This window comes from Phocoena sinus, chromosome 14 (assembly GCF_008692025.1).
Source record: "Phocoena sinus isolate mPhoSin1 chromosome 14, mPhoSin1.pri, whole genome shotgun sequence".
Taxonomy (NCBI): domain Eukaryota; kingdom Metazoa; phylum Chordata; class Mammalia; order Artiodactyla; family Phocoenidae; genus Phocoena; species Phocoena sinus.
Window position 1 is genome coordinate 45,431,222 of NC_045776.1, and position 72,089 is coordinate 45,503,310.

Sequence of the window (72,089 nt, forward strand, 5' to 3'; positions counted from 1 at the left end):
ATGTAGGCAGTAATTATATATGTAATTCTTACTTTTTTTTTTACACATGTGTTTCTATTAACTACTTTGCAAAGCTGAACTTGAAAGTGGTATCCTTAAAATATCGCTTCCCTCTCCCTTCCTCTCTCTCCCTTTTTTCATGTGTAACACCACAAACCTTTTAAATATACATTTTTATGTGCTATAATATTCTTCTCTTTAATACACTGGCTTACTGTTATTCATATCAATCCAATTATTGACAGAAATGAAGCTTTCATTTCAACCTGATTATTATGCACTGTTTTGTGTAGATTGGTTTTACCATAAATATTTTTATGTTATCATTATGACAAAATGTAGTCCTCTGTTACAAGTTTTCATCATCCCGGAAAAATAGAAATGACTTAAAGCTCTCAAGGTAAAAATAAAAAGTACCGATGGAATTTATATGTGTGTAAATGTTACAGTTAATGTTTAACAAACCCACAAGTGTATCTTATATTTTGAAAGTGGTTTTAAAGGCACATGAGGATTACCTTGGAGTTCCCCTACTTTTTAGGATGGAGTAAGAAGGAAAGGCATCTATATCACTGTGTGTGGTATTAAATATTTAATATCACTACTATGTGTGATATAAAATTCTTATTATCCCAGGCTGTGGCATTTAATGTTGCTGGCCAATGGTGCTACCACTGAAGTGTATTAGCTGCTTTAGCAGCAGTTCATGCTGTTCCCAGAAATAACATTTACTGCACTGCCAAAATAGCACATGGCCCAGTGATGGATAGGATGGACTTGACAATTAAGCCATCTGCTTGCTGGCTTCTCCGATTTCTCTGCTTCTTCCTCTGCTTTGCTGTACAGCGCAAGCATGGCTGCCATTTAGAAGGATGATTAGACCAGGAGATTAATCTCTACCATATTTCCTGGATGATTTTAACTAATAACTTCCTGGGCTGAAAGGGAAAGATGTGCACATGATATCCTTTTCTAGGTCACTAATGCTTGGAAGACGTTAAATACATCTAAACAAGATGATACTCATAGAAAAACACTGGTCTAGGGATTAAAATAGGGGAGGGTGGGATGAATTGGCAGATTAGGGTTGATGTATATACACTACCATGTGTAAAATAGATAGCTAGTTGGAACCTGTTGTGTACCACAGGGAGCTTAGCTCAGTGCCTTGTGATGACATAGATGGGTGGGATGGGGGGGAGGAGAGTGGAAGGGAGGTCCAAGAGGGAGGGGATATATGTATACATATAGCTGATTCACTTCATTGTACGGTAGAAACTAACACAACATTGTAAAGCAACTATACTGCAATTTAAGAAAAAAAAAGATTCTTCTTGTGGGACAAAAACTACTGAGTCACTTAAGTCCAGTTCTACTAATGAAATGTACGTCTGCCTTGTGGAACGGTTTCAAACCAACTATGAGTAGAAGAAACAGAAAGATAACTCCTTTTATTTTCTTCTCTAACTTATTTTTATTTTGTAGACTGAACTCCCACCCAAAATACTAGAAAATATGTTTACTTTGTTATATTGACTTTCTGAGGGTTAGCAATGTGATGCCTGAGGGTTGAATTTAATATATCTCATCATTTTGTCTCATGAGGAGGAATTATTTAGCTGATTATCTTCTTTTTCTCCTTTTAATACATTTTTCTAGCCCACTGACCTGTCGCTAATTGTTTCCATTGCAAATGTTGGTAGCCATTGATGCATTCAAGAGTAATACCTATCAATCCATTGGAATTCAGTAATTTGGGGCAATGATTATGTATTGATTTAGAGATTAAGGTAGAATTACCACTTTCTCTTAAACTTTTTCCTATTGGAAAAGGAAAGTTCATGGGTTTTGGAAAAGCACTTTAGCTTTAGTTATTGTTTGAAAATTCAAGAATATTTTGAAAATGTTTACTTACTCTAAAGAGAATAACACGGGTACTTATATTACATAGAACAAAAACTATTTCTGTACTCAGAAATGATAGACTTTTAATGCACTCAAGACAAAAACCAATATTAATGGCATCATTTTACAGAATAAATGCAAAAATAGAGATTCTGACTACATATTATTGCTTGATTTGGAAAAATGGAAAGGTTGGCATTTTATTAATTTAGACCACACTTAACAAGCACCTACTTTGGCTTAGAAAGTTACTCTAAGTTTGAGAAATAAAGAAATAAATCAGACACAGATGTCTCCCCACAGAGACACAGTCAAGCAGTAGAAATAAAATTGATATCCATTCAAAACGCAAGTTAGAAAAAGAAGAGAATGAATAAATACTAATCTGGAATTAGCATAACATATAGTCTATTTAACTTTCCTTCTACAATTCAAAAGTCACATATATGAAATTCTTTTATTTTCTGCCCCACATATGCAGTATGCCTTATTATTCACTTCAGGAGAGAAACTCTATTCTGTGCAGTCTCTAAGATACAGTTTGCACCCTGAAAATGAAAGCCAGGGAAAGAGAAGCCTTGTTGCATTTGGTTGAGGTTAGATTATTCTCCGATTATACATCATTTACTTTCAGCTAGACTTTGTTAAATTAGGATAGAAGATCCTGCATGAGATGGAATAATATGTAATAATGAAGAACAGATGTTTGTACAACACTTGTAAGAACATGTTTTCCCTAAACAGTTCAACTACTATTTTTGACTGTTGACTATCAAAAGATAGCATTAACATTTATTTGCAAACTCACGGACAAATTAAAAAACAAATGGTTGAGCTGGAGACACAACAGAGGGCATGCGCTATGATTTTGTTTTTATAGTTTAAAATCAGGCAGACTTCTCTGATATCTGTTGTCATGATGGAGATCACCCTTGGAGGAGGACTGTGACAGGGAGCAACCCTGACAGGGTTTTCTAAGGTCCTGGTAATCTATTTTCTGATATGGTTATAGGAGTGCATTCACTATGTGAAGATTCATAGAACTGTGTACTTGTGATTTGTGCCATTTTCAGGAAAAGGGAAGAGAGAAAAAAGCAAAAGCCAAATATTTCCAAAAATTTTTGCTAAATTAACATTGCAAGTCTTTAAAAGGAAATCACACTAAATTTATGGTTTTAATAATTTAGCGTATTTATGACCAAGTTTTACTACCTAAAGTTCTAAAAGGAAAAAAAAATTGCTAAGTTTTGTATTCACAAAAATCCACAAAGCAATAAATATGGAAAGTCATGTATTTTGAGAAAAGAAAACACACTCCATGTTTTCCATAAAATGTGTGCAATGAACTTTTTCAGAGACAACTGAAAATTTCATAACGAAACTGTAAATTATAAAGAAGCAAATTTGTTTTTTAATTTGTAGAGTAATATAGGAAGGATAATTGAACACCTTAGAAAGGTTTACGAATTCTCTAAATTCTTTCAGGTTTCTAAGGAAACTAATTGCTTAAAACACCAGTGATAGTTCACTGGGCCTGAAAGCCTCTTGGGTTAGAATAAAAGAATCCTAGTCACAAATAGGCAAATACTATTCAATGGAAACAAGCATGAGGGTATTTATGCATTCAGTAAGCAATACCCTCTAACATTCAGCTCAAGCAGATGGTGTGAGATTTAGAGATTGAAAGAGTATGTTATTCAGGGCATACTGTATAAAACTATTGATGTTATATCACTCACAATAGTGATAAATATAATTAATCTGTTATATTTTAACTACTTGAAAGAGAGCATTATATAGCGTGTACATCACCAATTCAAATGTTTAGGCCTTTATTTATTTTATTATTATTTTTTAATTTATTTATTTTTTTGCGGTACGCGGGCCTCTCACTGTTGTGGCCTCTCCCGTTGTGGAGCACAGGCTCCGGACGCGCAGGCTCAGCGGCCATGGCTCACGGGAGCAGCCGCTCCGTTGCATGTGGGATCTTGCCGGACCGGGGCACGAATCCGTGTTCCCTGCATCGGCAGGCGGACTCTCAACCACTGTGCCACCAGGGAAGCCCAGGCCTTTATTTAGATTCAGTCTTCCTAAGTGCCACCTGTTTTTGCTATATTTTTAAATCCAGGTGGGTTGCTTGGATCAATGTGCCACCCGTTCCCTTGTTGTTCTATCATTTTTTATGATATAAATTAATGATAAGAATAATAACAATTCTCATGAAAATTTTTTTTGATTTGTTACTGGCAGTTTTCACTAATCTCTTACTAAAGTTATATAAGCTATTTTTAATATCTGAACTAAAGTAAATAAGAACTCAAAAACTTAATTAAATCCTAAATTATACCCCCCAAATTTGATACCCAAAAAGTTAAATCCAGGTCACAATCGCATCATAGATACACACAGTAAGTGTGTTCTTAGAAGTTTTCCAAAAAGTTTGCTGACTAATCTTCTCAAGGTCTGGCAAGTTCTGTAAAAAAGCCAAAGCCATATTCTGAAGCACTTTTATAGACTCAGATGCCATCAAGATATATTAAAATTCTATATTAAAATACCATTATTTTATCTTGGTAAACTGCTGGGACTCACCTGATTCAAATATAAATAAGGTTGATAACTTAAAGTTTTTCCACTGTTGCAGAAAATGCTGTTATGTGGTAAGCAAATTCTAAGACCTCGCACCTTTCTTTGTATTTTTATTCTAATTAGGTTTTAGAAGATCGTTTATTGTATCTATTTGGAGGAATGTGTCTCATGCTGTGTCCTTCATTAAAAAGATTAAGTACTTGATCAATCCTTAACCTCTTAGTGTGTCTCATTAGTTTGGTAATTTATTCATCAAAAATACACTCTGAGATGTGTTGGAATTGAGGCTCTGGTGTTGATCCAAGAAAGCGTGCTGTGGAGTACTGTGAACCTCATCACTTGAGTAATGTGCCTGCATAAGGAGAAGGCACGGGATTCCTTTATAATATGAGAAGTATAGAAATGTTTACGTCTTCTGCTTCCAATCCAAATGAACGCTTTTGAGATTTGCCTATCTGTAAATCTTTTTGAGGTAAAAATACAGTAGAGCTGTAGCACAAGGATAAATTTATAAAAAATAACACAAATTCTAGTAACTATTTGAATCAGCATTTCTTTTTCAATGGATTCTTTTATAGACTAAAGGACTATAAAACAATAATTCTAGAGAAACTTCTTTAAAACTGAAACCATCTTAAAATTTTTAATATATTGATTTGCCCCTCAACTTGATAAAGGAGTAATATATATATATATGACTGTGTACATTCTGCACACACACACATATAGACAGATAGAAGAGGAATTATATATTTCAAATTCAGTGGAAACAAATTAAAATTCATACACACAAACACATACACACACACACAGCTTTTAATTAAGTTGTACTATTTTGGCCTCTTTAATCTGAGGGACCTAACAGTCAGAAATACATATGTATCACACTCACACACATTCACATTATATTTTTCATTTAAGTTGACAACTTCGAATCTCAATTATTTGGAGGGACTTATAATCAGGAATCTCAAATCCAAGTTTTCCTAATGATGAATCCAAATTTAACTCTTCTATCATAACTGAGTGCTATGTGTTCCTTAAAATGCTATTCAGCTCAGAAGCATTATCTTTTCAGTATGCAATTAATCTTTTCTTTTCTCATTTTGGTATACACATGCCCATCTGCTACTCATCATTCTTACTATTTAGCAAGGCAAGGGAAGTGTCCTCTCGGTGTTTCAAGCCTCACCTTGATAAAACCTGAGAAACCCTGCTGATCATGTGAAAAGTAAAGAGAGAGGATAAAGGGAAATGGAGAGAGAAGAGGAAGAAGAAAGGAAAGCAAGGTCAAAGGCAAGAACCAAACAAGTAAGGACATTGATTTTATTCAGGCTATTGCAACAGGGAGATCCAAACATCAGGGTCTGAACAGCACAGTTTTGCCTTAGACTTTTAGAGGGAGAGAAGACAAGTTAAAAGTAGAGTGATTCATACATACAATGGAATATTACTCAGCCATAAAAAGAAACGAAAGTTATTTGCAATGAGGTAGATGGACCTAGAGTCTGTCATACAGAGTGAAGTAAGTCAGAAAGAGGAAAACAAATACCATATGCCGACACATATATATGGAATCTAGAAAAAAAAATGGTTCTGAAGAACCTAGGGGCAGGACAGGAATAAAGACACAGACGTAGAGAATGGACTTGAGGACACAGGGAGGGGGAAGTGTAAGCTGGGATGAAGTGAGAGAGTGGCATTGATACATATACGCTACCAAATGTAAAATAGCTAGTGGGAAGCAGCTGCATAACACAGGAAGATCAGCTCAGTGCTTTGTGACCACCTAGAGGGGTGGGACAGGGAGGGTGGGAGGGAGATGCAAGACAGAGGAGATATGGGGATGTATGTATACATATAGCTGATTCACTTTGTTATAAAGCAGAAACTAACACAACACTGTAAAGCAATTATACTCCAATAAAGATGTTTAAAACAAAAGTGGGCTGATTACAGGGGTGATCATTACACAATCAGGGAAATCTCGCTCAGTTACCTAAAGAGGAAATGTTTATCCCCGTGTCTAGTTAGTTTCAAGAGGGAAAAACATTTCTAATCTCTGCTAATCGTTCATGAGTCAAGGAATGGGAAGTCGGAGAGTCATTATGTCTGGCTTTTTCTGTAGGTTCAGGCAAAAAGGGGAAAGGTCTGTGTTTGGCCTTGTTACAGGGAAGCAAGGGAGTCATCTGGGACTCTTACAGGAGTCATGATAAAGTGTGGACAGCAGGTCTTATCCAAATCGTGTAGAAGGAGGGTTCTTTGAGGTAAGCTATTTCCCATAGTACAAAAGGGGGATTTTCAACAACAAAAACTTAGAAGGATCTCTTAACCATGATAGTTTTCCAGAGCATGAGGCTCAGGTAACATTCAACATTGTCAGCAGAAGGACAAGAAAAAAGACAGTAAAAAATACCCAGATTTCAATTTAGGAACATTACTTTTTCCCTCTATGTTAAATTTGCTCAAAGTTACATCTGTTTTACAAACTAAAGCTTTTTCTCAAAAGTGTTCTTGTAAATATTTAGATGTCTATTAAATCTTTAATTTGATTTTTAAATTTAATTTTAATTTGACCTTTGATTTCACTTTCATATGTTACATGTAAATCCATTCCACACCCTATAACCAACAATACACTAAAAACATCGTGTTTGAACCTGTTTCCTTACCATCCCTTTCCACATGCAATCTAATTTACTATGGATATTTTATAATTAAAACTAAATTACGCCTTCAGAGACATGGGAAAGTTTTATTAATAAAATAGCTCAATACCTTCATTTGTTCAAATAAAGACTTTAGACCCATAGGGCTTTCCTATATTTATACAATTATATGCTTTGAGAACCAAGACTAGAGCTCAGATTAACTGACTCCTACTGTAGTTTTATTGCATTGCAGTACACTTGTAGTCACATTTTTAAAATGAATGTCAATTGTCTCTTCTAACCATTAGAACAGATTAAAACTAGAATAGACAGGGCATAAAACTATCAAAAAGTTATGTCTGATTAAAGGATTTAGAGCAAACCCTAAAAATCAGCAACACTACTGAAAATATGTAAAAAAGAAAAAATACAATTAAATGGTGCAGTCCATGAAAAATAGTGACAAAATAAGATCAAGTAAAAAGTTTTAGCACTCTTACCAGATTAATATCAAATTCAATTTCCTAAATTCTTTGTTTTTAAAGTTCTTGTAACCCAGCCTAATATCAACAATTGCTCACCTAGAGTAGCGCAATTATCCGAATCTCAAGGGAAGCTGCTTCCACAAGAGTTGGAAGGCAACTAGAGTTGATCCAGTTTGCTTATCAGCTTTGAGTACCTAGTGCTGATTTGTTTTGTGTTAAGTAAAGGAAGGGAAAGGGTGTTCGTGGGACAGCAGTTTCAGCTCCAGGGCAGCCTCTGGGTAATTTTCTAAAGCTGAGAGTCTGAGGCAAAGAAACTTGAAATCTTTATATTCCTTATTTACAGGAAGTCATTCTTAGGGCAGGACCATACCTGGTCAAAAGCAGAAAACCAAAGTTAATTGACAACTCCCAGAGTTCTCAAGATTATCTTCTTTATTATTGAAAATATTATTCCTTCACACATAGGTTTTCTGGAAGTCAAGACATTTAAGAAAAAAAAGAGATTGTTTTAAAAAATCAATGTATAGAAATATGAAATTTCAGTATAGCTTGTAGAAATAGAAAATTCCATTATTCAATTGTGTAGGCATTATGTTTTCATATAAATGGTAAGAGGCTTAGGCTCTTGCTTCCTTTCTTATTAAATGAACTAAATAATAAATAGCTAAATAACTTGCAACTTCCCTGCAAAGGTGATTTTTTAGAAAGAAAAAAAAAATCGGGGTTCAGCTAAGAACTGAAACCACCATACTTACCTGGTCCCATGCTGATCAATTCTGGGACAAAGCATCCACTCCTGATTTTGTGCTAAACAATCTAAACAACACAGGAATCAGGTAAAAATTATCTAGCTACTTTCTCCAAGAAATACTTGCTTTGGAAGCTATGAGAGTGAAGTACTAACATAGCTCACGCATCAGTACACACTTGAAAACCCTTTTCTCTCTCTGCCCACCAGTCCAAAGCTACTATATCACAAACTCTGCCAATCCCAACCAGTATTCCATCTTGCAAATCACCCAGCCCAGGTCCTAAGCCCCATAAAAGTATCCAGCCGAGTCCATAATCATGATAAATACCCTCCTCAGGGTTCTCACTTCTGAAACACTATAAAGACGCTATTAAGGGAGCCTTCACCCTTAAGCCTACCCAACTTAGCGTTTACGTATCAATAGGTTTTCATGGTGATACTTTTGAAGAATTATCAATCAACCCAGCAGCACTATTTACCATATTTAAAAAATTTATCCTCAATTTTCTAACCGAATATTGGGTACTGTGATCATTCTTTGCTCAAATAACTCATGGCTTTGCACATTTTAAACAATGATTAAGGAAGGCATGATCAAGATGGTGGAGTAGGAAGATCCTGAGTTCACCTCCTCCCACAAACACCCCCAAACTACAACAATATAGAACAACCTTCTCTGAGAACTACCTGAAGACTAGCAGAACAGCTCTTTTATTAATTTTGTTTGTTTTTTTTTTTTTTTTGCGGTACGCGGGCCTCTCACTGTTGTGGCCTCTCCCGTTGCGGAGCACAGGCTCCGGACGCGCAGGCTCAGCGGCCATGGCTCACGGGCCCAGCCGCTCCGCGGCCTGTGCGATCTTCCCGGACCGGGTCACGAACCCGCGTGCCCTGCATCGGCAGGCGGACTCTCAACCACTGCGCCACCAGAACAGCTCCTTTATAACTAAGGATATAATGAGAAAAAAAAAAAAAATTGACATTGGAAGATGGAGCAGACCCCACCCTCCTGGCATGGTGCTTCACACGTGTGAGGAAATATCACAAAAACAGCAGTCCTCTTTAAGAATGGAGTTGGAGCCCCGCATCAGGCATTGAAGCTCTGGGGACTTACACCAAGGGGAAGAGCTCCCTTAATATCTGGCTTTGAAAACCAGTGGGTCTTTCATTCCGAAGAGCTGGAGAGCTGCAGGAAACCAAGACTCTGCTCTTAAAGGGGTTGCACACAAACTCACTCTCTCTGAATCCCATTGCAGAAGCAGCAGTATTCAAAGGGCCTGAGTCATTCATGAAGGAGATTCATTGACTAATTTTAGGATGAGTGCTGAATGGGTAGGGAATCTGTTGAAGCATTCTCCAGGGACTGACACTGTGGGCTCCATTTTTTTTTTTTTTTTTAATTCTCCATCTACAGAGCTGACCCACTGCTGGAGGGTTTCATTTCTGACACTCACTGTCTACTTTGCCAAAAGGGCTCACTCCACCGTGGCATTCCCCTGTGGACCAGGCCCTTCTGGCTCCTGTCAGTAGCAGCTCCTAGCCCACCACAGCCAGCAGGCAGCCTCAGCTGAACCCACCGCCCTCTCAAAGTGGGCAGATCTAGCTCCCCGACAAAGTGCATACGAGAATATCATCTAATTACTTAGAAAAAGAGCAAGCTACTCTATCTCTAATGACTGCTTATGTGATCCTAAATGGAGTGAAGCTGTAGACCTGGTCTGAGATGCTGCTATTAATTAACCTCTGAATAGTCTGTTCAGTGACTGAGTTTTTATTTTGTTGGGTATGAAACTACAAAAGACCCCAAATAGTTAAAGCAACCTTGAGAAAGAACAAAACTGGAAATATCACACTCCCTGACTTCACACTGTGCTACAAAGCTATAGTAATCAAAACAGTATGGTACTGATACAGAAACAGATACATAGATTAATAGAATAGAATAGAGAACCCCAAAATAAAACCATGCACATATGGTTAATTAATTTACGATAACAGAGGTAGGAATATATAATGGGAAAAAATATAGTTTCTTAATAAACTGTATTGGGAAAACTGGACAGCTACATGCATAACAAATCTGGACCACTATCTTGAATCATATACAAAAATAAACTCAAAATGTGCTTAATATAATTCACTTAGTATTTCTGAAAATTTCCAGGTTTTATATATTCTCTTTTAGAAACACTGAAGAATACAGAATCCTCAGAATGTTAGATACATGATTCTCTCTTCTCCCAAAACACTTATCCTTCTTCTACCTGCTGCTCATGTCAGTCATATTTCACTCAATTTAGATGCTAAACTAAACTTTCCTGAGGTCCCCTTATAATATGTTATAATATAATAATATAATACACAATGTATATTATATAAGTTATAAATATATATATGTTATAGAGCATAATAAAATAATATATATTACTTTTTATAATGTTACAATAATATAATAATAAGTATACCTTACAGAACATCTTTGCTTAAGTAAACTTGGATTTTTCTTCCCATAAAAAGATCCATATAACCTGACACAGTGTTGAGTACTTAGATATTCAAGTATTAAGTAGATTCAGATTGAATCTCTATAATTTAAAATTAACTATAAAGTCATAGCCTTAATTTTATAAAAACTGCCCACAAATCTTTAAAACTTCCACATCTTTTAAAGGTGAGTATCTGGGACTTCCCTGGCAGTACAGTGGTTAAGACTTCACCTTCCAATGCAGGGGGTGCAGGTTCGATCCCTGGTCAGGGAGCTAAGATTCCCACATGCCTTGCAGCCAAAAAACCAAACATAAAACAGAAGCATATTGTAACAAATTCAATAAAGACTTTAAAAATGATCCACATCGAAAAAATCTTTAAAAAATAAAGGTGAGTATCAATGTTTCCCATTTTCACCACTTGGAAGAAAAGTAAAAACTTATTATGCTTTAGTGACTCAAAAAATGTGCTTATGTTTTCTGCACAATATAATATATCCTGTAATCTGCTTTGGGGAATCTCATTAATTGATTTACAAATATTTACTAAATACCATGATATATACTTACCAATCACACATATGGGTTTAATGGATTCTAATTCATGTTATATAACCAATACCACATTTAAGGAATGTGAACATTTTGGGAGAAATAGAACATACATATCTAGAATTAATAACCCAAGAATCAATTGTTATTGTTTTCAAGATTTTTAAGTACATCTTTTAACTGCTTATTTCTAGTGTTAAAATTGTCAACAAATTCTTTTTGGGGGGCAGATTCATGCTTCTAATAAGTAGAATAGAATCCTCATTGATAACATCTCTGACTTAGAGAAGGTTTTGTATTTGTAGACACATATATTTGACTTGAGGATGTGAACATGAGATGCGTTTCTTACCAAGGTTCTAAAGTTATTCATTCCAATACTTTAAAAATGCCATTTATAAAGGTATAATTAACATTGAATGTGGAAATATCTATTCTGGAATAATTAGTTTAAAATACTTTTGAATAAGTAAATGTTGCTTATGTCTAGAGGAATATTTTAGATTCTGAAAATAATTCATGTGTCACAATTTCTGTTTATCCTACATTAACACAGATGTGTCTGAAGTAAAACTTGAAGAGAGGAACACATACCATCAGCAGCACACACAATCTGGGCTCTTCCAAATATAAGATAACTGCTTCAGCAGCCTGTAGTTTCTAGTTCATAAGTCAAAATGCAAGGAGTCTTTAGATCTGTGAAGCAATATATTGTCAGTGATATAGGACTAGCATGAGTCTATTCGTTTCAATTCTCTCATTAAACCATCTGTTCATAACATTCTAAATAATTGACTCACAAAAGTGATATTATTAGAAACTAAATATTTCCATTTATTCCCAAGGGCATTATCATACTGAGAAATAAATTAGTACAGATAAAAAGAATCTAAAATTTTGACAAAGGAAATTGTAGTAGAAATGACTTGAGCTTTCATTAATGATTAGGCTATTCTAATATTACTCTTGAAATAAAGCAAAACTATGTTGCTTAGTAAAAACCAAAGTTTCCAACAATCCTTTAACATTGCCATATGCAACTTATTCTTTTGCATGTGGCATATTTTTAGGTCTGTCTTCAGCAGGTGTAATAATGACTAAAGAAACAAAAATCATTCAAATTTTTACATAAAAATCTAGTTTTCTCTAAGAGGTGGCTGAACTTTTTTAAACTAGTTGAGGCTATTCATATTGAAGATGTGTATAAATAGATTCTAAAACCTCTTTTTCCATCAGGATGCTCTAAGAGCTGTAACAGTCAATAAGGCAATAAGTGGAAAAGCACTGTAAATTATAAAAATTTAATAAATTAAATTGATATTCAGTTCACTGTTCACAATTTAATCCAAAATGTTATTCATTTTATGAGATACTGTGAACAGTTTTGTTTGGCTTCATCCTTCATCCCTTTGATAATCATAAAATGTAGTTATGTTGTTTTCTGTTTTCCTAAGGTCAAACCTGTAATGGCCTTCTAAGTGAGCAGATTAGAACCAATTGGCCCTTTTATGTTCCTAAATTTTTTAGAAAAAGTTAAGTTTTACAAACATTAAATTATAATAAAATTACACCTACAAATTTACAGTGAAATAAGGGAATTTATTTTATTAAGCATGCATTAATTCCCTACCGCATACTGTTGTTGGCTTCTTACAATAGATTCATAAACCTTTTCAAATCAAACAGCAGATCTGTGTTTGTGTCCTCACTCCTTTGTACAGCTCAGAGACATCTTGTCATTAGTGACTGCCAGTGATGGGCGGCTATTGGTGCTATAACACCAGATTTACAAAAATATTTGTCCATGCCTTAAGCTTTCCTGATGGAAAACCGCCACTGAATTTATTAAAGTATTTTGCATTACATGTTTTTAACAGTTTTAGGCTAGGAAATTCTGCATCTGAAGTGCTTTCTCCCTCACTACATTCAGCTCTTGGCTTAGTTGTCAACTTCTCAGAGAGACCTTCCTTGGCATCTGATCTAAAATAGCATCCATTCATTCCTGTCTCCACTAGTGGTCCATACCCCTACCTGTTTATTTTTCTTATAACACTTGTTACAACCCAAACTATTATCTTTTTATTTGTTGTATTTGTTTACTCCTTTATTTCTCAACTAGAATGAACACTCCATGAGATCTGTCTCAATAAATATTTGTTGAATAATGAACTCATAAGCTCTATGAAATATTTATTTTTGATTTTTGTTTCTCAGTAAAACAAAGAATTAGCCACATAAAAGTTTACCTTTTATTTTTGAAGTAGGTGATCTTATGTTCATAAGCCATATACCGTCAGCATTGACTGGTTATATCTCAAAGTCTCCCTGAAAATAACAGGGAAGTTTTGATTACAAATGACTAAAGTGTTAAAAAATGCAGATATCTTAACATTATTTTGCCAGTTTACATTCCCTGATTCAATTATGCTTAAAATACAATACTGCATCTGAAAATATCAAAGGAAGTGATTGTGATATACACTCTAGTGAATGCTGTTGGTGATCGGCCCCTTATCAGTGGGTGCACTGGTCCCTTAGCTGCTGTGCATGTTGGCTGACAGCAAGTACAGACACTCCTCCAGAGAACTGCACTCAGCCAAACAGAATCTCAGGAGACTTTCCCTCTCCCGCAAGTCCAAAAGTTGGTCACCCTTACCTCAAGATGGGTCTATCTCTGCCTTATAATTTGGTCTCTAAAGTGTCCCTTATAGGATGAGACTAAAGCTAGTCTCCTGCTGAGACCACATTCTTGCTTGTTATTTTTCCTCTGCTATGTCATGCTTTCCTCAACTCCTCTCTCCTAAGAGTAGCCCCTAATAAATGAATCACTGGAACAAGAATCACATGGAAAACCCTGCTTCTGAGGAACCTGATGCCGAACATCCCCAGTCTCAATGTTTCTGACTGATTTTAAGTCCCTTGTATGTTGGTCTAAAGTTTCTATGTTCTCTTGATTAAGTCCTACTATGATCAGAAAGGATTCAAAGTACCTGTTGGGGTTAGATCTATAGGATAGATACAGATGGGCAATGAATCAGGCCTGCTGATCAATCCAGGACAGTTAGTGTAGCAGTGTATACTAACAATTGACCGAAAATTGCCCAAGGAAGTCTTCTCTGATGCTACAAGTGGATTAACTAGCTTTCTAGTAAGTTGGCACAATGCCTGGACCCATATAGAATTATATCAAAATTTTAACTACCTGTTCATCAAAGAATACCTTGGTTAATCTGTAAATTTCCTTTATTCAGTTTGTTTGAATAATCATCCAGTTGGGATATAGATTCCAGGTGCTGTAAACACTGGAGCAGTGCCCTGAAGCACTTCATCCCCTGCACCTTCTGTCTACCATACAATTCCTGTGGCCATGTGAATAATCAGACAGGAATCCAGGTGTGGTAAACCCCTGCACATCTTCCGGGGCTTGATTCTGGTGGATGTTTAGGGACAATTACTTTAGATTAGTACATTTTAGATTGTTATTTATTTAGAATCCCATGGGGAATGCCTCAAAAATAAAAATGTCTGGGTCCACCACCAAAATTTCTGATATAATTTTTCTAGATTGTGGCTTAGACTTCAGTAATTTTTTTTTTTAGATTCCACAGATGATTCTAATTGGGCACCTACAGTTGAGATTCACTTCCTAGGATGGTATGCCAATCAAAATGTGTGCAGGTCAAGTTCTTACAGAACAGTGAGGTTAGCCCTTTTTAGGTGGGTAAAACTTCATCCTTTTAACTTATCTGGCGATACTCTGCATTGTGTTCTGGTAATTCCGTTGTCCAGGATTCCCTCTTTTGTCTATAATACTTGTTCTCAACCAGGGACCTGCTGTGCAGCTCCTCCCCTGCCCCCAGCCACACATACCTGGGACATCTGACAATGTCTGCAGATATTATTTTTATTGTCACAACTGGAAGGGTACTACTAGAATTTAATGAGTAGAGGCCGGGGATTCTAGTATACATCCCACAGTGCACAGGACAGACTCTGTACACTGAGCAAAGAATATCCATCCCAAAACATGAATTGTGCCAAGGTTGAGAAATCCTGATTTACACAAAACATTTACTTCAGAGGCTTATTGTTAAATTCAAGGTCTTTCTTAAGGCATTATAAGCATCAAAGTAATTCAAATAAAAGGCATGCCAACACTATTAAAACAGATGGCACTAATTTAACACTAATTTAACATTCAACTCTTTTCATGACTTAAATTTCTGTGCCATGACCGATGGTATTTTAAGAAGTGTACCTTTGAAAGTCCCTGTTTGACCGAGTGAAAAACAATATTTGGATCCCCCAAATTCTCTGGAGTATACTTCTATTCAGGGTCATCTCTTTGATTTGACTCAAGATAGAAAGTGTAAAATCCACTTAAAATGAATCCTAGATATAAAGTTACCAACATAAGACCCTTCAATGTGCCCTCAAGTAATCTTTAAAGCAGATAATATGTTCAGGTTCCAGCAAGAAATCAATGCCTTCGTTATTGTAGGAGTGAATTTATACTGCCTGCTGCTGCCTCCTCCCAAGAGACCAGGTCTCAAACGTACATGTGATGTTTGTGTCCTCGTATCCTTTCCCTTGAGGAGCTCTGCTCCTCCAACTCTATGTATTTGCAATGAGCCTTTAAATCAACAGACTTCCACCCTTCTTCCCCCTCCCAACCACCAGCCCAGAAGTAGGCATGTGACCCAAGCTAGACCCATCCACTGCCCCTACAGACTTTGTGAATGAAACTCATGGGGCAAAACTGGACGCATCTGAAGACATTCCCTAGGGAGCCAAGTCCCTTGTGTCATGATGAGTGAGTTTTGTGCCTCCTCTCAATTCCTAATTTCTGTGATTAATACCATCTTCCCAATAAAACATATTTTTATGTTAACAAGAGTCAGAATCCTGGTGGATTTTTATCTTGTTTCTAGGAGAAAACATTTTTATGTACTGTTTATGTACCACTTACCAGGTATATGACCTTGGAAAGGTCAATTTATTTTCTTTATGCCTCACTTTTCTCATCTACAAAGTGAGAATAGTAACAACCTCATAATGCTGCTGTGAGATGTCCATGTAAAGTATTTTGAAAAGTCCTCAATACAGTAAGAGCTAATCAATTTTTATCATTATTATATGAATAATATATAATTTTTAAAGTATTTTGAGACTGGCCTTTTTACTGAACCATCAATAATTGAAGTCTTTTTAGACTTAATTCTCTTGAAGTTTCTAAATAGAAAATCATACTGTCTATAATTAATGGTAACTTAATTCTCTTCTTTTCTCTTGTGTCCTATATTTTTCTTTTCTTAAAGTATTTTTTGATAATCTTAAAGTTCAGAACTTTTACCAATTTTTAAAATTATTTTTGCTTAGTAGTTTGTGAAATCTAAATTAATGTCAAATGTTTCAAGTTTTTCTTAAAATCTTTAAACTGTGATTATTTTTATTTGTTAATTATTGCTTCTTTCCCATATACTTTAATATCCCCCTCCTCCATGAAAATTATATTAAATGCATAACCCATTTCCCATTTTGCCTCTTGGGTTTTTTTTTTTTCTTGTTGTTCATTTTTTTTCAAAGTTTTTTAAATCCATTTCCTCTTTGCTCTAAATTTTCTTAAGTATATCTTCAAATCTAATGAGTTTCGTGTAGTGTCCAGTTGAATCCTCCACTAGAATAAGATTTTTATTTTTAAAACTGTGTTATATATTTTTTAAATGTTTTAATTTAACTTAATTAATTTTTTTATACAGCAGGTTCTTATTAGTTATCCATTTTATACGTATTAGTGTATATATATGTCAATTCCAATCTCCCAATTCATCACATCACCACCACCCACCTGCCATTTTCCCCCTCTTGGTGTCCATATGTTTGTTCTCTACATCTATGTCTCTATTTCTGCCCTGCAAACCAGTTCATCTGTACCATTTTTCTAGGTTCCACATATATGCATTAATATACGATATTTGTTTTTCTCTTTCTGACTTACTTCACTCTGTATGACAGTCTGTAGATCCATCCATGTCTCTACAAATGACCCAGTTTTGTTCCTTTTTATGGCTAATATTCCATTGTATATATGTACCACATCTTCTTTATGTGTTGTTATCTTAATGCACTCTTTTCTGATAGATTGTTGTTCATGTTCCATTATTGTTTCATTTTTTCATTATATGTGATGTCCTCTAATAGTGGAGAGTAAGACATTCACTGCTGGCCAGTGGTAATAGGGCTACACCCCCAAGGGTGTCAGTGGAGGTCATGTGGGGAGCAGCAACGAGGCACTCTAACCCCTCTCAGTCTGGGTTTGGGCCCCAAGAACCAAAAAGATCTCAGAGGAAGATATCAAACTATTACCAACATCAGGAAACAGAGCACATCATTTCTAGCCTTTGCAGACATCAATAAGGAAATAAGGCAATATGCTGAACAATGCTACACACATTCTTTGGACAACTTAGACAAAACAGATCTATTTCTTGAAAACACAAACAAAAACCCAGCCAATATAAAATAGATGATTTGAATAGATCAGTAACTATTAAAGAAATTGAATTAATAAATTAAAACCTCCAGAAAAAAGAAACAACCAAGCCGAGATGGTTTCAATGGAGAAGACTACCAAATGTTTAAGGAAGACTGAATGCTTTTCCTCTAAGAATGAGAATACTGCAAGGATGTTTACTCTCACTAATCTTATTCAATATAATAATGGACAATTTTGCAAAGTCAAGAAATGTAAATAAAAGAAGTATGGATCAGAATTCCTTATTTCATATAACATGATTTTCTATGCAGGAATTTCTAAGAAACCTAAGAAAAAATTCTTAGAGCTAATAACTGTTATCAGAAATGTTGCAGGATATAAGATCAATATAAAAATCTATTTTGTTGTCTATATACTAGTAATAAACATGGGAACACCAAAATTAAAATATGATGCCATTTATACTTTCTTTAAAAAAAGAGAGAAATAAATGTTGATCCAACAAAACACATACAGGACTTGTATGCTAAAAATTGCTGCAAAATATTGATGAAATAAATTAAAGATTAACTAAATAAATGGAGAGAGACACTGTGTTTTCAAGGATTAGGCACTAACACAGTAAAGATGCCAATTCTCCATAAATGGAAATTTTCACAAAACTCCTATCAAAATCCAAGCAATACTTTTTGTAGATATAGATAAGATTATTCTAAAATGTATGTGGAAAGGCAAATGAACTAAGATAGCTAAAACAATTTTGAGAAAGAATAATACAGGGAGGAACCTACCTAATTTCAAAACTTATTATGGAACTGCAGTGTTCAAGACTATGTGGTATTGGTGAGGGATAGACACAAACCTATAGAACAGAAAATACAACTCAGATTTAAGACACGGAAATATGCCCAATTTATTTTTAACAAAAGTAAAAAATTAATTCAATGGAGGAAGGATAACCTTTTCAATAAATGGTATTGAGACATTGAATTTCCTTAAGAAACAGAAACAAACAAACGAAATCAACCTTTACCTCATATGAAAATTAACTCAAGATGTAACTCATAAGGCTGTAAAATTTTTAGAGAGAATATAGGGGAAAATGATTGAGATCTAGGGCTAGGCTAAGAATTCTCAAACTTGACACCAAAAGCATGATCCATAAAAGGAAAAAATGATAAATTGGACTTCACAAAAATTAAAACCTTTTGTTCCACAAAACACCCTGTAAAGGCGATGAAAGGACAAAAGCTACAGAGTGGGAGAAAATATCTGCAAACCACATAGCCAACATAGGACTAGTATTTAGAATATATAAAGAATTCTCAAAGCTCAACTTTAAAAAGATAATCCAGGGAATTCCCTGACGGTCCATTGGTTAGGACTCTGCACTCTTGCTGCCGAGGGCCCGGGTTCAAGCCTTGGTCGGGGAACTAAGATCCCACAAGCTGCGCGGAGCAGCCAAATAAATAAATGAATACATAATAAAATCAAATAAATAATCCAATTAGATAAAGGACAAAAAACATGAAGCGACATGCCACTGAAGAGGATATACGGATGGCAAGTAAGCACATGAAAAGATGTTTAACATCATTAGCCATTAGAGAAATGCAAATTAAAACCACAATGAGACATGACTACACACCTATACAAATGGTTAAGATAAGCAACACCAAACGCTGGTGAGAACAGAAAAAGTGTACCGCTCATACATTACTGGTGGTGATGTAAAATGGTACAGTCACTCTAAAAACAGTTTGGCAGTGGCTTAAAAATTAGGCATTCAACTATTGTATGAGCCAGCAATTACAATGCTGGGCATTTATCCCAGAAAAATGAAAACTTATGTTAATGCAACAACCTTGATAAATCTGTAACAAATTATGCTGAGTGAAAAAAGCCATTCCCAAAAGTATCTCACACTGTAGGATTCCATTAACATTTTGGAAATGATGATTTATAGAGATGCAGAACAGATTAGTGATTGCCAGTGTTTAAGACTAGGGGGTAATTGTGACTATGAAAGGGCAGCAAGAGGGATTGTTGTAGTAATGGAAACGTGTATCTTGACTGCACCAATGTCAATATCTGCTTATGATATTGTACTAAAGTTTTGCAAGATATTACCATTGGAGGTAACTTGATAAAGGATACATGAAATATTTGTCTTATTTCACACAGTTGGTTGTGAATCTATAATTACCTCAAAATAAAAAGTTTAATTAACAAATAGGGATGGTCTTTAAAGAATCTGAATTATAAATGGTAATGAAAATGATAACTGCCTTAGATAAAGACTCAGTGTTAGATAAAAAATATTTATCATTTACATCAGATTAGTGAAAACACAATTTCATATATTGTCTAAAAATTCCCAATCTAATGAGTGTTATTAGTAGTTTACTCTATAATAAGCTAAATTTATATCATAACCCCTAGTAATTGACTTTGCTAATTTGGTTATGGTGAAAAATTCTTTACTACACATTCAGTGACACCATCCATGTAAATGTATACCTGATTATATACTATATATATTTAATCAGAGAAGAGAAAATCATTGTCCCAGTATTTTTAATATTCCTCGTAGCTTTGTGTCTGAACTTTCAGTAGATTTTTCCAAAAATAAAGTGGCAGAACCCAAATCAGTAAGTTGGTATTTGGGAGAGAATAAGGGTAAGGTTGTTAAGTGTGAAAGTGTTTTATTCTTCTCTTTCTCGTATAGGTTTCAAAACTTCTTTTAAATTTCTACTTTATTACAGCAAGCTAGACATCAGTTCTGTTTCATTTACTATTACAGAAAACATGACTTTGTCTAAGAGTATTACTAATGAAAAAATGATATTGCTGTTTCATGGGACTTATAAATTAGCTACATAAGCTATAGCTAACAAAATTAATAAATTATAGCTAATTTTTAGCTAAGTTAATAAAAAACTATAGTATTCTTTAGTTTTCAAAAGAACATTACCTACAACTTATTTACTCAAAATGACTGGTGCCCCATGAATGTACAGGTTTAAAACAAATACTAATCCAGTACAGAAAGACATGGGAGAGAGCAGGATCTATAAAGAACTATGTTTAAAAAATGAATATATGTATATTCTTTTCAGATTCTTTTCCCATGTATGCCATTACAGAGTATTGAGTAGAGTTCCCTGTGCTATACAGTAGGTCCTTGTTGTTTATCTATTTTATACATAGTAGTGTGTACCTGTTAATCCCAAACTCCTAATTTATCTCCCCCTCCACCCCACTATCCCCTTTGGTAACCATAAGTTTGTTTTCTATGTCTGCAAGTCTATTTCTGTTTTGTAAATAAGTTCATTTGTATCATTTTTTTAATTCCACATATAAGTGATATTTGTCTATCTCTGTCTGACTTACTGCACTTAATATAATAATCTCTAGGTCCATTCATGTTGCTGCAAATGGCATTATTTCATTCTTTTTTATGGCTGAGTAATATTCCATTGTATATATGTACCACATCTTCTTTATCCATTCATCTGTTGATGGACATTTAGGTTGCTTCCAAGTCCTGGCTATTGTAAATAGTGCTGAAATGAATATTGGGGTTCATGTACCTTTTCGAATTATGATTATCTCTGGGTATATGCCCAGGAGTAGGATTTCTGAATCATATGGTATCTCTATTTTTAGTTTTTTAAGGAACCTACATACTGTTCTCCATACTGGCTGTACCAGTTTACATTCCCACCAACAGTGTAGGAGGGTTCCTTTTGCTCCACACCCTCTCCAGCATTTATTATTTGTAGACTTTTTAATGATGGCCATTCTGACTGGTGTGAGGTGATACCTCATTGTAGTTTTGATTTGCATTTATCTTCTAATTAGCTATGTGGAGCATCTTTCCATGTGCCTGTTAGCCATCTAAATGTCTTCATAGGAGAAATGTCTATTTAGGTCTTCTGCCCATTTTTTGATTGGGTTGTTTGTTTTTTTTGATATTGAGCTGTATAAGCTGTTTGTATATTTTGGAAATTAGTCCCTTGTCAGTAGCATCATTGGCAAATATTTTCATAAATATTTAACTCATTTTAAATGATCAGCATATCAGTTATAAATCAAACATTTCCTTCAAAGACCCATTTTCATTATCTCTATTCCAAAATTTTATCATATATTTTTCTTAAAATCTTTCCTGTGAGATCAACCAACAAGAAAACTCATAAACTTTTCATAATGATGCATTATTTTCTTATTTTTATACAAAGTTTTATTCCCTTTACTAGAGTAATTTTAATATTGTAAAACGGTTTGAAATGTTCTCCATTTTCAAATAATATCTTTTTCAGGTTTTTTTAGCTTTGGTTTTTAAATAAGTCAGCATCTTCACTTCAGTGTTCAAGTTTGCATATGTATTTTTTAAATACTATTATATTTTGCTGAACAATCTCTAAACACTAGTACATAAATCTAATTTATGAATTCTATGAAATTGTATTCAAAATAGCTAGAAAAACATATAAGGATTTAGTGCTTAATCAGAGAAGGATACTTTTTTCCAAGTTATCCATTCACATGGATCTACTAAAAAATACACCTATTTTCACAAATCTTCATAATAATGTAAGGTTTTTTTATTTTTCTCCCTACTTTAACCTTTCATTTTCCCAACAAATGAAGTATTTTGTATGCCTCTCATTCTATCCCTGACTTGTATTTGTAGAACACACATTAAGGGAATTGTCACTGCAATTCCCTTAATCATCTTTAAACCCAGTCCTAAAGAACATCAGTAGTCAGTTTTTTCTCCAGTTATAGGAAATGTAAGGTAAGTTAGATGAGGCTGTTAGCAGGAGAGTACATCATTTTTCAGCTGGTTCTTACGAATCTCTTACCAGATCATTCACCCAGCATTAGTATGTATACAGTCTCTACTTGATGGAAGAAATGCTGTCTACAAGGAGGTGAAATGCCGTTTATGAAATATAATCTTTCTTTTTTCCCCACTGGCCAGAAGACAAAGCTCCACCTGGAAGTTTAAAGCTAAGGTATTATCTCTGCTTCTTAAAATGCTGAATAATAACTAGGTTTTCCTACTGAAAGATAAGTCCAGAACAACTGAAATTCACTTTTTCAGTGGAAAATGCTCAAAGAACAAAGCATGCACATACAGGGAGAAATTGAGCCTGATTATACCCTCCAAAGTGAAAGGGAAAAAAATTCCAAATCCCGCACAAAGAGAGTATGTGGTCAGATAAGTATAACTGCTGGCCAAAACAATTTAATCAACCATTCTTCCTAAGATGTTTATGTGACTTCTGAGAAACAGGGTACTTTTGTAACAAAGATTAAATTGCTTCCACTGTGAGTGGTACCAGCTAGTCATATCCTGATGTGTCATAGAGGACAGACAGCGACTAAGTCCAATACAAAAGGAGGAAGAAAAAAAAAAAAAAGGAAGCATTGCTGATCAAACAGCTAGTTGTTCACAGCAGTGATTTAAAAAAAACCAAAAAAAAACAAAAAACCATCTACATCTAAGCAAGAGGATGACTTCTAACAATGTGCAACAAAAACACAGCAGAAAATTGTTTACCTTAAAACAAACAAACAAAAAAGATCATTCATTTCAAAGCAAAACTGCAGTGCACAGCATTCTGCAGCAAAACTCAAATAACCATGTAAGCATTAAAGACGAATTCCTTTTCACAATAGGAAGAAAAAATATTAGCTAGAGAGTTCTACTTTTGGCCTACTAAGGCAAAGCATGTATTAAAGGAAAGAGGAGAAGAAAACTTAAAAAGCAGACACCAGCAATATTTGACAAGGCTAAAATTTTTAATCCATTTCCAGTAAGATAGTGTTTCGATTTCCACATGAGACATAAACAGCCTTGGAAATGGTTTTCAAAAATCATTAGGCCTACAAAATTTATGTACAGCTTGCAAAATTTACATTGACCAAGTCCACATGTATCAATTCACATTTGCCTCTTTCATCCCTCCCAGCCAATTCTAACTTTTGTAGTTTCCATGTTGTTAAAGAATATTTATATACAGGACTTCCCTGGTGGCTCAGTGGTTAAGAATCTACCTGCCAATACTGGGGACACGGGTTTGAGCCCTGGTCTGGGAAGATCCCACATGCCGTGGAGCAACTAAGCCTGTGCGCCACAACTACTGAGCCCATGTGCTGCAACTAATGAAGCCCGCACACCTAGAGCCCTTGCTCTACAACAAGAGAAGCTACCGCAATGAGAAGCCCATGCACTGCAACAAAGAGCCCACTTGCCGCAACTAGAGAAAAGCCTGCGCACAGCAATGAAGACCCAATGCAACCAGAAAATAAGACAAATTAATTTTAAAAAAAAGAACATTCACATACAGATTATATGCTGGTAGACAGAGAATTAAAACTTTTATTAGTTGAACATAAACAAAACATGGATTTATAAGAACATATATACAAATGTGTGTATGTATGTAAACACTAAAGTATCCAAATTTGTTCTTCAGTGCAATGTAAAAATCACATTATATGTACGAAGTTTGCATAGCTATGTCTCTATGTGTTTATATAAGGAAATATATATGAAGTTTGTATGCGTGAGAGGGAGAGAGAGAGAGACAGTGAATAAGACAAGTATGTTTATTTCTTTAGGTAAGGTGCCCCTTATTATTCTCTATAGACAATTATCCTAGAAATATAAACATTTAAATTTTCAAGTGGTGACTTGCAACTATAGATATTTGTTCTCTTGCTTCCTTATTGGTTATATATTATAAATAAAGATTTGTGTTATTTATAGATTACCTCTTCTAATAGTAGACAATGAAAAATACTAGGGCAAATTAGGAATAAAAATAATAAAACAATATTTTGAACTAGTTTTGGTTAATTTTTCTGGATTAATTTTCCTTCTTTCATTCCATTGTGAGTAGATGTGGTATATCTTCATGAAGTAAAATCAAACTGTAGCCAGATAGTTATTGACTACCTTGAGGGGTTCTAAGGTCGGTTTAATTTATGCCAAAAATTGTTTGATATTTGAAACTTCTATAAGTGGAAAGGTAATAAAGTAAATAGGATCTCAAAGACATTTTATAGCAATAAAAGGAATGTACTACTGATATATAATGTAAAAGATATAGTCTTCAGACTCTTAGGTACATTCAGAATATTACAATATTAATTTGAAGAGACAGATAATGAAGACCACTGTCAACCAAGTGGACATTGCTGGACAAAGAGGTGAAGGTGAAAAATTCTTTAAAATGTTTATTACAAATATTTAAAAATAACTATGGATGCATAAAGGAACCAATTCTGACCAAAAATAATGTCTAGAGTTTGAGGACTGACTTACCTCATGCCAGCTAATATTCTAAACACCAATTTGATCCTTACATTTACTCAGTTGAATTTTTGTTGTTTAACAGATTTGGTGGCAGTGTTGGGACACAATGTAAACTTCTGATGGTATTTGAGGACAATGAGAAACACAGGTGTGGTACCTGCGAACCATTTTTTGAGTTCACTGCCTTTCTTGCTGTTTCCCAGGGCTGTGGGCAAGTGCCTCTTGGTTCTGAGCTCCACTCTCTTTACATTGAGCTTCTGATCTAATTGCTTCTCCAGTACAGGCAGGCAAGCTGGAGCTGGCAGACCATTCGCCTGGTGCCCAACTGAGCTGGCAGACGGTTCTACCTGAAGCTAAACCCCTAGCCTTTCAGACTGCAATTCCTAGGCTTTGGAGTGGAAAACCCTCTGCCCTTGATTCTATCTGAAGATTCACGTGGGAACTGTATTCAGTTCATTCATGTGGACCTCCCAGTCTTGAGTCCCCAGTTGTAGAGGTCTGCTGGTTTATTCCTTGCCCCAATCCAAGGTTCCATGGGAATTGTTGGTGAAGCACACAGGGCCTTCTCTTTGCCAGGGCTCAGTAATATCTTTTGGTTACTGCTGGTATGTTAAGGTACACATGCCTGTTGTGTTTTGTGTAGATAAAGACTATTTCTAATGGGGATCTCAAAGGCCAGAAAGCCACAAAAGTTGGTGGGTATGGATTGAGCACTCTCTTCAGCTTGGCAGAACTTTCTTCTGTTTGCTAAATGGGATGCTATCCAATTCATGAATCATTTAATAAAGCCAGTTTGATCCTTAAATTTACTCAGTTGAATTTTTGTTGTTTAACAATTCACAGTGAGGGGCATATGAATGTGAATTACATATGAATTTCAAAGACACACAACTAGTCTATCTGAAACTGCAGAAATTCATCTCAGGGGACTTCGAAGAGCTCTGGTTCTTTATGTCTCAGCGCAGAAAGAATCCATTGAGAGGCAAAGTGATAAATAAGAAGTGATTTATTAGAATAGGACACTTGTAAGGTTTACGAGTGGGCAGGCGGGCAAGAGGGTGCCATGCCAAGAACTTAGTGGGCTATTTATAATCAAAGGAAAAGTGGGGAGGGGGAGAAAACCACCTTCTTCCTCATTCTTGAGTAGACATGAAGCTTCCATCATCAGTTCCTTCTCCACATCATGTGGGGGAGTTTTCTTGTCCCTACATGGTCAAACCAGGACTGTCGTGGCACTATTTAAATTAGCAGGAGGGTGGTAATATATGCTAAAAATGGTAAATCATCTCAAGTTTTAGTATAATGTCACCTTTTCCTTATATATTTTTTTAGTGATGCAGAGGGACATGTCCTAGGAATCAGTAACTTACTGACCTCACTGGGCAGGATGTGGGTCTCATTCTACCATTGTTTTATTGTTTTGGGGCATGTCTCATGCTTCTGTTGCATGGTTTTGTTGCTAAGCAAGCCTGCTCGGTTTTGTTGTTAGGCAAGACTGCTTTCTTGAGTGATCATTAACTTACATACATTTCCCATACTTTTTTCTTTATGTATGATCCCTTAGTAGTATTAACTATTTAATCACCTACTTTGTCCCTTTAATCTGTCCCTATCAGATCCACAACTCTATCATTTATCTACCTATCTCTCTGCTTATCTATCTATATATCTACCTATTTTTCTATTTTCTCTGTTTGATGCCAGACTCCCAGTTTTGAAACACATTCACATTGCTATTAGCTGTGGACCTTTCTGGATCCCTTATAGATGTGACTTGATTTCTTTGTGCTTCTGTTTTCTCATTGGAGAATATGAGAAAAATAATCATTTCTCTTTGTAGCTTTTTGTAGAGTAAAAGAGAGAATCTATGGAACCCCATTCCTCTCCATAAAGGAAAAGGGCCAAATATCGAGGTTCCATGGACTTTCTCCTCAGTAAGTGTTATTTATTAATTTCTGCTTCTGTTGAAATCTTGATTTACTCATTTCTCATTATCTGTGCCTTTTCTCTCTGCACTTTGTTAATCCATCACTGAAGCACAGGTGTTTTTTTTGTTTGTTTGTTTTTTTATGCTGGACTTCTTTTTCTTTTTTTAAATTTATTTATTTTTTTATACAGCAGGTTCTTATTAGTTATCCATTTTATACATATTAGTGTATACATGTCAATCCCAATCTCCCAATTCGTCACACCACCAGCACCCCTGCCGCTTTCCCCCCTTGGTGTCCATACGTTTGTTCTCTACATCTGTGTCTCTATTTCTGTCCTGCAAACTGGTTCATCTGTACCATTTTTCTAGGTTCCACATATATGTGTTAATATACGATATTTGTTTTTCTCTTTCTGACTTATTTCACTCTGTATGACAGTCTCTAGATCCATCTTTTACTACAAAATGACCCAATTTCATTCCTTTTCATGGCTGAGTAATATTCCATTGTATATATGTACCACATCTTCCTTATCCATTCGTCTGTCAACGGGCATTAGGTTGCTTCCATGACCTGGCTATTGTAACTAGTGCTACAATGGACATTAGGGTGCATGTGCCTTTTTGAATTATGGTTTTCTCTGGGTAGATGACCAGGAGTGGGATTGCTGGATCATATGGTAGTTCTATTTTTAGTTTTTTAAGGAACTTCCATACTGTTCTCCATAGTGGCTGTACCAATTAACATTCCCACCAACAGTGCAGGAGGGTTCCCTTTTCTCCACACCCTCGCCAGAATTTGTTGTTTGTGCATTTTCTGGTGATGCCCATTCTAACTGGTGTGAGGTGATACCTCACTGTAGTTTTGATTTGCATTTCTCTAATAATTAGTGATGTTGAGCAGCTTTTCATGTGCTTCTTAGCCATCTGTATGTCTTCTTTGGAGAAATGTCTATTTAGATCTTCTGCCCATTTTTGAATTGGGTTTTTTTTTTTTTTAATATTGAGCTGCATGAGCTGTTTATATATTTTGAAGATTAATCCTTTGTCAGTTGATTCATTTGCAAATATTTTCTCCCATTCTGAGGGTTGTCTTTTCATCTCGTTTGTACTTTCCTTTGCTTTGCAAAAGCTTTTAAGTTTCATTAGGTCCCATTTGTTTATTTTTGTTTTTATTTCCATTACTCTAGGAGGCAGATCAAAAAAGATCTTGCTGTGATTTATGTCAAAGAGTGTTCTTCCTATGTTTTCCTCTAAGAGTTTTATAGTGTCGAGTCTTACATTTAGGTCTCGAATCCATTTTGAGGTTATTTTTGTGTATGGTGTTAGGGAGTGTTCTAATTTCATTCTTTTACATGTAGCTGTCCAGTTTTCCCAGCACCACTTATTGAAGAGGCTGTCTTTTCTCCATTGTATACTCTTGCCTCCTTTGTCATAGATTAGTTGACCATAGATGCGTGAGTTTATCTCTGGGCTTTCTATCCTGTTCCATTGATCTATATTTCTGTTTTTGTGCCAGTATCATACTATCTTGATTACTGCAGCTTTGTACTTTAGTCTGAGGTCCAGGAGCCTAATTCCTCCAGCTCTGTTTTTCTTTCTCAAGATTGCTTTGGCTATTTGGGGTCTTTTGTGTTACCATACAAATTGTGAAATTTTTTGTTCTAGTTCTGTGAAAAACGCCATTGGTAGTTTGATAGGGATTGCATTGAATCTGTAGTTTGCTTTGGGTAGTAGAGTCATTTTCACAGTGTTTATTCCTCCAGTTCAAGAACATGGTATATCTCTCCATCTGTTTGTATCATCTTTAATTTCTTTCATCAGTGTCTTATAGTCTCTGCATACAGCTTTTTGTCTCCTTAGGTAGGTTTATTCCTAGGTATTTCATTCTTTTTGGTGCATTGGTAAATGGGAGTGTTTCCTTAATTTCTCTTTCAGATTTTTCATCATTAGTGTATAGGAATGCAAGAGATTTCTGTGCATTAATTTTGTATCCTGCAAATTTACCAAATCCATTGATTAGCTCTAGTAGTTTTCTGGTGGCATCTTTAGGATTTTCTATGTATAGTATCGTGGCATCTGCAAATAGTGACAGCTTTACTTCTTCTTTTCCAGTTTGGATTCCTTTTATTTCTAATTCTTCTCTGATTGCTGTGGCTAAAACTTCCAAAACTATGTTGAATAATAATGGTGAGAGTGGACATCCTTGTCTCATTCCTGATCTTAGAGGAAACGGTTTCAGTTTTTCACCATTGAGAATGACATTTGCTGTGGGTTTGTTGTATATGGCCTTTATTATGTTGAGGAAAGTTCCCTCTATGCCCACTTTCTGGAGAGTTTTTATCATAAATAGGTGTTGAATTTTGTCAAAAGCTTTTTTTGCATCTATTGAGATCATCATATGGTTTTTCTTCTTCAATTTGTTACTATTGTAGATCACATTGATTGATTTGCATATATTGAAGAATCCTTGCATCCCTGGGATAAATCCCACTTGATCATGGTGTATGATCCTTTTAATGTGTTGTTGGATTCTGTTTGCTAGTATTTTGTTGAGGATTTCTGTATATATATTCATCAGTGATATTTGTCTGTAATTTTCTTTTTTTGTAGTATCTTTGTCTGGTTTTGGTGTTAGGGTGATGGTGGCCTCATAGAATGAGTTTGGAAGTATTCCTTCCTCTGCCATTTTCTGGAAGAGTTTGAGAAAGATGGGTGTTAGCTCTTCTGTAAATGTTTGATAGAATTCACCTGGGGAGCCATCTGGTCCTGGACTTTTGTTTGTTTGAAGATTTTTAATCACAGTTTCAATTTCATTGCTTGGGATTGGTCTGCTCATATTTTCTATTTCTTCCTGGTTCAGTCTTGGAAGGTTATACCTTTCTAAGAATTTGCCCATTTCTTCCAGGTTGTCCATTTTATTGGCATAGAGTTGCTTGTAGTAGTCTCTTAGGATGCCTTGTATTTCTGCAGTGTCTGTTGTAACTTCTCCTTTTTCATTTCTAATTTTATTGATTTGAGTCCTCTCCATCTTTTTCCTGATGAGTCTGACTAATGATTTATCAATTTTGTTTATCTTCTCAAAGAACAAGCTTTTAGTTTTACTGATCTTTGCTATTGTTTTCTTTGTTTCTATTTCATTTATTTCTGCACTTATCTTTATGATTTCTTTCCTTCTACTAACTTTGGGTTTTGTTTGTCTTTCTTTCTCTAGTTCCTTTAGGTGTAAGTTTAGGTTGTTTATTTGAGATGTTTGTTGTTTCTTGAGGTAGGCTTGTATAGCTATAAACTTCCCTGTTAGAAATGCTTTTGCTGCATCCCATAGGTTTTGGATTTTCATGTTTTCATTGTAATTTGTCTCGAGGTATTTTTTGATTTCTTCAATGATCTCTTGGCTATTTAGTAACGTATTGTTTAGCCTCCATGAGTTTGTGTTTTTTACTTTTTTTTTTTTTTTACCTGTAATTGATTTCTAATTTCATAGCCTTGTGGTCAGAAAAGATGTTTGATATGATTTCAATTTTCTTGACTGTACTGAGGCTTGATTTGTGACCCAAGATGTGATCTATCCTGGAGAATGTTCCATGTGCACATGAGAAGAAAGTGTAATCTCCTGAATTTGGATGGAATGTCCTATAAATATCAATTAAATCTAACGGGCCTATTGTGTTATTTAAAGCTTGTGTTTCCTTATTAAGTTTCTGTTTGGTATAAGTGAGGTGTTAAAGTCCTCCACTATTATTGTCTTACTGTCAATTTACTCTTTTACAGCTGTTAGTAGTTGCCTTATGTATTGAGGTGCTCCTATGTTTGGTGCATATATATTTATAATTGTTATATCTTCTTCTTGGATTGATCCCTTGATCATTGTGTAGTGTCCTTCCTTGTCTCTTGTAATATTCCTTATTTTAAAGTCTATTTTATCTACTATGAGTATTGCTACTCCAGCTTTCTTTTGATTTCCATTTGCGTGGAATATCCTTTTCTGTCCTGTCACTTTCAGTCTATATGTGTCCATAGATTTTTAGTGGGTCTCTGGTAGACAGCATATATATGGGTCTTGTCTGTATCCATTCAGCGAGACTGTGTCTTTTGGTTGGAGCATTTAATCCATTCACGTTTAAGGTAATTATCGATATGTATGTTCCTTTTACTATTTTCTTAATTGTTATGGGTTTGTTTTTGTAGGTCCTTTTTTTCTCTTGTGTTTCCCACTTAGAGAAGTTCCTTTAGAATTTGTTGTAGATCTGGTTTCGTGGTGCTGAGTTCTCTTAGATTTGCTTATCTGTAAAGCTTTTGATTTACTCATAGAATCTGAATGAGATCCTTGCCAGGTAGAGTAATCTTGGCTGTTGATTCTTTCTTTTCATCACTTTAAAGATATTATGCCACTCACTTCTGGCTTGTAGAGTTTCAGCTAAGGAATCAGCTCTTAACCTTATGGGAGTTCCCTTGTATGTTATTTGTTGTTTTTCCCTTGTTGCCTTCAATAATTTTTCTTTGTCTTTAATTTTTGTCAATTTGATTACTATATGATTTGGTGTGCTTCTCCTTGGGTTTTTTCTGCCTGGGACCCCCTACACTTCCTAGAATTTGGTGGCTATTTCCTTTCCCATATTAGGGAAGTTTTGACTATAATCTCCTCAGATATTTTCTTGGATCCTTTATCTCTATCTTCTCCTTCTGCGACCCCTATAATGCAAATGTTGTTGCATTTAATGTTTTCCCAGAGGTCTCTTAGTCTGTCTTCATTTCTTTTCACTCTTTTTTCTTTATTCTGTTCTGTGGCAGTGAATTCCACCATTCTATCTTCCAGGTCTTTCATCTGTTCTTCTGTCTCAGTTATTCTGCTCTTGATTCCTTCCAGTGTATTTTTCATTTCAGTTATTGTATTGTTTATCTCTGTTTGTTCTTTAATTCTTCTAGGTGTTTGTTCTTTAATTCTTCTAGGTCTTTGTTAAACATGTCTTGCATCTTCTCGATCTTTGCATCCATTCTTCTTCCGAGGTCCTGAATCATCTTAACTATTATTATTCTGAATTCTTTTTCTGGAAGGTAGCTTATCTCCACTTCATTTAGTTGTTTTTCTGGGGTTTTATCTTGTTCCTTCATGTGGTACATAGCCCTCTGCCTTTTCATCTTGTCTATCTTTCTGTGAATGTGGTTTTTTGTTCCACAGGCTGCAGGACTGTAGTTCTTCTTGCTTCTGCTGTCTGCCCTCTGGTGGATGAGGCTATCTAAGCAGCTTGTGCAAGATTCCTGATGCGAGGGACTGGTGGTGGGTAGAGCTGTGTGTTGCTCTGGTGGGCAGAGCTCAGTAAAACTTTAATCTGCTTGTCTGCTGATGGGTGGGGTTGGGTTCCCTCCCTATTAGTTTTTTGGCCTGAGGTGACTTAACACTGGAGCTTACCTGGCTCTTTGGTGGGGCTAATGCCAGACTCTGGGAAGGCTCACGCCAAGGAGTACTTCCCAGAACTTCTGCTGCCAGTGTCCTTGTCCTCACGGTGAGCCACAGCCACACCCCACCTCTGCAGGAGACCCTCCAACACTAGCAGCTGGGTCTGGTTCTGTCTCCTATGGCATCACTACTCCTTCCCCTGGGTCCCAATGTGCACACTACCTTGTGTGTACCCTCCAGGAGTGGAGTCTCTGTTTCTCCCAGTCCTTTCGAAGTCCTGCAATCAAATCCCACTAGCCTTCAAAGTCTGATTCTCTGGGAATTCCTCCTCCTGTTGCCAGACCCCCAGGTTTGGAAGCCTGATGAGGGGCTCAGAACCTACACTCCAGTGGGTGGACTTCTGTGATATAAGTGTTCTCTAGTTTGTGAGTCACCCACCCAGCAGTTATGGGATTTGATTTTATTTTGATTGCACCCCTCCTACCATCTCATTGTAGCTTCTCCTCTGTCTTTGGATGTGGGGTATCATTTTGGTGAGTTCCAGTGTCTTCCTGTCGATGATTGTTCATCAGTTAGTTGTGATTCTGTTGCTCTTGAAAGAGGGAGTGAGTACACGTCCTTCTACTCTGCCATCTTGAACCAATCACTTCTCTGAAGCACAGGTTTTTGTTTGTTTTATCTTTACTTAACCCCACTTAACACAAGATGATTTCATATGAGCATAGTTTATCATAAAGTCTTGAGGCGTAAAGAAAAAGGCATTGAACAATAGTGCTGCCCAGTAAATATTTTTTAAAAATTGAAATACCAGTGCTCATAAACTATTGTAATTATTGCAGCCGCTGGAAATCCTTCACAGGTAGATAGTTCAAAGGAAATGCTCAGGTTCCCCCCTGACATCTCCCACCTGACCATACCCACACACAAATCCTGTTACAATCTTACATACAGCAATCTAGCCCCAACCAGCTCTCTCTCTACAGCCTCATATTCTTGACTAAATATCTTTATTAGGTGTCTTTCTAAACAATTACTGAGATGAATTCTGTTGTTAGCTTTTAACTAGTTTTTATTTTGCACAGAAGAAGGAAGGAGGGAAGAGGGAGAGGGAGAGGGAGGGAGGGGGAACAGAGTAAAGGAAAGAAGAATGGGAGGGAAGAGAAGGAAATCTTAAGAAGCCAGCCTACTTAGGTATAAACAAGAACATTTTAAGGAAATCTCTTCATTTGACACAATATAAGTGCTGTGTCCTCATGCAAAAGGCACCTAGCTCAAAATGATCTTTTTCACTGATTAAAGAATTTTTTCTGAAATTCTTACCTCATGAATTGTCAACAATTCAAGTGCCCCAGATGCTGAGCTTTTGCCCAAATTACCAATTGTATGTGAGTTTACAATAGACACAACTTGATAATGTTGCTTTTCCCAAACAAATCAATACAAGGTTATTTTATCTGACCTTTAAGGTCCTTTCCAATCCTGAGATTTGAAAAGGCTGTGATTTCCTCCTGTATATACAAACCTCACAGAAAGTTTAGGGATTTTATTAGGTCCTATTCAAATTCATGGGAAAGGCTAAATGCTGATTTCTGAATGGTTCAGTCAAATGGATTTATATGCTAATGTTACCAGAGATGTAGCCAGCCTGTATTTATTGACTTGATGACTATTATCTATGTAGGCTTTTCTAAAATATTCATTACCATATTATCTAATGAGCTCCAACTCTGAAGGCCATTTAGGTTCAGAATTTATCTATGTGTGGCTGTGTTTGTCCCATTAGATTAGGAAATGATCTTTGGATGGCTTCACATTGCTCTTGGAACACAATGTCTCTCCTTGAATTCACCTCCCAAACATTAAAATAAATATAGTCACCTGGTTTATCTTGCTTTGGTTAGGATTCCATCAACACTGCAGTATTCGGGTACACTACATTTATTTATGTCTTTTCCCAGGGCTTCTTTCACTAACTGTTCATATTTTTCTTCCTTTGTTATTTTGTGCCCTGTAGCATAGCTCAATCAATTATTACAGTCAGGGCTGATGCTGCAGGATTCAAAGGCCCACTAAGAACAAAGAAACGATGGCAAGAGCAAGCTGTAGTTTGTGTGTCGCTGGATCAGCTGATCAATCCATGACTGAATTGTTTTTAAATGTATGTCAATTCAAGAACAGGGCTCAGAGATACATTTGAAGCATGAAAGAAAGGGGGAGGTGAGATTTCAAAACAGTTTTCTTCATAACAGTGTAGAGCTGACCTTGCATTTAAAGATAGAGGATGGGGGGAAAGCTATAGGAAAGCATGAGCAGTATGAATAAATGGTGTTTATAGGAAGCTCTTCTAATGCCCTTGCTAAAGCTGAACAATAGAAAGAGACAAAGCTCTGAAAATGTGATCCTTTCTCTGTGATTGATCCTTTTATCTTTCCATTCCTGCCCAGATGATAAAATGCATTTACAAGCATTTACAAGGGCAAACAAGAAATAGTGCCTTTATTTTCTCCAAATATGAGAAATGTTCTTTATTTAGAATTTTGCTATTGAAGCATTTGCTGTAGCACATTCCTCCCACCCACCCCCCCACTCCCCACCCACACAAGTTTAAAAACAAAAAAGGATTTGAAGTTTTGAGGTAAAAAGCTAGAATTCCTTATACTAGAAACCCTTTTGTTTTGTTTTGTTTTGCTTTATTTTTTGTAATTAATGAACTCATTCTTGGCACAAAGCTACCTGGAGTGTTGCTAAAAATAAAATAACCTTTGATGAGAGACAAGCCTTGTTTCAAATCTAGATGACACTATTGAAAAAACACCCAGGACAATTGCCAAATATAAGTGCTCAGCCTACCTCAATTCCCTTCACCCCCCTGCCCCCCACACATTTCAACTATGTTATTTCTAGGTTTCTCTAAAAATCCATAATTCCATAATAACAACAGAGTCTATAAAATAGGAAAATTCACATTTATTTAATATCGACATTTTATCAGACAATGGGATAATTGCTTTCACCTACTGTGTCACTCACTTTTCATAACAATACTTTGAGGTAGTTCCCATGACCTTGCTTAAGGAAACTGTATTCTGGAGTTATTAAAAACATTCTGACTTCATGTGGCTTATAAATGACAAAAGTAAGATGTGAAAACAGATTTGGTTAAATCCAAGGGTCTGGTTTCTCTTTATTAATCGTTCTCAAATGTGAGGGCAAATCAGAATCAATTGGAGGGCTTGTAAAAGCACAGATTACTGGGCTCCTGCCCTAGAGTTTCTATTTAGTAGGTCTGTGTGCAGTCCCAGAATGTGCAGTTCTTACATGTCCCCAGATGATGATATGATGCTGCTGGTCTGGGGACCACACTTTGGATACTGCTCTATACTATGGTGTCTCTCATTAGAAAGACTTACATGGGGTATTTTACATTTTACTACTGACAAGATTTGTTATTCAAGATAAAATACTTGAGAATCATTTGAAAGATGAAATACTACATACTGATGAATTAAATTTTATTAAATTCTCATTTCTTATGCATCTAGAAATTACATGCTATGGGGATTAAGATAATGAATAAAATATAATCCTTGTCTGCCAAGAGTTCATCAAACAGTTGAGATAACAGTCATAGACACATACTTAAATTTATCATTAACAAGGCAAACACAATAAATTCTTCAGCAGAAGACTCTTAAAAAATGTGCTCTGGGAACATGAGGTAGGAAATTCTGTTTAAAAATACCCAACAAGTCCTCACCTTCAACTTGCTTTATCCTACAGTCACTTCCTCCCTCTGTCTCTTGCCTTCTGATAAGACTAAATTTACTCTCTTTACTGCGGCTACTTCTTCAAATCCCATTTACACCCGAATCACATAGTAAAGCTTCCACATCAAACATGTCAGTAAATCTGCAGTGGAAAAATTCACCCATAACCTCCTAATTGCAAAACCCAAGGATCTGAAAACAGCCCTTATGTTTCTGCAGCATCAGGCACTACTGATCATTCTCTGCCCTGCACTTGCCCACCTTGGCCCAGCTGATGCCATCTTGTCTCCTGCTTCTCCCTCTCACTGGCTTGGAACTTTAAGCTCACTTCTCTTTGTTGTCTCAAAACCCTTTTTACCTCCATCTGGTCTTTAAAGTTGCTGTTCCTTCAGTTTTGCCCTAGGCCTTGTTCTTATACTTCACAAGGCTTTCTTCACCTCACAAAGGGGTGATTTTTATTAAAATGCAAGTCTGTTCACCTTAATCCCCCTTCAAAAACATCTACTGAATCCCATTTGCCTCAAGCAAACAAGGCTTCTCACCATCTGGTCTGACTAATTTTCCATCTGATCTGGCACTTCTCTTTTCACTGCTCAATTTGTTGTTTGTCTTCATAGGCCCATTATCCTGTTGGCTTTTTCTAACTTAATTACACACGATGAAGCTAATTACATTGTCCACCTTCATGAGTGCACAAGAGGCTTCTTATGTAAGAAAAACTTCAGTCTATCTCTTGTGCTTCTCCTTTTCTTTCACACCACCACTTCACTCACGGGACACTTCGCATATGGCGCTTGTGGTCACCAAATATGTGGAGGCAAGTCTCCAGGACACCAGCTGGGTGTACTACACTTTAACTCAATTCTGACACCGTCTCCCTGGAGACAGTGTCATATCCCACAGGTTAAGGGCTCAGCCTCACGAGAATCTCCCCCAACCCCCACAACACTTATGCTGAGCCTATTGTCTCTTTTTTAACAGAAGGTGGAGAGTTTGGGAGGTAATTAGGGTTAGATGAAGTTATGAGGATGGAGGCCCCAAGAATGAGATTAGGGCTTATATGAAAGTATAGACCAGGCAAAATTAATCTTCAGGGAGAGAAATAATAATAATGACTGAGTCTGGAGCAGAGAGTGTGGATGAGAACTAACTGGAAAGGGATGGAGGGGAACTTTTTAGTTTGGTAATAGAGTTCAGTAGTTTGATGGGATACTGGTTAAAGGACTGAGTACATTTGTCCAAACCCATCAAACTATCCTCTCAATATGTGTGCATTTTTTTTCCTGACTATTAAAAGAACCTATACATCTGAGTCAACCTGACTAGTTTAGATCAAGTTAGCTAAATAAGGTGGTAAGAAAGAAAAAAAATATGTATAAATTCTATTTACATTTCTTACTGAAAAATTCTGACAAAAGGATTTAGTTTTATTTTAGTGTTTGGTTGCATAGTTTCCTAAGTCAAAATGCAAGATGAACAAAATTTTTTAGAATGATCAAATAAATCATAGAATGATATATACTTACTGTTATGTAGCCTTTCTTAATTGCTAATTTCCAGTGGTTTATATCACTAGAAACAAAGAAAATGGGTGCACATACGTATACAATTTTTATTTCTGTTGAAAGACTGATGTTTTAGCCTTCAAACAATAGACAGTAAAAAGGCTTGTGAATGAATATAAACTTCTCTCAAAATGTGGACCTGTTTTTCATGTTTTTTAGGCCTGTGAGGCACAGTAAAAAGAATCAGAAAAAATTATCCAGTTACTGTGACCTACCTGACCCATTATTGCCAAGGGGAATAAAAATGAGTTTTATGCATTTGAAGGTATAGTTAATGAAGAGTTTTTAAAAACTCATAAGTTGATAGCTTTGTGTAATTATACAGAGTAAATATATCAGAAATAGAGTTATCATAATTTTTACATTATAAAAATATGTCCATTAGAATTACCAGAATCTGTCTAGCATATATTTGTAGAAGAAAATTCAATGCACTATGTGCTAATCTCCATTTACTCATGTGCAACTTTCCAAGACACTCCTCTTGTAGAGCAAAATATGAATGAAAGTGAGCTGTCAGGTAACAGGTGTTGTAAGACAGATCAAGTAGAGATCTGATTTTGTGTCAAAATGAAATAAGAATTAAGGAATGGAACTGCAAGTCTTAATATACTCATATTTCTTATTTTCACAGTAACATATGACTATGATCTGGGTTTCTGTGGCAACAGGCAAGGATATTATCAGACTCATGATGTAGATAAATGGCTCCTTACATATCTTCTTTCTTATAATCATAAAAGGATATGTATCAGAAATGAAGTTATAGCTATAATTGAAGAACAAAGCAAAATCTGTATGTTACCAGCAGACATGTTCTTGTCAGCACAGACAGTGCTATCTACAGGAGCGCTTGTATTCTGCAAAGAACAACACAAATGAGTCTATCAATACCATGTGAAAATCGGCTATTTTTCTTGCTTTCTATACCATTGCCTTTCAAGAATTATAGCAAAACTTGAAGGCTTCCACATTGAACCTCATATTGGAATGTGAATTAAGTATATTCATAAGTGAATTTGCACAGAAGAATGAGGTCCACATTTTGCTTTTCATTCTCCATAGATATTTTCAATATCAGAGTGAGTGAAAAGATGCATATATTATATGTATAAGAACATATCCCTATAAGCTTTTATATTATTATAAGGGTAAATAACATAGTTGATTGGATTTTGTATTTTATATACATAAAAATGTAAAATATATTACAAAACTTATATTTTTATTCATAATTAAAATTATTTGCTTTTCTAAAATACACTTAACTTTTTAAAAGCACATTTAACTTGTAATATATAACACTATGTATCAAAATGTTACTATAAAAGTTCATATATAATATTGTATGTTTATGTTGTATTGTTTTAATATTCTTCCTATCATCTTATGACATCAGAGAAACCCAAAGATGGTCTTCTAAATTCTAAGCTTTCAAGTAATGCTGTGAAGGAAAAAAATAAGGTGATTCCAAATAGTATTACAATGTTTTTATTATGCTAATAAAGAAATGGAATACTTCAGAATTAATATTAGTCCATTCTGAATAAAGTTTCATATCATTTTTATTTATTCACTTATTACTAATTATAAAATCATTATCTTGGGATAAATTAGAAAGGGAGTATAAAATTAAATGCAAATTATTGTGAGAAAAGTTCTTGTAAATACATTAGAAGTCATAGAGGTGAAATATCAAAAATCATGACTGATATTTGATATTTAACCTTATTCAACTTTACACCATTCCAGCAAGTTATTGAACTTGAGGAAGGGGTCATGGGTACTCCCAATTTATAGCTGGTCTATCAGAAGTGAGGGGACAACTTGGGAATTGTGATTAATGTCTGAAGTGGGGAGCAGTCTTATGAGACTGAGCCCTTAACCTGAGGGATCTGCACTAATTCTGGGCATTTAGTGTGAAAATTTAGTTAAATGGTGGGATACCAGGTCTGTGTCCACCAAGAATTGGAGAATTGCTTGGTGTAGAAAACTCTCAATCTGGTGTCAGTAGTGTTGTGATTAGTACAGAGAAAAAGGGTGACTTCTTTTACAGATATTGTGAATTTTACTTCCTTGAGCTCTGATTTATTTTATCCCTATAAATATTCTAGAATTTTTCTCCTGAAATGCAGTTTAGTTGGAAGTAGCTTGATCCATTCTGGTTTTGCTTTTAAGACTTATTAATCAGGACCAGAGCAACATTCAGTCTAGGTTGAATTATGCCCAACACTAAAGTAAGATCCTTCTGAGTTCTGTGTCTGATGCCCAGGGAATTCTGAAGTTTTCTAGACTGGCTGTTGGGATATTGTAGACATTATTGCCTGCTCTCTACAATCACCAGGTACTATTACCTCTCACCCTTTCCCCAGCCCCTGAAGTTTCCTCACATGTGTGCACTTATCAGTACTCTCCTCTATACCCAAGGTAGATCCTCTGCAGGCATCTGGAGTTCTCTCTCTCTCTTTCTCTCTCTCTCGGCAGCTTTCTTCTCTCCAGTACTCTCTGCTGCAAACTCCAGCCAGTTTGGCCTCTTGGACACTCAGCTCCATCACCTCAACTCAGGGAGCCCATGGCGTGATGCTTGGGTTACACCTCCTTGCTCCCTTCCCAGAAACTCTTTCAAGGCAATGCACTGTGACAATCAGAGGACTCACCTTGCTTATTTCCAGTCTCTTGGGAATCACTGTTCATTTGATCATGTCTAGTGTCTTAAAAGCCATTGTTTTATGTATTTTGTCTTATTTTTCCTAGTTGCTTCAGGGGGAAGAGTACATCTACTTCCTGTTTCAACATCTAAGAGTGAGGCAGAATTCATAATCCACTTTTTACATTTATCGTATACTGATCTTAAACCAGACTCTTCTTCTCACAAGGTTTTATCTCTATAGTACATTTGAGTGCTTAAATTCCTAGGTTATACAAGTTATGTTTTTCAAATTAGAATATCAAAGTGGATGCAAAATATGAAATATTATCTACATCATCTGGTCTCATTTTACTACTGGGTAGTAAGCAGCCTTCATTTTTCTAGTTTCAACATAAATGCTAAGCTAATTCTTCTGCCATGCCGGTTTGAACTAGGTGTGTTTAGGAAACCCTTGAGTTATATAATAAATGTCTAATTCAGCTGGGCTGATATACATCCTTGCTGAAGGCATAGATTTTCCTTCCCTATAAGCGGGTGTACTTGTTAGATGTGATAATCTGTGCAAAATATTATCTATAGTTCTAACTTCTGTACGTGTTTTTAACGTATCTCATTCAACACGCATAACTTTTGAGTAAAAATTTATTTTTCATTATTAATGAAATATATTTTCCTAGTCATATAAATCCTGGAGAGGTTGTATACATGTTAAATAAAGAAAAAAGAAGCTAAATGATATGTTTCATTAAGAAAAATTGTACTATCCTCAGGAGACCCTTTTTCTAAATTAAACAACAAAACACAGAGAGGTTCAGAGAGTCCTTGTGAGCAAAATACCAACTTCTTTGAATGCTATGAAAAAAATAGATAAATGTGAAATGCAAAACAGAAACTTATGGAAATAATCTTACATGTTATTTTTCAGACCAATTCAGAAACCCAAACCAATGTTTTATTCCTATAATCTGTCACTATTAATTAGCCATTTAAAAATGATGATTTTTACTTTCAGATGTTCAACTCATGTATCAACTCACATTTTTATTTCTGAATTGTCAGTTACATAAGGTCTTAGTCTTTTCCAGAGAAATAAAAAGATCAAGATTTTCATTTCCAATAATACGGCAGTCTAAATGTTATAATATTCCTCCTTCAAAAAACAGTTTAGGGGCTTCCCTGGTGGCGCAGTGGTTGAGAGTCTGCCTGCCGATGCAGGGGACACAGGTTCATGCCCCGGTCCAGGAAGATCCCACATCCTGTGCTCCGCAGCGGGAGAGGCCACAACAGTGAGAGGCCTACGTACCACAAAAAAAAAAAAAAAAAAAAAAAAAAAAAACAATTTAAAATGGTGTATAAAATATTCTTCTTGCGTTAGACATGCACCTCTGGCCCAGAATAATAAATGAGGTTTCTAAGTAATTTTAATATGGTTCCTTACACAGAAGTCATTTATGTTACAAAAAATCTCCACTTTGTACTCCAGAGAGTGTATAACTTTCATATTCTCCGGGGATTCATGTTCTATAGATTCTGGATCTAATTAATCCTTTACCCAGAGATACCCTGCTAAAGGCATTCAATAGATCAGGTCTCTTCCTCTGAGAATATATCATTAGACATTTAATTGAAGGTCTGACAAGGAGATTAGCTGGGTCACTTTCTTTCCTTTCCCTAGAGACATGTCCTCACCCCTCATAAAGACAGTAAATGCATACAAGCCAACTGTTTAACTTCCTACAATGCATCTACTCAGGAGAACCATGTATCAAATATAGTTTTATCTTCAAAGTGAGTATAGCATAGAATTTTAAAGTCTTTTATAGTCATAATTTTAATGAATAGATAGACCCCTTCCATGTGGCTATACAATTAAATCTCGAAAAAGGCTGATACAGTCAATCAGATAAGTGTGGCTTCTTCATGCTTCTCATTAGCTTTCTGGGACATCGTGCCCTCACTGATCTGCAAATGTACAAAAAGCTTTCCCAAGTTCTCAAAACATTTACAAAATATTCAAATATTCAACTTCCAGTTATTTGTGTATGCAACAACATCAACACGTCATAAATTCTTCCTTCCAGACAACTCAGAAATGAATATTACTCTTTAATGTAAGATCTTGGTTGAGTTTTTCTTTTTCTTCCCCAGAAGGCTATATTTCCCTGTATCTTAGCCTTATCGTGTACACAACTGTTAAATATTATTTAGATAATTTTCACAGTCTTTGAAGCTTATCTTTCATAACAAAAATGAATAACCATTAATTAGGAAATTATTAGATACTTTGAAAAGGAGAGAGTTAGAGATATATTCTAGGAGTGGAGACATAACCAAAATCAAAAAGAACAAAAAAAAATCCAAGTTTTGTGGAGACACAGAAGATATAATTTTAATCTAGAGATTAAGGAAAGTTTTGAAGAAGAGGAAATGTAAGGTAAATTTTGAAGGATAAGTAGGTTTTTAACAGGAAGAGAAGAACAAAATTCCAGGTAGATTTAAGAACATCCCTGAATGCACAAGGCACGTAGTGCATGGTATGATCTGGGAACCATAGTAGTAAGGTGTGTTTGCGGTGGAAATAAAGTTGTAAAGAGGGTCCTTCTTCATGGTGGGAAATCATGAATATCAATCTAAATAGTCTGGGCTTCATTCTGTAGGTTATATGCATTCACCAAAGTATTTTGGATAGTATGAGCCTTTGACAGTTAAACTGTTGAAGAACATTTAGAACTGCTGTGTAAGGAAAGGAAAGAAATAAAAATAACATTTGTTGAGTACCAATCAATGGTCTTGGCACTTCTGTTTATTCAAACACATTTAATCCTGGCCCTACCTAGTCCAATGTTGGAAGTGTGATATGTAATTTACATCTGGTGAAAAAGCAGTTTTATAATTTATTCCAAGTCACACAAGTAGTAAAGTGGATGGATTTGAGGTTTACTGATGTACTGATGAGGGGAGTGGAAATATGCTGACTGCTTAAGCCAGAAATAGCCCATCCTTAGATCTGAGTGAACTCTCCCATCTAAATGTCAGAATTGGAATATTCAGGGTCTTTTTGAAAGGCGGAAGTGGAACTGGATGCTGGGGATTGCTCTACAATGCACTGTAGCTAGTGAACTTGGACTAGCAATGGCTCATTTCTCCAGTGAGCAGAACTAAAAGCCCCAAAATGTCTCCTCCAAAATTTCTTACTTGTAGAGAGGAGAATGGAAACTTCTGAAACATAAGAGGCTGTGAAGTTTCCTTTCCTAACACATTCAATAATGAATTATATTTTGTCATAAAATGTAAATAGTGATGATATCCTACGTTTTTAAGTAGGAACAAATAAACTGTTTTGTAGCCGTTACATATTAATGATAGATAATATTATGCATGTATTGTCTTTAGATTTAAAGTTAGAAAGAGCAAAAAATTAAAAATTTAAGAAATATAAAGCAATACCACGTTGGCTAAGGATCAAAAGTAATAATTTTATTAAGGTAATGTAAGTTTGTTAATCTTTGAAGTAATTCTACATGTCTTCATTAAATTTTCATCGCAATCTTTGTAACATTTATGCTTTATAAATGTCACAAAAAGGTCTTATTTCAATTTGTGCTTGAACTTTCTACGGCCAACAATTTTCTCCACCAACACCTGCTAGAAATAACTTCATCCTTAAATATAACATGCTTTTTCCTTTGGTTTGTATTTTCTTTTATGACCCAATTAACTCTAATTTAAGTAGGCTTTATGATGAAAGAACACCATCAAGTTGACATATAAATAATGCTATAAATAGACTCCCAAAGAATGAACAATGAAATCTGTTAATGCAACCCATTTTTAAAAGCCATCTCTTACAACAAGCATGCTATAAATGTTTTTGCTTCCAGAGATTGCCATTTTATTTAAAATAATCCAAATTGTGATAGAAAATGAATTTTACATTTTCCTGAAAAACAGGGACTTTTAAAAAATGATGTCTTGTGTATATTGACCAAGTTTAACTCACACCTCCAGGCATTGTGGTATGAACAATTTCATGAGTCTTTAGCTTTTATTTACGCCATATGCTTACACCTGGATCAGCTAGATTTATAACACCTATTCTGGAAGAAATGTCCTTTACCTTTAGAAAGAAACTTTTCCACACACATTTCTTTTTTAAAGTAAAACATACATATATATTATTTAAATAAAAGTTTTATTTTAGAACATTTGTAGATTTACAGAAAACATGTTAAAATAGTACAGAGTTCTTGTATACCCCATACCATTTCTCCTATTATTAATGTCTTACTTTAGTATGATACATTTTACACAATTAGTGAACCAATATTTATACATTATGATTAATGTAAGTCCATAGTTTATTAGGATTTCCTTGGTTTTTACCTAACATCTGTTACCTGTTTCGGGATCCTATCCCAGATACCATATTACATTTAGTAATTATGACTCCTTAGATTCCTCTAGGCTATGACCGTTTCTTCAGACTTTTATTATTTTTAACGATCTCACAACTTTGAGGAGTATTGGTAGGGTATTTTGTGGGATTCCTCTTTATTTGAATTTGTCTGATAGTTTCCTCATGATTACACTGGGGTTATGGGTTTTGAGGAGGAAAGCCACAGAGGTAAATATTCTATTTTTCATCACATCTCATTAAGGGTACATACTATCTGTATGATATATGACTGTTGGTGTTGACCTTGATCACGGGCTGAGACTGATTTGTCATGTTTTTTTTTCTTATAAAGGTATTCTTATTTTCCCCTTTTCATACTGCGCACTTGAGGAGGAAGTCACAATGTACACTAAACAAAAGTTTGATTTCTACATTTTCAACTCATTTTCCTTCTTTTTTTTAAAGTCTTATTTTATTGACTATGACCTCAAACAGAAGTAGTGCTAGTGAACACCTTGTGTTGTTCAAAATCTTGGGTAGAAAGCTTTATGTATTTCATGGTTAAATATCATGCTTGCTTTTTTTTCGATACACTTTATAAGATTAAGAAGCCACCTACTATTCTCAGGTATTTACAGGTATTCTCATATGATTTTTTTCTCTTTATTCTATACATGCGGTGAATTACATCAATTAAATTTTCAATTGTTAAAAATCATCACCTTATACATCTTAAACTTACATATGTTAAATGTCAATAATATCTCAGTAAAGCTAGGGAGAGAAAAAAGAAATGACAGTTGTGTTTACCCTTAGATGGACTCATTGCCGGAAAGAGGCACACTACGGAGCTTTTAGGAGGCTGGTGCTGTTCTGTTTCCTGATTCGAGGACTGACTGAACAGGTGGGTTCACTTTGTGAAAATGCATGGAGCAATGTGAGCTCTTTTCTGTATGTAGGTTATACTTAGATAAAAAACAAAGCTTAAAAAGTCTTTCATTCTTGACATAATCTCAACTCAGTGTGATAGATGATCTTTTTGTATATTTCTGAATTCTACTTCTTAAGAATTCAATTTGCTAATTTACTTAGGATTTCCTTAATATCTATGAGAGTAATTGGCCTAAAATTTTCATTTGCTGTTAAAATTGGAGCAGCCTTGTAAAACAAGGTGAGTAGTAGTTCCTCCTTTTTAAAGTCTCTGGATAAGTTTGTATAATGTTGTTTTATACATTTCATAAATGTTGGGAAGACCCATTACTGAAGCCATTATGTAGTCTGGAGATTTTATTGTGGGACATTTTTTTAAATTACAGATTCAATTTCTTTAATAGTTAAAAAAATATTATTTTCTACTTCTTTGTGAGTCCATTTGGATAAGTTTTGCTCTTCTAGGGATTTGTCCATTTTATCTAAATTGTCAAATTTACAGCCAAAGATAATTTACAATATTTGCACATAGATACGTATGTATATTATACATAAGATTTGTGGTGATATCTCCCTTGTAATTTCCTATTTGGTAATATTTGGTCCATTTCTCATTTTTCTTTTAATATAGTCTTTTTTAATAAAGCTATTTATTCATTTATTTAATTTTTGGCTGCTTTGGGTCTTCACTGCTGCACGCAGGTTTTCTCCAATTGCTGAGAGTGGAGGCTACTCTTTGTTGCAGTGCGTGGGCCTCTAACTGTGGTGGCCTCTCTTGTTGCGGAGCATGAGCTCCAGGCATGCGGGCTTCAGTAGTTGTGGCACGCGGGCTTCAGTAGTTGTGGCTTGCAGGCTCTAGAACGCAGGCTCAGTAGTTGTGGCGCACGGGCCTAGCTGCTTCGTGGCAAGTGGGATCCTCCCAGACCAGGGCTCGAACCCATGTCTCCTGCATTGGCAGGCCGATTCCCAACCACTGTGCCACCAAGGAAGCCCCATTTCTCATTTTTATCAGGTTTGAAGGAGTTTATAAATTTTTATTAGCCACGTAAATTAAGAAGTGTTTGCCTTTGTTGATTTTCTCTATTTTATATATATTTTGTATTTCAAAGATTAATGCTCTTATCTTTTTTCCTTCCTTATACATTCTTAAATTTTTAAACATAACTTCTTGAGATGAACACCATAGATTCTTGTCCTTTATTCTTTCCTAAAACATCAATTCATGGTTATAAATTCCTTCCAAATTATGTTTTTGCTACATCTCACTCATATTGATATGTAATATTTTTGTTACCATTCACTTTAAAATATTGTCTAAATTCATCTTGATTTCTTTTTCAACCCATGACATATATAGATAAATATTGATAAATTTCTAAACATCCAGGAATGTTTAGTAATTTTACATATTGATTACTACCTTAAGTCCACTCTAATCAAAGAAAGATCTGATTTTAATCCTTTGACACTATGGTGGGTTGCTTAATGCAGCATATCATCAAATTTGATGAAAATTTCATGTGTGCTTGGGCATAATATGTATTTTGCCATTGTTGCATGTAAAATTCTGCATATAAAAATTTTGTAAAAGTTTTTGATTGCATCATTCATATACTGATATTTTATCTAATTTTCATATCAGTAAATGACAGAATTATACTAAAGTCTCCTAGTTTTGTGATTTGTTAGTTTTTCCTTTAATTCTTTCAAGTTTTGCCTTATATATTTGAAGCAATGTTTGTATTTGCATACAAATGTAGAATCATTATGTTTTCTTATTGTGTTGAATATTTTGCTGTTATAAAATATTCCCATTCATCTCCATAAAATATTTGTCTTTAAGTTTATTTTACAGTTAGCTAGTATTAATTTATATATGTCAGCTTTCTTTTAGCTATTGTTTTTATATCACAACTTTCTTTCTTCAAACAATTTATCTTTTCTTTTTATTTAATGTGTGTCTCTTGTAATCAGAATATATTTCTTATTGTTTATTTTTATTCTAGTCAGATTATCTTTACCTTCTAATTATAGTATTTAGTTCATATATATTTTATTACTGTTTTATTTGGACTTAATTCTAACTTATTATTGATTTTTCCATTTATTCCAAGTTTATTTAATTTCTCTCTCCTTGCCTTTATTAAGTTATTCAGGCATTCCCTGATCCCATTTTTATGTTCCATTCCATACTATATTCTATGTATACATTCTTTTACTATTTCTCATGAATTACCCTAGATATTACTACTGGAAACTTGGACTTATGAGGCTTTATTATAAACTATTCCTTTTACAACTCCAAAAACACTAAAAGCTTAGAACACTTTAACTCAATTTACCCTCATTCCTTAATTTTTTTTTTTGGATGCATTTTACTTAAACATAAATTTATTTGCGATTTGACTGTATTCTGTTTTTCATTACTTTGTTGATGAGGCAGCTGACATATTTACTTTTCCTTCTTTTAATATAATATGTCTTTTTGCTCTAACTATTAAGATGTTTAAAATTATTTTTATTTAAAATATTTTATTATGATATCACAATATATTATCTTCCTTATATTCATCTTGTTTTATGTTAATAGTGTTTATTGAAATTATGACTTGAATTCTTTCACTAATTTTGGAAAGTTTTCAACCAGTATGTCTTCAAACATTTATTCTACACATTCTAACTCCCAGTTCCTCTGGGACTCTACAATACATACATTGGTCGTCTGTATCAGGTCTTCCATAATGCTTATGTTTTTTTCCCTCCATTTCCCCTTTGTTTTTCTTAACATTTTCCATCTGGACTTTTCTAGTATCATTAAATTTACAGATTACTTCCTTAGCTGTTTCTCATCTGCTGTAGCACATTGACTAAAATGTATTATATTTTTTCAGATAAGACTTTTGCTTTTTAAGTTGTTATTCCAATTTTTTGATGAAATTCTCTTTCTTGGTATCTGTTATCTTAAATGTAATAATCAGTTATTTCAAAGATTATATCTAATAGCCCTAATATGTGGATCTCATGTTGTTCTGTTTCTATTACTTTATTTTTCCTTCCTAGGTCTGGGCCTACTTCCTTGTATACTTTGTGTATTTTTATTGAATGTCAGGCATTTTACGTAAAAATTACAGATATCCTACAGCAAAAGTGAGGGTAGATCACCTCCATCAAATCAGGAATGAAAATGGCTAGATCCTTGGTTGCAGATTCTGTAAGGTTCATTCTATTTCTGTACTATTTCCACTTTCCAGGAATCCAAGTTGAGGTTGGGCTATTACCTGGGCCATTTATCTTTTTCCTTGGTTGGTCCTGAACTCCAATGTTAATTCTCTAGTTCTATGATGTCCACAACAGCTCAATTCAGATTTCCAACCTCTTTTTACTTGGCTCTTGTTGATTTGTGAATTTGCAATTACCTTGAAGATAAGACCTATGCAGAAAGCATAATGACATGAACTGACATCTTGTGTTGTCTGACATGATGCCCTGAGAGGGGCACAGCCCCACTTCTGGATATGAATGCCAGAAACACAAACTCTGAATCTAATCCTGAGGAAACAGCATACAAACCCAATCTGAAGCATCTTTTGCAAAAGAACTGTAAGTACTCTTCAAAAATAATAGGGCCATATATGAAAAAGAAAGGCTGCAGAACTGTCCCAGTTTAAAAGGTAATTAAAACTAAATGACAAATGAAGTTAATGCTTGATTTTTGATTAAATCCTGCACCAGGAAAACAAATCTCTAAAAGATAATAATGGCAAATTGGCAAACTTTAAATTTGGGCTACAGAGTAGATAATCTATAAACTAAGGACAACAAAAGCAACAACCAAACCCCAAGTCCAGCTCAGTTTTTGCATAGAAAACTCAACTCCCAGACTAAAATCTTAGCGGAAGATGAAGAATGACCAATTACATATACTATCAGGGTGAAATTTATTATGTGTAAATTATGCCTTCATTTAAGAAAACAAAAATGAAATAAAGGCATTTTCAACAAGATACAAGCTGAAAAATTGTTCTCTCCATTAAACCTGTAATCCAAGTTAAGTTAAAAATTTTAAGATTAAAGGAATCTGATACTAGATAGAAACGTAATTCAGGAGAATGGATTAAAGAACATGAAAGAGTGTAAATATATTTTTTAACTTAAGGCCTTTTAAAAGTTATTTTATACATATATGTATATAAATATGCATGTATGTGTGTTTATGCATATGGCATGTGTATCTTTAAATCTCTTTAAAAATTACTGGACTTAAAGTCAAAATAATAATGTAGTGTGAGCTATATATCATAAATACAAGAATAAAATACTAAATGACAACGAGAACAGAGAGGAGACATTAGTAATATAAATATGTTATTGTAAAGTTCATACATTGTTCATGAAATAATGGAATGATTTTTGAAAGTAGATAAGTTAGATAAGTTAGATAGGTTAAAATTGCATATTTAGCAACCACTAAAAAATAGCAAGAACAGGCATAACTAAAATGGCAATAAAGGATAACAGGATGAAGTATGAAAATATTTTTGACTAACCTGCCAAAGAAGGAGAAAGAGAGCAAACAAAAGGGCAGATGGGAAAAACAAAATAAAAACAAAAATGTCAAAAGACACCATTAATGAAATAGGCAGGTAAGTGGTAGGCTCGGAGAATATGTTTGTGACACAAAACACTGACAATAGGACTTGTATTCACAACATAGAAAAACTCCTAAAATTCAATAATAAAATGGCAAAGGACACATTAAAAGGTGGCAAAATTCTTGAGCAGTCACTTCACAAGAGCAGCTACACAGATGACCAATAAGCATGTGAACAAGTGTCTGGCATCATAAGTCATCAATGAAATGGGTCTGCACTTGGGGTTTAGGGTTAGGTTTCTGTGTTTTGCTTGCAGCTCCTTCAGTCCCTAAGCTCTTCAATAACAGAGGCTGCATCTTCTACATCTTTTAACATCAGTGACTTGCACACAGTTGGGGTGCAATAAATATTTGAAGGAATCAATCATACAAAGTCACATAAAATTAAATTAAAAAAAAAGAAAACAGAGAAAGAAGAGAAGAAACCTAGAATGAGAAAGGGCGTGCTATCTGCTAAGAAGAAGGCTCACACTTCCCCAGGACCTCTAAGGAGCCAAGAGGTTGTCAGGGAGCCTAGAACACAGCCCTCAGCTCTGTTTGGCTTCACGCTGCATATCTGTGCTCTTCTGTTTGATGAGCCACTCAGCATATTTCTTCCAATTTCAAGAAGCTTCTTGCTTTAAATTAGCCTTAAAAAGAGATTTAAATAGTTATAAGACTGTTCAAAAATTTTGCACAGACACTGAACTCCTTTGAGACCTGCAGGTTCATTTTCAGCTCTACCCCAACACTTTCTATTCTTGCTGAGAACCATAATATCAATAAATTTTGGTACCAATTTTTTTCTTTCAGCTTTCAAAAGACAAGTCTAAAACACCCTCCTCATGAAGAGATCTGTGCCATAGTTTTCTTTTTCCCTCTTGGTAGCAATTTTATTAAATGCTCTCCATGACAATAATCCCCCAACTGAAACTCTTTCTTACACAGTTTTTACAATATTTCAGCTTAGTTTGGCTCTCTTGAAGTACCTCACTGTGTTTGCATTTTTTTACACCAAGAGACCCTGATAAGCTATTATATGAAAGTTGTAAATGACTCCAATTTAGTTTCAAAACATGAGACTTATGAGACTTATTTTGACATGAAACACTGAGGGTAATATGAAAACCTTATCTATTTAATAATTATCATATGTGAGTCAATATATACAAATTCTTTCAGAGCACTTATGAACCCTAATATAAGTGCACTAACATCTTTTTTTCTAAAATTGGATGTCTTTATTTTGCTGATTTATGATTTTCTTCCTTAAAATCTGAAACTTAAAGTCTTTTCCCTCTGCAATTTTTCCTCTTCAGATCTTCAAACAACTTATTTACTTTAAAATTTAGGCTGCTTGCTAGAAATTACTACAAAAAGAAGTAACCAATCCTTTGTCTTAGTAAGCATAGGTGAAATAAAAGAGTCTTACTATCTAATGCTAAATATTAACTGACATTTTGTTTTCTGTACTGATTGGAGACTGAAATAGAACAAATAAGTATTATATGGTTAAATTATGGTGATACTGACCAGGGTTCTTGGCCTTCCATAATCAATAGAAATTGATGAGAGGCCAGACAAGAAATTCAGGCAAGGCTTTGTTGGGGCTCCTTTGCCTGCAGAAGGGAGTGAAAACAACAGATTCCCTTGGTCACTCCCCTAGGAGGGGTGAGCTTGTTCTTTTTATGGGTTGAAGGTAGGGATGGGTCCAGGAGTGGGGCCAGAGAGGTGGCTTAGGTGTTTTGCCCACCCCTTTGGTGGTGTTGAGTGCAGGGAGCATGCGCAGTACCCTGCTTTTACTCCAGAAAACCTGTTTTTCTCCTGGCACTTCAGAATATGAAGAGATATACTGTTCTTGGATTGGAAGAATCAACATTGTGAAAATGTCTATACTACCGAAAGCAATCTACAGATTCAATGCAGTCCCTATCAAACTACCAATGTTTTCACAGAACTACAACAAAAATGTGCACAATTTGTATGGAAACACAAAAGACTCTGAATAGCCAAAACAATCTTGAGAAAGAAAAATGCAGCTGGAGGAATCAGGCTCTCAAACTTCAGACTATACTACAAAGCTACAGTAATCAAGACAGTATGGTACTGGCACAAAAACAGAAATATAGATCAATGGAACAGTATAGACAGCCCAGAGATAAACCCACGCACTTATGGTCACCTTATCTTTGGTAAAGGAGGCAAGATTTTACAATGGGGAAAAGACAGCCTCTTCAATAAGTGGTGTTGGGAAAACTGGACAGCTACATGTAAAAGAATAAAATTAGAACACTTCCTAACACCATACACAAAAATAAACTCAAAATGGATTAAAGACTTAAATGTAAAACCAGGCACTATAAAACTCTTAGAGGAAAACTTAGGCAGAACACTCTATGACATAAATCACAGCAAGATCCTTTTTGACCCACCTTCTTGAGAAATGGAAATAAAAACAAAAATAAACAAATGGGACCTAATGAAACTTAAACGCTTTTGCACCACAAAGGAAACTATCAAAAAGACAGCCCTCAGAATGGGAGACAATATTTACAAATGAAGCAACTAACAAACGATTATACAAGCAGCTCATGCAGCTCAATATCAAAAAAACAAACAGCCCAATCCAAAAATGGGCAGATGACCTAAATAGACACTTCTTCAAAGAATATATACAGTTTGCCAACAAACACATGAAAAGATGCTCAACATCACTAATTATTAGAGAAATGCAGATCAAAACTACAATGAGGTATCATCTCACACCAGTCAGAATGGGCATCATCAAAAAAATCTACAAACAATAAATGCTGGAGAGGGTGTGGAGAAAAGGGAACACTCTTGCACTGTTGGTGGGAATGTAAATTGATACAGCCACTACAGAGAACAGTATGGAGGTTCCTTAAAAAACTAAAAACAGAACTACCATATGACCCAGCAATCCCACTACTGGGCATATACCCTGAGAAAACCATAATTCAAAAAGAGTCATGTTCCCCAATGTTCACTGCAGCACTATTTACAATAACCAGGACATGGAAGCAACCTAAGTGTCCATTGACAGATGAATGGATAAAGAAGATGTGGTACATATATACAATGGAATATTACTTAGCCATAAAAATAAACGAAATTGAGTTATTTGTAGTGAGGTGGATGGACCTAGAGTCTGTCCTACAGAGTGAAGTAAGTCAGAAAGAGAAAAACAAATACCGTATGCTAACACATATATATGGAATCTAAAAAAAAAAAAAAAGTGCTGATGAACCTAGGGGCAGGACAGGAATAAAGATGCAGACTTAGAGAATGGACTTGAGGACACAGGGAGGGGGAAGGGTAAGCTGGGACGAAGTGAGAGAGTAGCATTGACATATACACCTTACCAAATGTAAAATAGATAGCTAGTAGGAAGCAGCTGCACAGCACAGGGAGATCAGCTCGCTGCTTCGTGACCACCTAGACGGGTGGGATAAGGAGTGTGGGAGGGAGGTGCAAGAGGGAAGGGATATGGGGATATATGTATGCATATAGCTGATTCACTTTGTTATACAGCAGAAACTAACACAACACTGTAAAGCAATTATACTCCAATAAAGATGTTAAAAAAAAAAAGGCAGTTGTGGGTTTTTTGGTCTGTTTGTATCTTTTGTCCAAAATTTGCCTAAACTGCACGTTCACACAGTTGTTTTTAATCCCATATAGTTTCTTTGTATTTTGTTGCTCAGGGAGACTTTGTCCAGGTGCAAGCATTGCAACAAAGGGTTCCAGTTCCCAGCCTGTCTCAATGATATTTTATTCTTCCTTGTTCCAAGAATAGATTTTAAAACTCATGCTTATGTTATAGATTAAAAAGTGAGATAGTGGGAAAATTGTTTTTCAGGAAACTTTGTAAAAAAGATAGCTTAACCTCAAAAACTATTTTTTTACCTCATTTCGGAAGAAGAGTAGAGAACATCAAATATTTCTCCAACTTATGCTGAATGCAAAGTTGAAATCATTATGATATTTTAATAAAATATTCTGTAGCTTTCAAGTAGCAAGAGCTCTTTTCTGACCTCAGGATTTTTACATTTTTCCCATTATGTAGATTGACTGTTTCGATAGACCAAGGTGACTGATGGCTGAGTCTCACAAGGTGGGGACAAACTTGATTGTCTATAAATTGGGAGAGAAATGAATACTCAGAGCAATTGTCAGTTATGTTTTTGGCATCACATTAGTTCCAAATCCAATAAAGCTTTGAAACCTCTAATAATTTTCAAATGGTCTTTGAATGACAATTTTAACAAAATTGGAGTGGTAGAAAGACAAAAATGAAAGTGATAGGAAAATTAAAAGGAGTCTTGCATATTATTTCTGATCCATATCATTTATATTGTCTCAGTCTATGCTAGAATGTAATGAAATATTTGCCATGCACAGAAAGGGTTTTCCTGCAAATCTATTGGAGAGGTTTTCTATTATGTCTCCTGTGAAAGACTTAAATTTAGCACAACAAATATGAATAATAGTTTCTGAAACATACTTATGCATGTATGTATACTCATAAATTTTTAAATATTCATAAAATTGATGAAAGTATAGATTACTTCATTTTGTAAAAAAGTAAACTTTTAGTTAATAAGTAGGTTCAAAAATTACAAAATTATACATAAGAGATGACAAGAAAAGTTGCTCTTTATAACCTAGGTTCTCTCCTTTCAGGAATAAGCACTTGGGTAGTAACTAAAATGTGACAACAAAGTTATATCAGTTTTGGAGGTTCTTTCGAACTCTCCTTGGTTTCTTTTGTGTTCAGTAAGCAACGTTCAGTTTATAATTTGTCTTCAAACATAAATTGGCCAACAAGGAAAGAAGTTTTGATCACTAAACATAAAAGATATAGCTCACTTGGTAACTATAATTATCATTATAAATTAGTTCACTTGCATCTTCATTTATACAGTAGCCTCTGGTGTGTTTGGAAGCCATGGAAGTGTGTTGCTTGAGCATGATGACACAGCCGAGTTTCTAGACATGAAAAATGATGATCACATCTTGGATTGTTGTGATTCCAACCAGGTACTACAGCTCTCTAAGGTTCTGCTAAACAAACATTTGGCATTCCTTGATTTTATCAAGATATTATTGTTGCAAAGTTCTTGTTCCAAATTTTACTTTGAAAATCTGTCTATAATTGAGATAACTCTATCCTCTTAAATATGCCTTTCAAAAATATTTCCTCCATATTCTCACATAAATTATCAAAAGACATTTTAAAAAATTACTCAGTGTGTGTATGTGTGTGTGTGTGTGTGTGTGTGTGTGTGTGTGAGAGAGAGAGAGAGAGAGAGAGAGAGAGAATATGATCTGAAAAACTCTGAATGTCTACACCTTCCAATTGTCAGACGTTCCCACCACCAGAATATCACATAGAACAGATGATAAAAAACAAGATATACTGCCTCAAAAAGACTCCTGATGAAATGAATAATGCTATGGTCTGAATACTTGTGTCCCCCACAAATTCTTATGTTGAAATCCTAACCCCCAAAGATGATGGCATTAGTAGGTGGGGGCCTTTGGGAGGTGCTTACGTCATGAAAACGGAGTCCTGATGAATGGGATTAGTGCTTTAATAAAAGAGGCTCCAGAGAGCTCCTTCCCCTCTTCCTTCCTGAGAAGGCACAGTGAGAAGGCACCAGCTGTGAACCAGGAAGAGGGCTCTCACCTGAACATACCATGTTGGCACCTTGACCTTGGCTCTCAATCTCCAGAACTGTGAGAAATAAATTTCTGTTGTTTATAAGCTACCCACTCTGTGGTATTCTGATATAGCACCCCGAATGGGCTAAGGCAAACAAATAAAATAATTCCTCCCCACTAACACATGGGCAGAGATTAAATGAGCCATCAAAGAGATAGCATTAGGACAGAGGACAGAAGAGAGTAGAACAAAATGATTAAGAGTGTAGGCTTTACACTCAGATTGTCTGGCTTGAATCCCAGCTCCCACCTTGGAACATTTACCAAAGTTCTTTTTGCCACAGTTTCTCATCTCTGTAAGGGAGGTAGCAGTAATGCTTTCTGGGTGTTGTGAATATTAAATGAGTTTATGTAATGAATGCACCTGACCTGTAGTGAGCATTTTAGCAATGTTAGCTTTTATTATGACAGTGGCACGTTCTAGGGGTTTGCAATTCTAAAAGGCACCAGGTTACCTATGGCAGATTTGGGGTATTATGACAGCTGTTACTTTCCTGGAATAATTTGGAACAACAACAACAACAAAAAAAAACGCTGATAGTTAACACTAATAGTGTAGAGAGCAAAGGCAAATGTTTCTCTCTCAAGATCTCTTAGGACAACATACAAATCTACATATAATTGCTTATATGATCAGCAGATATTTAATGAGAGGCTCCACGACCCTACCAAACTATCACGTGTGGCTATCACCAGTGAAAGAGACTATACTTACCTAACAACAGAAATGTCTCCATATGTACATACTAGAGCATATATTAACTTATATGCGCACATTTTTGTGAGCTTGTCAATAAAATAAAACATTGGTATTTTAAGGTCTTTTCTTAGGCATAGAAATGTTTTCACGGCAGATATTATAATGTTTCTTTGATATCTGTGACATTTTGTTGTAGATTACAAGATTCTTCCAGTACATAGAACAGGAGATGTATTAATGCAGTCCAATTTCTTTCCACAAACCATCTATCATCCAAAGTAAAATAAATGGCTTTCAATAAGAGATTTAATCATAAGCTAAAGAGAAATGGAAGATTTAAAGCAAGATTTACAGAAAAGAAATGAAGCCGTAGCGGGAGTGGAGAATGGGATGTACAGAAGGGCATCCTGCCTGATTTTCCCACCCTGGGTTTTTCCCTACAAAAACCTAGTGACCAAGGGATTGAATGGTATTAGTACTCACTGTCTTCAGCTGGTTAAAGCCAAAACATTATCACATTAACCCCATCCTCTAATTAATGGTTCCCTATGTTGGTCAAAGGGTAGCATTTTCACACACCACTTGACCACATCACTAAAATCCTTCTAAGTGAAAGAAGGAAAGATCCACTTATAGATCATGAGACGAAATAGAGATGGGAGATCCCAAGATTCCCCAAACATTCTAGAATCACCCACGTAAAAAGACAAATGCATGCCTACCCAAGCACTTCTACCTCAGAACGCGCTGCTCCCTCTGCCCTTGGAAGAGCCATGGGAACTTCAGGGGTTTATAGTTTCTTTGAATATTCTCATTTATTTCTCTGAGGATTTTCTAGGTTGGGGTCAAAAACAAACAAACAAAAAACGGAACTCAAAGGTCCTTATAAATAATCCAGAAGTGCTAATTATCATGTCTCTGTACCTTCACTCATACAGTTTAATACTGTTCATTTTAATTAGAATTTTTCTGAATAAACGTTTAAATGTTACACTTACAGTTCAGTGCTGGAGTCCCAGTTTGTATCATTCCTAACACCTTGTTTTCCCAGCAGGGTATCATTAGACCAATGCTTCATGTACCTGGGAAGAAGAAAATAATTCCACTAAAGAATTTACTCCCCCAATTATTCCACTCGCTGATACCCAGTCACATCCAGTCCTCAAGCAATGGATTGTGAACTATTTGTTACTTGGTTCCAAAAAGCTTTCCTTTGCCAAACTATAAATACTCCTCTTACTCAAATTTTTCATATTTTCTTTCTAAAACAACCTTTGGAATCTGGAACTTTTATTAAATTATTTTACAAATTTTGAAACGCTGTTGCTAAAAGTACAACCCATAACAAAAGGTGAAAGGCCGCTTAAAGTCTCTACTGTACCAATTAAGTTACTGAATGCAGGAGAAACATCCCCTTTACAAAACATGATTAAAATCTGATATAATTACTTTTCCATAAAGATGCATGAATTTTAACAAGCTTTAACAGTTTCACCTTGAGTCTTTTTTTAAAAACCGTATAATGTTTCATTTCTTCTATCTTTTTTTCAGCTAGTCTATTGGTATTGAACCAAGTGTATGTGGTTTTCAAGAACTATGACTGAATTGACAAGGAGAACTAGTAGGTTAAACTGGTGACATGAGCTGTTTTAAGAGAAATTCATATTGTACAAAATAATTTTTTTTTTTTTGCGGTACGCGGGCCTCTCACTGTTGTGGCCTCTCCTGTTGCGGAGCACAGACTCCGGACACGCAGGCTCAGTGGCCATGGCTCACGGGCCCAGCCGCTCCGCGGCATGTGGGATCTTCCCGGACCGGGGCAGGAACCCGTGTCCCCTGCATCGGCAGGCGGACTCTCAACCACTGCACCACCAGGGAAGCCCCAAAATAATTTTTATTTGAAAAATTAGCTTAATTTCTGAATGGAGAGTAATGATTGCAACCAGAATGTGCTATTTAATAGTAAAAAAAAAAAAAAGTCAATACATTACTGTGTATTAGAATACATGTTACATTGTATCTTTTATCTCACATTTTTGCATTTCAAATCCCTAAACTTAGATAACACAGGGAAACTGACATTCAAAGCAATCTTTACGAATAGTTTTTCTGTTTCATAGCTTTAAGATAAGAGCTTCCACCTGCTGCAGAAAAAAAAAGTGTCAACAGAATCCACGTAATCAGTTTTTGTCAGTTATTAAAAGAGAAAAAATCCACAAATTTATGATTCTGTTATCTCTTCCGTTTTCTGTTTGCAGCTTATACAATTTTCATGCTTTCAAATTATAACAATAGTGTAACATTTTAAATACTTTTTTGGCACATCACTGAGGAGCATTAGGGATATTTGCATTTTTTCTGTTCTTTAGCAACTCATTGATGATTTTCATCATCCCCCATTGCCCCAAAGGAAATGTAGCCTTGCCTTTGCCTATAGAGCTATTTATCATCTCTAGAAATTTAAGTCACCTGGCTCTAAATGATTTACTCAGTAGCCCTGAATAATTCTCTACTTGGTTCTTTTCCCCCCAAGCAAAGATACTGCTGCATTCAGACAAGAAAGATCTGTTTAAGAAAACCCAAAGATGGGGCTTACCTGGTGGCGCAGTGTTTAAGAATCCACCTGCCAATGCAGGGGGCACGGGTTCGAGCCCTGGTCCGGGAAGATCCCACATGCCATGGAGCAACTAAGCCCGAGCGCCACAATTACTGAGCCCTCTAGAGCCCAAGAGCCACAACTACTGAGCCCATGTGCCACAACTACTGGAGCCCGCGGACCTAGAGCCCGTGCTCCGCAACAAGAGAAGACACTGCAGTGAGAAGCCCACGCACCGCAACATGCGCGCACGAGTCTGCAACTAGAGAAAGCCCATGTGCAGCAACGAAGACCCAACGCAGCCAAAAATAAAATAAATTTATAAAAATATATATGTATATTAAAAAAAAGAAAAAAATCCTAAGACATTTACACAATTGAAATAAAATCCCTCTTCTCTAGGTGACCTTAAAGACAAAATAGTGGTGTGATATGGGAGAAAAGGCTGAGGCTTTTTCTGTCCATTTTTCTACAAAGTATAATAAAATAATGTGTAATAAACTCATTTTTATCACTATAAATGCAAGGATTTAACATTCTTGCACATGTATAATTATGTATATATAATTACATCCTTCCAGTATAATCATATAATAATTTTGTTACATTAATAATCAGTGTTCATATTATGACTTTAAATCGTACTTACCACTGAACAAGGTAGTATATTAAAACTATATAGTAATTTCTTCTATAACTTTCTGCTTTCACTGGAGTTAATAACTGCCTTACTTACTTGCTTTGTTTTCTCTTAGTTTAACTCCAAAATATCCAATAGGACTTCTTCTTAACTTGGAAGATAATTATTAATCAGTATCTTTTAAATTTTTTAATTGGACCCTAGATTTGCGTTCTCTAGACTTGCTGTACTTACTCTCTAAAACTTTCTGCTATCATTACCCTGGAATTTTCTTCTTCTTTTACTTATATTGAATCATCTATTGCCTGGGTTCCATTTTTTTCTGTTTTGGAATTACAATACATAACCAGTGAGTTCCTAAGAATGGGAACATGGGATGGGGGAGGGGGGGAAAGTTTTGAGAACTTGCATGCCTGAAAATATATTTCCTTTACCCCCCAAATTGATTGTAAGTTTGGGTAAAGAATTCAAGGTTAGAAATCATTTTCTATCAGAACATTGAGGGCAATGTGCCACTGTCTTCCAACTTCAGATGTTACAGTTAGAAATACAGTGCCTTTCTTAATATCAGTTATTGGTATGTGAGTAATTTTTTTCTCTCTGAAAAATTTTAAGATGGCAGGTTTTTTATTTTGTCTTTCAATATTTTACATATGTTCCTCTGCTATCTTCATGCTTTCATTTCTTTTGAAGATAAATCTACTGACATCCACATATTAGTTCCTTTGTATATAGTATGTCTTTTTACTCTGGCTATTTTAAATTTTTTATCTGTATCACTAGTTTTGAGAAATTTGATAATGATATACCTTGGTCTAGTTGGTTTTTTGTTTTGTTTACGTTAAAAAAATAACATTGAGCGCTTAGGATTTTTTGAAATTTGTGAATCTTGGGTTTTTTAGTTTTCACCAAACTTAGAAAATTTTCAGCCATTATTTCAAACATTTTCTGTTCCACCTACTCCTTTCAGGAATTCCAATTACATGTATATTAGGCCACTTAACACTGTCCCACATCTCACTGATGCTCTGTTCATTTTTTTTAAAAAATTTCTCTTTTCTCTCTGTGCTTCATTTTGGATAGTTTCTTTTGCTGTATTTTTAAGTTCACTGATCTTCTGCAATGTGTAATCTGCTATTAATTTCACTGAGTACGTTTTTCATCTCAGTTATTATAGTTTTAATTTTTAAGTTTGATCTGGGGCTTTTTATACCTTTCCTGTCTCTACTTAACTTTTTGAACATGTGGAATACAGTTATTAATGACTGTTTTAATGTCCTTCTCTGCTAATTCTAACATCCAAGTCCATTCTGGGTCAGTTTTCGTTAACTTTTCTCCACACTATGGGTCTTTTTTTCCTACTTCTTTTCATGCCTGTTGTTTTTTTTTTTTTTTTTTTTTTTTTTTTATTTATTTATTTTTTTTGCGATATGCGGGCCTCTCACTGCTATGGCCTCTCCCGTTGCAGAGCACAGGCTCCAGACGCGCAGACTCAGTGGCCATGGCTCATGGGCCCAGCTGCTCCGTGGCATGTGGGATCTTCCTGGACTGGGGCAAGAACCCGTGTCCCCTGCATCGGCAGGCGGACTCTCAACCACTGCGCCACCAGGGAAGCCCATGCCTGTTGTTTTTTTATTGGCTGCCTCACAGTGTGAATTTTACCATTTTGGATGGTAGATATGTTTGTATTACTGTAAACATTCTTAGTCTTTGTTCTGATATATGTTTTAGTTACTTAGAAACGATTTCCTTTCAGTTCTTGTTTTTAAGGTTTGCTAAGAGACTGAAGCAAGGCTTAATCTAGGGCTAACTCCTCCTCACGAGGGCAAGACCCTTCTGTGTACTTAGTTCACCACAGATCTTGAAGTTTTCCCATCTAATTGGTGGAAACTAGCACTATTCCCAGACCTGTGTGAGCATGGGGCTCTATTACATCTCATTCTTTCCAATGATCCTTTCTCTGGCTCCAGGTAACTTCCTTTCACATATGCATTCATTAGTACATAGCTGAACACTTGAGGAGACCCTCTGTAGATCTCCAGCATTCTCTCTTTGAGCTTCCCTTTTCTCTTCAGTACTCTGCCCTTGAACTCCATCTGGATTGTTCTCTCCAGACACTCATCCTTTATTCCAGGACAGAGGGTCTACTGGGCTCTACCTGAGTGTCTCTTCCCTATGTCATGGCCTGGAAACTCTCTCAAAGCAACATCTGGGCTTAATATAGGGCTCACTTTATTTGTTTCTCAATTTTGGGATCACTGTCCTTTGTTGTCTGATGTCTAATATCTTGTCATCCATTGTTTCATATATTTTATTCAGTATTTTGGTTGTTTCAAGCAGGAGAGTAAAGCTATACCTTGTTATTCTATCTTGAACAGAAACAGAAGTCCCATCTATCAGTGCTCATATTTTTAATTTCAGAGCATTTATTTAATCATTTCACACACCTTTCTATCCCTCCTTTGTTTATAGAATCAATGTCTTGTCTTATCTCTCTGAAGATTAGTTTGATTCTGTTTCTGTCTTGTTTTTGCAAGTAACCTTTGGACATTTCTGTGAAATGTGTACTGTGTGACACATCTGGGCCAAGGCAGTAAAGAGATTCTGAGTGATTCTCTAGCCTCATTCTCCTTATGCTTAGGAGACCAGCAATGCTCCAGATGGTCCAGTATCCCTCAGACTGGATCTCTGAATGACCATATGGAACAAAGCCCTCCTGGATACATACAATGGACTTTGCATGAGTAAGGAATACATGTTTATAAGTCTTGAGAGTTGGAGGTTGTTTTATATGTAGCTGAAGTCTAATGTATCTTGACTAATACCTTGACTCCCAAAGAAAAGGTTGAGTGCCCATAGCATCATTGTTTCCCTAACTTTTTGCTTGCCATTCTATATTGCAATGTGCTCTCTCCACTAAAGGCTCTTTGACGGCAGAGGTAATGCCATGTATCCACAGTTGCTCAGAAAATATTGGCTGAAAAGATGAATGGCAGGGTTTAAATCTTTTAGTATAACATATTGAGTGTAATTTATGCTTATGATTATAATAACCATATAGATTGAGACAATGTAGACACATTAGCAGTAAAAATGGAATATAATTATATTCATATATAATATTTGGGGAAAATGCCAGCTTTTCTTTTCTTTGGCTTTTTCTAACTCATTTATGTAGGAACGATTTATTGCACACCTATTAATCATATGCTGTGCTTCTTTCTAGGATATGACCCAAAGAATAGGAGAGAGTATTTGAATTGACTTCTAGGACTTACAACCTTATCTGTGATTTCAGAAAAAAATGGCATAATAAGCTGTCCTTATTTTTAAAAAAATGTATGGCCATATCAATTCAAAGCTTGCTGGAATGATTTTAAATACTACTTTCTCTACTGGAAAGATTACGTCCAAATACTAATGCATTTGTCCATGAGCCAATTGTGTAGCAACACTAAAAATTATATAGCTCTAAATATGTTGCCTCCAAAAGTGTATGTGGCAGAGTTCTTCCTTTACTTCCTTCCACTTCTCTCTTTTCTCTTCCATGGAAGTTAACTTTTACGCCAATAAAATACCCATTTATTTCCCAACATTTACTGTCTGGTGAAAAATATGGACAATCATATTCTGGTTCAGTTGTTTTCTTGTTTTATGTATAGAATTTTAGCTCCTCGAGGACAAGGCAAAGACCACATCATATCGTTTGTTGTGATTAATTTGGCAAGCATATCTCCTAAACGTAGTGTAAGTGTTAACATGTAGCTGTACATATCGATAATTTACATGGAGTTCTCTTAAATATATGAACTCAGAAAAATCTTGATTAAACTAATCTAGATCAGAATTTTTTGTATTCATCTCATACAATCAATATTTTTAAGCATTTACTATGTGCAAATCACTTTTCTAACTGCAGGGGACATAAAAAGGGAAAAATCAAGGTAAACTCTCCTCTCTGGTAGAGCTTACAATTCTAAAATATGAAGATCAGACTGGGTCAAGTGCTATGAGCAAAAATAAATCTTGAAAGGAACAAGAGAGTGCCAGAGGATAACAATGATATTGTTTTTCATAATTTCGTACTCTAAGGTATTGCAATATGAATGACTCTGTAAAATGTTGAACATTTTTCCATCATAAAGGGTTGCAGTTTAATTTCTTACCACTACTTACCTGACTTCTCTTTTGATCTCCATTCTTAAAATCAAGGTGAATAATAGGTGACCCTTACCTACTCCTGGGTGGATGCTGTGAAATATACACTCTAATGTGTTTATAATGCACCAGCTTGAAAAATTATATCTCTATATCTCTCTATATTTATTGTATGGATTGAGTATTTAAAATCTAAATAATTAAAATAATTAAAGCAACATCAAATGAGTTAGTTTTAAACCTAGAAACAGAATTTGTATCTTTTAATTTTAGTAAGTGTGCCAAGCAGAACTTGCTCATAACTGAGAAGGTGTTTTCTGAGTGCTATACATGTTATTTAATATTATAAAGTAAATGCTTTTCAAGTTATATAAGTTTCTACAGAATCTGCTTTTCATTTAACTTGACTTCAAGTGATCAAAATCTGGAAGAATAAATTCAGAGATATTTCCTTTCAATTATTATATTTCTGCATGATTTGGTAACATGTATTTTTGGAACACAAGGTTTGACCTCAGGAAATCTGGTGTTTTCAACCTGCTGACTTCTTGACTGATCTTACCCAAGTCATGTAACCACCTGCTTGAGTTTCCTCATCTGAAAAATAGAGATAAGAATAGTTTTTTGCTGTTACTGTTATAATTGCAATGCGAATAGCTCTAAAGCTCTGGTATACGGAAGAGTCATGCCATAGCAAGACAGTATGGCAAAACACTGTAACTTGAACCTGATCCTGCACATGGGGTACTCACCCTCTATTGCCAAAGTAATTTATCCCACAAGTCACAACTATTAGTTAAAGTTTGACTGCTTCAAAGGTCAAAATCAAGTGATCTATTATGTTTGGCTGGGATCCCACTGTCATACATTCTCTGAAATTTTAAAGTCAGAGATAAAAGAAGTAGACAGAAGAGAGGATAGATACATTATTAGTGAAAAAAAGTTGTCTGTCGACCCCTGACCCTTCTATGTTCCATCTCCATTCTGCATCCAGCATCTATGTCAGACTCCATACTCAAATGGGTAATTAACTTTGAGAGCAACGAATATGTGTCCATTTATTTGTTCGGCAATGTATGTGGTTGAAGTACATGGTCTCTTTACTTAAGGAGCTTAGAGTCAAGTGGGGGGAGAAATAGTAACATGGGAAACAACAACAAATTACTCGGAAATAATCACTAAGACTCTCTGATACAGATGATCATTGGTGTAGGAGTTATCAGGTATATCTTGTTATTAGGTATATTAGGACAAATTTTATTTCTAACTATATCATTCAGTCCTTTTGAGTTAATACTACTTATATTGTCCTTCTGTACGTTTAATCTCTTCTCCATTGCTGCCTCTTCTATAGACCTGAGACCTTCTCAACTTCCCAATTTTACATTAAATAAAAATAATTTAAAAATATACATTTAATACCGTCACTTCTGCTTCTTTTCATAAGTTTCTAAAACCATGATTCTAGACTCTGTCAGACTTACCACCTTCTTTTTATTACAGGTATTTTTAACACCCAAATTTCTATCCTAAAGTGAAATGCATAGATAATAACCTACCTACTGTACATATTTTAAAATAGCAGTACAGGCAAGGTTCATATCAAGATGGCAGAACACGCTGATCCTGAGTTCAACTCACCTCATGGACATACACAGCAAAACTTTTTATGTGTAGAACAACTGTCTCTGAGAACAACCTAAATACCAGCAGAACACATTTTCTACAATTAAGGAATAACAGGTGCAGCTCTGCACACAGCAAGAGTTTGCGGTCACCATGGCAATGCGGCAGCTGACGGAGGTGGACTGTGGGGTTGCCAACCTGCTCCTGAAGCTGGCCGGGCACTTCACCTTTGAAAACAAAAAAGGAAATAATAATAAAAGAAAGAAAAGTTCACACTGAGATGGGTAGGAGAGGTAAAAATGCAGTGTAGGGCTTCCCTGGTGGCACAGTGGTTGACAGTCCGCCTGCCGATGCAGGGGACACGGGTTCGTGCCCCGGTCCGGGAAGATCCCACATGCCGCGGAGCGGCTGGGCCCGTGAGCCATGGCCGCTGAGCCTGTGCGTCCGGAGCCTGTGCTCCACAACGGGAGAGGCCGCAGCGGTGAGAGGCCCGCGTACCGCAAAAAAAAAAAAAAAAAAAAAAAAATGCAGTGTAGTCAGAAACCACACCCCCCATGTGGTGACCCACAAGCAGGAAGAATATTACAAGCATAAATGTTCCCACACAGGAGTAAGTGGTCCAAACCCCACAAAAGGCTCCCTAACCCAGGTGACCTGCACCAGGAAGACAAACCACCAAAACATCTAGCTTTGAAAACCAGCGGGGCTTACATGGGGAGAGGTGAGAGAGATGTCAGAAATAGATTCTCTGCTCTTTATCTTTTTTTAGGAGATTTAATTTTATTTATTTTTGGCTGCATTGGGTCTTCGTTGGTGCACACGGGCTTTCTCTAGTTACGTCGAGTGGGGGCTTCTTTTGTTGCAGAGCATGGGCTCCAGGCATGCGGGCTCAGTAGTTGTGGTGTGTGGGCTCAGCAGTTGTGGCACACGGGCCTAGTTGCTCTGCAGCAGGTGGGATCTTCCTGGACCAGGGATTGAACCCTTGTCCCCTGCATTGACAGGCGAACTCTTATCCACTGTACCACCAGGGAAGTCCAGATTCTCTGCTCTTGAAGAGCTCATGCACAGACTCACTCACTCTAAGTCCTAGTGGAGAGGAAATAGCTTGAAAAGTATCCGGGAAATATGAGAAGGAGATTCATTGAATAATATTGGTACAGGTGCCAGAGGGGTAGAAATCAGGTGGAAATTTATCTAGGAAAAAACTGATAGGCACCATTTTTTAAAACCCTCTTATCAGCCAGCTGGTCTGACACTGGGAGACACCATTTTTGTCACTCTCAGTCAACTTAGCTATCACCGTGCACCCTGCCCTGGCTGCTCACGCCTGCCTCACTGGGCCGGTGGACTTGGCTGGCACCAGTTTCCCTCAAGAGTGGCTCCCCCTTCATAGGGCCAGCCTCACACACCAGTATACCTGCACGAGTCATGGCCATGCCTCACAACCAGTCTCACCAGGTGCCAGCCCCACATGTCAGCATGCCCACAGCAGTCTTGGCTGGACCTCTCAGCCAGCCAGGTCAGAGGCTAGCCCCACCTACCAGCAGTCACAGCCGAGCCTCTCAGACAGTTGGGCCAAGGACCAAGCCTGCCCACCGGGGCCTCTGTAACAGTCTCTGCTGAGCTATGCAACCAGCTAGGCTGAGGGCCAGCCCCACCCATTAGCACACCCACAGTAATTGCTTCCCAACAAGAGGGTGCACACAACCTACACAGGAGATACTCCTGAAACACCTGATTCTGATGGCCAGGAGGGATTTTTCCACTGACCCCACAGGACACTTCTACATATGGTCACTTTTTCAAGATGGGAAGATGTAGGTGACATACCTAATACAAACAGAGAGTTAGGCTAAACGAGGAGACAAAGGAATACCTTCCAAATGAAAGGACAAGACCGAAACCCTAGAAAAAAAGCTAAATGAAATGGAGATAAGTAATTTACCAGATAAAGAGTTCAAAGTAATGGTCATAAAGATGCTCACTGAATTGGAAGAGGAATGGATGAACTCAGTGAGAACTTCAACAAAGAGATAGAAAATCTAAAGAAGAATCAATCAGAGCTGAAGAATATAATAAATGAAGTGCAATATACACTGGAGAATGGAATATTACTCAGACATAAAAAGGAATAAAATCTTGTCATTTGCAACAAAATGGATAGACCTAGAGGGTATTATGCTAAATGAAATATGTCAGACAGAGAAAGACAAATACTGTATGTTTTCACTTATGTGTGCAATCTAGAAAACAAATAAAAAAAACAAAACAAAACAGAAACAGACTCACAGATACAGAGAAAAAACTGGTGGTTATCAGAGGGGAGAGCAGTAAAATAGGTGAAGGTTATTAAGAAGTATAAACATTCAGTTATAAAATAAATAAGTCACAGGGATGTAATGTACAACATAGGGAATATAGTCAGTAATATTGGGATAACTTGGTATGGTGACAGATGGTTACTAGATTTGTAGTGGTGATCAATGTAAAATGTATATAAATGTCAAATCATTGTGTTGTACACCTGAGACTAATATAGTATTGTATGTCAACTATTGTACAATAAAATAATACAAAGAAAAAAATGCATAAATAAAAAGTAGTACAAAATTCTAAATATAAAGGAAAGATGAAAAATACCTTATAATAATATACATTTTAATTTAAAATGTTTGTACATAAATATTTTTAGTTTAAAATGTTTGTACATAGAGATATAATGAAATAACAAGATACTTGCACTAGAATGTAGAATATTTCTTTTTTTTTTTTTTTTTTTTTTTTTTTTTTTTGTGGTACGCGGGCCTCTCACTGTTGTGGCCTCTCCCGTTGCGGAGCACAGGCTTCGGACGTGCAGGCTCAGCGGCCATGGCTCACAGGCCCAGCCGCTCCGCGGCACGTGGGATCTTCCCGGACCAGGGCACGAACTCGTGTCCCCTGCATCAGCAGGCGGACTCTCAACCACTGCACCACCAGGGAAGCCCTAGAATATTTCTTAATCCAACAACTAGAAATTTGATAAAAATGTGTTGTACTGGAATCTCAAACATTACATTGCTATTTGTGTTCAGATTTTCTTAAATAGTGAACAACTCTTGGCAAAGTAAAATCATCTGTTGATTTACATGATGATTGCTTTTCTGGAAAGTACATTGTGTAATAAAACTACACAAGAATATTTGTCAAGTTAAATGGTATGGGGTTTTAGGTGAAAAAACTCAACTTTTTTTTTTTTTTTTGCTATAAAAATATCTCACGGACTTTTCAAAAGCTGCTCAAAATGTAGAAAAAAATTTGTTATGTCGTACTTTCCTGTGAATTGCCAAAAGTCTAGCTTCCCTGACTCACCTCAAGTTAATATCAGAAGTACCTTCCAATATATGTGAAACTACTCATGTATCTGAATTGCTACAAAAAAGCAGTAATGTCCCACCGAGAACACATCGTATAAAAGGCGTATTTTACACTATGGATTCATGTTTCCTCTTTAAATTTATTTCTAAGCACAATGAATCTGGGTCTAGCCTTCACCATTTCTAGGTAATATTCTATTGTATAATATACCACATTTGTTTAACCATTCATTGTCCCTTTGCTGGACATTTGCGTTGCTTTCAAATGCTATTAAAATACTAGTACAAGTCTTTTTATGGGCATATGTTTTTACTCATCTTAGGAATTTCAGGATTGAAATGAGTGTAATTGTTGTGTTATAGAGGAGGTGAATGTTTAACTTTGATACAAATGTTTCCCAAAGTGATTCTACCATTTTACACTCCCATCAGCAAATTATGAGATGTGCTTCACATACCCACCATTGTCTAGAGTTTTCCATCGTTTTACTTTTAGACTTTCTAATAAGTGTGTTTTATCTAATTGGAGTTTTTTGTGTGTTTTTTTGCGGAACGCGGGCCTCTCACTGTTGTGGCCTCTCCCGTTGCGGAGCACAGGCTCCAGACGTGCAGGCTCAGCAGCCATGGCTCATGGGCCCAGCCGCTCTGCAGCATGTGGGATCTTCCTGTACCGGGGCACGAACCCGTGTCCCCTGCATCGGCAGGCGGACTCTCAACAACTGCGCCACCAGGGAAGCCCTAATTGTAGTTTTAATTTGCATTTCTCTGATGACTCATGACTTAAAGAATGTTTTGATGTATTTAATTGGTCACTTTTATGTATTCCTATGTAAAATGTCTCTTCAAGTCTTTGCCCATTTTTAATTAGATTTTTGTCTTATTCTTCTTGAATTCTAAGGAGTCTTTATATATCCTGAAAACAATTCTGAAAGATACTTTTATGGCAAATATTTTCTCCCCATCTGTGGTTTGCCTTTTTAATTTTCTTAATATTATATTTTCCAATACTTAACTTTTTTACTTTGAAGAAATCCAGTTTTACTAATTTTATGAAAAAAAGAGAGCCCTTTCTTTATTTCCTATTTAAGGAATCTCTACCAATCCAAAGGTCTTGAAAGCATTCTGTGTTTTCTTCTAAAACCATGTTATTTTAGTTTTTACTATGATTTACTAATTTTGTGGTATGTTGTGAAATGAGGATCGAGATTGTAATTGTTCTTATTTGTTTTTGTTGGTTTTTTTTTACTTACGTATTTTATTATTTTTGGCTGTGATGGGTCTTGTGCTGCGTGCAGCCTTTCTCTAGTTGCAGCGAGCAGGGCAACTCTGTTGCAGTGCTTGGGCTTTTCATTGCAGTGGATTCTCTTGTTGTGGAGCACAGGCTCTAGGCACACGGGCTTCAGTTGTTGTGGCTCACGGGCTGTAGAGTGCAGGCTCAGTAGTTGTGGTGCATGGGCTTACCTGCTCTGTGGCACGTGGGATTTTCCTGGACCAAGGTTTCAAACCCATGTCCCCTGCACTGGCAGGTGGATTCTTAACCATTGCCCCATCAGGGAAGCCTGGCAGATTTAATTTTTACCCATTCAGATATCTCATTGCTACAGCACTATCTGTGGATCCCTTAATGATTTACATTGATAACTTTGTCAAAAATCAATTGTGGACTCCATTTCCAAACACTATTCTGTTTATTGATCGATATGTCTTTCTCAATGGTGATATCTCACTCTTAATTAGTATACATTTGCAATAAGTTTTGAATAGTCAGGATAATCCCCAGAAGAAAATTCTGACAAAAAATCCAAATTGGAAAGACTGAAGAATTCTCTGAAACTTCAACAGCTTGAAACATCAATAGTTCTTTTTCACAAAATTCAACCCTTTTTAGCACCATATATTGTTCCTTTCCTTTACTTTTCTAAAAATTTTTTTGGTTTTGGAAATAAGTTTGGAATTACGGTAAAGTAACCAAATTAAATAATAAGATGGTTTCCTGGATACCCTTCACACACTTTCCCCTAAATGTTAACACAATTTAAGGAACTGATAGTTCCTCTGTAAATGTTATAATTCACCAATGAATCATCTGGCTTGCATGTTTCTTTTTGGAATATTTTAAATTGCTACTTTAATTTCCCCATAGAAGTACAATGATTTGATTTATTATTTTCTTCTTGAGTAAATTTTAGCAGATTGTTTCTTTGAAGGAATAGCTCTTTCATCTAAATTGTCCAATTTATGAAGTGCTGAATTTTTTAATAGTATTTCTTTATTATCCTTCTAATTCTATGGGATTGTAGTAATGTCTCTGTTTTCGTTTATTCATAATTTACATCTTCTCTCTTATCTAACAGTTAAGTCTGTCTAGAGGTTTATTCATTTAATTGATTTTTTTTCAATAAACCAGCTTTTGGTTACAGTGATTTTCTGTATATTTCCATGTTTTCAATTTCATTGATTTCTGCTCTACATTTTATTAATTTCTTCTTTCTGCTTGTTGTAAGTTCAATTTGTTTTTAAATGTAAAAGCTTAGAATTCTGGTTTGATGAGTTTTTCTTCTTTTACAATACAAATAGTAACTGCTATAAATTATCCTCTAATTACTGTTTTAGCTACATAACCAACCATTTGATATGCTGTATTTTAATCTTCATTTAGCTTAAAATATCTCTAATTCTCTTGAGACTTCTCTCTGACTCATAGGTTTATTCAGAAATATAGTGTTTAATTTCCAAATATTTGCACATTTCAGACCTCCT